This window comes from Anser cygnoides, chromosome 1 (genome assembly GCF_040182565.1).
Source record: "Anser cygnoides isolate HZ-2024a breed goose chromosome 1, Taihu_goose_T2T_genome, whole genome shotgun sequence".
NCBI lineage: Eukaryota > Metazoa > Chordata > Aves > Anseriformes > Anatidae > Anser > Anser cygnoides.
This window is the reverse complement of record NC_089873.1, coordinates 131,439,623-131,500,570: the sequence shown is the minus strand read 5'-3', so window position 1 is coordinate 131,500,570 and position 60,948 is coordinate 131,439,623. Positions and strand designations below refer to the sequence as shown.

Genomic DNA, 60,948 nt, shown 5'->3' with positions numbered 1-60,948 from the left:
ATGTATGCCTAAGCTGGGCATGGCTGAGGATGCAAATAAATGAGGTTAAAATCTATATCCAGAATGTGTCCAACTTTATTTTATAGCTTGGAATATCAGCCCATGCATTTCAACTGACTCTGCATAATGACCAGTTTTTCATCTTACCCCAGCTCTGCTGTTGTATACTGCTTCACACACCAGTGGTGCCATATAAATGGTGCAGGAATAAATGCGAAATGCTAATCATCTTACAGTTGTGACTTAATGTTCAAAGGTAATTTTCTCTTTTTACAAGCTCCATAATTTGAATTTTGTGACTTTATTACTATAAGTCGTAGCCTTCTCCCTACAGTAAACTTGCTAGTTTCTAAGGGTAAAAAATTCATCACTTGCCTTAAAAAAATATATTAAATGCTAGAAGATTTCACACAATTCTGCCTGTCCTTTTACCATTTTAGCTTTTATTGACTTCAAGAACTGGTGGAAACCTTTCTTTCTTTCTTATTTATTTATTTATTTATTATTAGAATACCCAAAATAACTCCCACACATCCCAGTTTGAATGCGAATAAGAATAGCTTAAATTTCATGAGAACAGCATGTATATTAATGTCAGTTCATCCAAGACATATTAAAAAAAAAGTTATAAATTTTAATTTTTGAAATACTTTAGTGAGTAACAATTAACTGCAAAATAGTGGAAAATTCAGATGTTTTTGTGATAGATCATATAGTGTCATAAGATTGTTCAGTTAAGTCATTTATGTTAAAATTCATTTCTATCTGTCAATGTTTTCTCCGTCTTCCATAGCAAGATGGTAAGTGAATGCCTGTAAAGTGCCTTCAGCATAGGAATAATAACAGTATCTCTTGTCTGTCTCTCTATTTTGTCCTGTCTGATTGCAGGGCTGGATGGAGCTGGCATGTGAATCAGGGTGAAAGTGAGGAACATTCACAACAGGTGGGAAACTCCCTGTTGCGTGAGCAAGCGCTCTCTGTAGAGCTTCACTTTTTCTCCTGATAAATTATCTCTGCAGTGTGTAAGTATTTTGAAACACTTATTTATGGGATTGTGTGTGGAACAGCTGGAGAGCTGAGTGTCATTCCTGGCTCCCCCACCATCCTGCCAGATTTCTTCTGAAAATCCTGCACTGGTTTCCCATACTCAGTTTGTGGCTCTCCTGGTGTGGGAGTCTTAGGGCCACCTGGAGGAGACATGGTCTGAGGTAGCGAAGCCAGTCCTCTGCATGCTCAAATCAGCAGGATGGTGCTTGGTAGGATATATATATGTATAATTTAAATTTGTATTTACTTATTTATTTATTTATTTATTTATTTTCAGCAGGCACCAGAACAGAGAATTATAGCCTGATGTGTTCAGGGCAACTTGTTCTTCTAAACAGACGAGACGTGCTGCCATATTGTGGGCCAGCCAAAATTTTCTTCATGACCTCTGTTTATTGTTCTTGATAAAATGGGGTTTATTTATGATGCCCATGAGATATAAGTCCATAGATGATTATGGCCAGATCTGTAGGATACCTGTACTTAACAACCAGGCATTCATGACATTTGGTTATTTGGATTTAACTTCGTTGTTGACAATGTTGGCACCAAGCATGTAGCATCCTGGGAACAAGGTAAAAATAAAATAAAATGCCCCACCAGCCACATTTTTGATACTGCCTTGGATGTTCTGATGTTTTTGCTAATACTGAAAAAAACAACTTCACAAGGGAAGAAAGTGTTATTTCACTGGAAATAAGAAACATGAAGGCAAGTTCTAGAAATGATGCAATGGAAAGACTCTTGGGGTGAATGTAAGAAAACTGACATTGCTCAGAGGATGCAAAGTCACATCTTGCATGCTGTTAACCTTGAAGAAAAGGGCTGTGGGTCTCATCTCTTTCTGTCACACTGATGACAACCTGAAAAATATTTGTGACTTCATCAGATGGGAAAAATACTGCTAAATCTTTCTGAATAGTGTTAGGTGGCAAATATAAGCTCAGAGTATCCAATGATTCTAGTTGAATTGCTCTAAATCTGTATTTGTCTATCCTAACAGAGTAAAATTCACACTGATAGCTTTATAGGCTATTATCCAGCAGACCAGCTTAGCTTTATGTAACTTACTGTAAGTATGCATAGACTTTATGCGTACATTTTATGGTTCTTTAATGTACAATGCCTGCATGTTATACTGATTTGGAATAGCAGTACTGGGAATACCAAGTCACGAACTGAAACAATTCAGAGACCAAGGAGCCAGGATTGGAGATGCTGCAGGAGTTATGTTTATTCTACATTTATGCTACATATATTCACACTTGAAAATGGAAGCAGAGGAAGTAGAGGTTCAGTTTAGCTGATTGCATTAAATCATTTCACCTTTTGATGAAATTTTCCCTGAAACACTCTCTTTTATTGAACGCCATTATTGAATTTGTTCATCCCATTCAGGGGATAAAGGGATTCTTGCAAAGAGTAAAGCCTAGAAAGCCTGAAAAAATATTGAATTACATTTTTTTCTGAATGAGCAAGATCTCAGTTTATATATATTGCTAATATATAATATATAACATTATTTATAATATAATACTATTTATGATAAATGCAGTAATTTATAATACAAAAAGTTATTCACATATAATCTATATATAACAGACTATATAAAGTGTATTAATATTTATATTTTATGTTGTGTATATATACATATTTTCATTATGTTATATATAAATTATATATATAATAATACATATATAAAACACATCAATTATATGTATATAATACATATGCAACATACATATATATATACAATATTTAATATATATATATGGAAAACAACTTTTTACATGAGCAGATAGTGATAGGACAAGGGGGAATGGTTTTAGATTTAAAAAAGGCATATTTAGATTTGGTATTATGAAGAAATTCTTCACTCAGAGGGTGGTGAGGCACTGGCACAGGTTGCCCAGAGAAGCTGTGGATGCCCCATCCCTGGAGGCGTTCACATTGAATGGGGCTTTGAGTAACCTGGTGTAGTGGTTGGAGTGCCCATGGCAGTGGGTTGGAACTAGGTGGTCTTTAAGGTCCCTTCCAGCCCAAGCCATTCTATAATATGGATCTGTGATACTGTGGCACAAAAGGACAAGGGTTAGTGTTGGGACTTGATAGATCAGTCTGATGATTAGCTTTGGTGATCCTGAAGGTCTTTTCCAACCTAGAAGATTCTATGAGGAGCGGCTGAGGGAGCTGGGGTTGTTCAGCCTGGAGAAGGGGAGGCTCAGGGGCGACTTTATTGCACTCTACAGGTACCTTAAAGGAGGCTGTAGCGAGGTGGGGGTTGGTCTGTTCTCCCACGTGCCTGGTGACAGGATGAGGGGGAATGGGCTAAAGTTGTGCCAGGAGAGGTTTAGGTTGGATATTAGGAAGAACTTCTTTACTGAAAGGGTTGTTAGGCATTGGAATGGGCTGCCCAGGGAGGTGGTTGAGTCACCATCCCTGGAGGTCTTTAAAAGACGTTTAGATGTAGAGCTTAGTGATCTGGTTTAGTGGTTTAGTGGAGGACTTGTTAGTGTTAGGTCAGAGGTTGGACTAGGTGATCTTGGAGGTCTCTTCCAACCTAGATGATTCTGTGATGTGATCCTTCATAAAATAAAATTTCATTGTGTTACCAGAAGTGCATCAGCTCCTAGATTGCAGCTGAAGTCTGGAATATAGGCTACTTTACTTAACGAATGAATTGCTCAGGGAAACATGTCTGCTGTTCCACCATGGCAAGTGGGGTTGAACAGAAATGAACTCTACTTGATGACCTCCAAAAAGGCAGCAAATAGCATGTCCCTAGGAAAAGAGGATGGTGGGTTTAGCTCCCTTCTGACCCTGGGTGAGGGCTTGTGTACTGGATTTCCATGGCAAGGTTTCAGTAGTGCGGGGGGTGCTTCAGGGGTGGCCTCTGTGAGCAGAGCCCAGCAGAAGCCCCAGGTCAGACTAGAACCAGCTCCAGCCAGCTCCAAATGGGACCTGCTGCTGGCCAGAGCCGAGCCAGGGAGCAGCGCTGGGTGTGCCTCTGGGAGAGCAGATTTAAGAAAGGGGGAAAAAAAATGCTGCACTACAGCATCTGGGAGTGAGGGGTGAGAAAATGTTGAGAGAAGCAGCCCTGCAGCCTCCCAGGTGAGTGTAGAAGGAGGGCAGGAGGTGCTGCAGGCCCTGGAGCTGAAGTTCCCCTGCAGCCTGTGGAGAGAACCATGGTGAAGCAGGCTGCAGCCCATGGTATATACACATATATATATATATGTATATATATATATATATATATATATACATGGTATATACAGTGGTGCAGATTTCCATTCTGCAGCCCATGGAGGAGCCCCCGGTGGAGCAGGTGGATGTGGCCTGGAGGAGGCTGCGGCCCATGGAGAGCCCCCGCAGGAGCAGGCCCCGGGCCGGAGCTGCAGCCCGTGGAGAGGAGCCCACGCAGGAGCAGGGGGTCTGGGGGGAGCTGCCGCCCGTGGGGGACCCGTGCTGGAGCAGTTTGCTCCTGGGGGATGGATGGACCCCGTGGTACGGAGCCGTGTGGGAGCGGTTCTGGAAGAGCTGCAGCCTGTGGGCAGCCCCCGCAGGCTCAGTTCGGGCAGGACGGCATCCCGTGGGAGGGACCCCACGGGGAGCAGGGGCACGGAGGGACCGAGAAGGAGTGGCAGAGGTGAAGTGTCAGGGACTGACTGCAGCCCCCATTCCCTGTTCCCCTGTGCTGCTTGGGGGGAGGAGGTGGAAGAGGGTGGATGGGGGAAAGGTGTTTGTAGTTTGCTTTCAGTTCTCACTGCTTTAGTCTGTTATTAACAGGCAATCAATTATATTAATATCCCTATGCTGAGTCTGTTTTGCCCATTATGATACCTGTTGAGTGCTCTCCCTGTCTTTATCTCAGCCCACGAGCTTTTTTCGTCTTACTTTCTCCCCCTTTTCTTTTGAGGAGGGCCAGTGATGGAGTGTCACGGAGGTGCTAAGCTACCTACTGGTGTGAAACCATCACAGCTGGACCACAGCAAGTCTTGCTTGTCCTGCGTAGGCTCTGTTCACCTGCCCAGCATGACCAAGGGGCACCTCAGTGGTATGTGGCCCACAGGTGAAGGCTTGCCATTCCAAACTCACATAGATACAAACATTGAATAGAAAACTTTCAGAGAAGCGCTTGCTGGGAGCCCATCTTCTCCTCTCCTATGGGTTGTTGTCAATTTGTGATGCTCCAGCACTGCCAAGGAAACCTTCAGGATTATTTCTTCATCTTTCAGGGTCTTCCAGGCAGCAGGAGGAAGCTGGCATCTTTCTTAGTGCTTTGAATCATTCCTCAGGGGCTTTCATGCAGTCCTGGCTCTTTCCAGAGGCTAAGTAGCCCTAAGCTGGGTACTCTGAATTATTTTATTATTGATGCCTGCTGTGGTCAGGCATCCAGTTTTGAGATGTTCAGCACTTGTGTTAGGCAACTAAACTAGGCGGTCTGAATAGATGCCATTGTGCAAGGGGACTGCAGGGAGAACAAGTGCCAAATTTAAGACTATATTCTGCACACAGAAAGCTTACTGCTGCTGTCTAGCTCAGCAAGCCAATTCAGAGCCAATCCCTTGAGCCAGAAGTGAACCAGCTCTACTTATTTCTAATTCTGAGTCTGAGCACAGAAGGCAAGTAATTTGTTTTGGACTTGGACTTGCAGACAGGAAAACCAATGTACTTCATCTGGATGTTTATCTTGTATATTTGTCATTTTATTTATGGAAAGTTGTGGAGTCTGAACAACCAGTTAGTGTACTGCTTGCAAATCTTGCTTTAAATTTTGTATGAATTCTATCTGAGTACCGAAGTATGGATTTCAGCATATTCCTTTTTCTGTTTGCATTGCTTTGATTTATTCTGTCAGAAGTTCTGTTTGCATCTCCAGTAGATTTGTACGTTTGGAAGTGGTTTTGGTTGCTTTTGGTGTTAACCTTTTGTTTTCTTTTTAGTGTTATAAAGATAAACTGGCTCCTTCAAAAATAAACTGCTTTTTTTTTTTTTTCTCACCTATCTCTGTAAAAATCAAACTTTAACAACTTTCTTGCTTAAGATTCTAGACACTTGCAACCCTTTTAAAAGCAATTTAGACGTGAACTATTGCAGAAGAATTTGGGGTGAAATACGGCCTGTGGTGAAATCAATAGCTGGACTTTGTATTGTTTTTAGTGCTTTCTATGCAATAATTTGAAACTTGAGGGGAGACCAAGATTGCCATGTGGTTACTCAGTTGCTCAGCTGCCTTTCTAATTTGCTGTTGTGGGAACACAAAATTCCTCATCCACTGTGTCACTCAATGTATAGCAAGTAGCTTGAAATGACTTGTATTGAAAAAGCAATTACCTCTCTGGCACCGAAAAAGAGGCATGTAGATGCCATGGCATTTTTTCTAGGAAGGGTGCTTAATGACAAAGGACATGTACATTAAAAAGTAGTAAATCTGTTTTACAGCCTTCTTGCATACTGGACTTTTCACGTTTCAGGATTCCTATTCCTGAGGAGCTTTTGCATGTGTGGGTGTTTGTGTGTGGGTGTTCGTGAGAATAGAAGGAACACGGTGTCCTTTGCTTTAATAGTTTATTTTATGTTATTGCTTTGTGTTTTGCAGTCCCTCCAGCCAATCTGCATTTATGAACTGAAGACAATAGGAGCCAAGGGCCTAATATTAGAGTAAATTAGGTACTGAATTTCTGCTCGAGTGATTTAGTTTTGAATTTAGCCTTTATTCTAACTAGTTAATATACAGAGATATCATATTGGGAGTTAGGAGTCTTGCCTCTTTCCTCAGCAACAAGAAGATGGTAGTCAAGGAGTGAGGAAGAACGCTTCCCTTTTAAATCATATATGCTCCAGGCTTGGAAGTGTTTCTCAGACCTTTATATGGCCTGCCTTGGACATTCAGTGGTCCGGTTGCTATGGCTACTGGGATTTTTAATTGTGACTAGAGCAGGAACAGAATAATTTCAGTCCACAGAGAGGAAAAATGAGTTGCTGCACTTTTTGGATTCACATGGAGTTAGAAACTGTGTATATTAACAGCCTCCGAAAAAATGCTCTTCTTTGATATTTTTATTTTTTACCATTGCTAAAAGCAGACTGGGCTAGTAAAGGGAAAATGCATAGTTTGCCTTTTCCTGTTTCACAGTTTATGAGGCACTTTGTGTTGGAAATATGATCAGATTAGGCTGCAGTTCCTTTTTCAGCAAATGCAGTAACGTGTTTATGGTCCTGAATTTATTCAGATTCCTATGAATATAGCCTTTTTTAAAGGAAAATTGTGCTCTGGTGCCACAGAGAGAGATCAGACTAACCTTCTGAATTACTTTATATACTGTAAATATCGTAAAATTAATTGTCCCCAAATTCACTACTCTTGATTCACTACTATTAGATTTCAAATATTCACAATAAATTTTCATGGATATTTCACAAAAATTCTTACAGCTTTTTGCCTTCTCACTCTCAGTCATTCTTACTGCTGAGGTCACGTTGACAACGTTGACAGGAGGTTTGCAGGCAATGTGCTGGAACTTCAGGAACTTGTTGCTCCTGGCATGATCAGTGAGCTTGGTTAAAAAGAAAGTGCAGTCCCATGTACCTGCAGAGGCTGCCAGGTAGAGCACTCTGAAGAACACAGCCCCAGGCTGAAAGCTAGCAGCCTTCTTGCCTCACTTGAGCACAGGGTGCCTGCCTAGGAGATTTCTGGGAGCCGTTGCAGAAATCGTTCTGGAATTCCAGAGAACATGTTGAGCACCACGGGTATTTGGGGATTTCCTTCTTTCCAGTTGACTTACCTTGGTAAAACTTTCTGTCGTGTTTATTTTCCTGTTCTTAAGCCATACTGTTTTCTGTTAGCCTCTGTGAAAAATGACATTGTATGTGAGACTGGCAACCCGACGGAGTTTTGTCAAGGCACCATTAGTCACCATCCCTGGGGGTCTTTACGAAATGTGTCGATGTAGAAATTAGTAGCATGGTTTGGTGGTGGACTTGTCAGTACTAGGTTAAAGGTTGGACTAGATGATTTTAGAGGTCTTTTCCAACCTGAATTATTCTATGATTCTGTGATTCTAACCTCGATTACTTTGACCAGACATGGAAGACATCAATAAAATATAATGGCACGGGCAGCTGATGCTGAAACTACTGCTTTTTGTACTAAACATCAGTATCTCACTGTCAGCTCATGTTCGACTATTTACTTTCATTTTCCATGCAATACCTCCTGTTGTTTAAGTTTCTTCTTTTGAAGTAAGGACTACCTTCTTTCATTAGTACGTGTGAAGGTTTCTCTGTTCCTGTGCCACAGGCTGTTTAAATTGTCATGAGATTACAAATTTATTGTCACACCTGAAAATGAATGCCATATATTTTACTAAAACTGGGGCGACGAATTACCTGACCAGAACCATGTTGACTGTAGCTGAGAAAGTCTGAGGCTTTGTGGTGGATTATTTACTCTTGGGTGAATATGAACCAAAAATGCTATCTCAACTGCAAATAAAGTGAATTACATGCTGAGTCACTTCAAGAGGAATGTGGCCGACAGATCAAGGGAAGCAATATCCCCCTCCAGTTGGCACTGGTAAGGCTGCCAGTAGGCCTGTATATGGTTTAAGACATCTGTAGTTCACGAATATAGACAAATTGAAGAAAGTCCAGTGAAGGGCCACCAAGACAGTAGTGAGCTGGACCACATGCTCCGTGAGGTGAGGCTGAGCGGGTACCTAATAGTGGCCTGCAGCTACTTGAAGGGAAGTTATAAGGATGGTGGAGCCAAATTATTTTGGTGGTATACGGTGCTATAAGCAGAGGCAAGAGCCACAAAGCGTGGCTGGGACATTGAGGCTGGACATTAGGAAAAGCTGTTTCACCAGGAGGGCAGTGAACAGGGCACTGAACAGGTGCCCAGGAAGATTTTGTGATATCAGTCCTTGGATGCTTTCAAGAAAAAGCTGAACAAAGGTGTGGATGACCTGAAAAAGTGTTGACAAAAAGTCCTGCTTTAAGAGGGAGGTTCATGGGATGACTTCCAGGTCCTGTTGACTCAGCACTTCTGCAATTATCTGACTTTGTGTCTATATTTACATTATACTTCTGACAAGGTGTCTAATCCTGAAAACCCAACATAATGTTAAGACCTGGCACGTGGCATCCACAATGCACTATAATGGCAGACTGCAAGTTTAATCTGTCCTTGGACAGGTGACTTTTGGGCCTTTTTAGGGAGGACTCCAGGCTTTCTCTTTTGCCTGACATTGGCCTCTGAAAAGGTAGAAGGAGGCTGTATGGTGTGCCAGGGTCTGCTCAGGTAGCTGAGAAGTCCAATGCCATCTGAAAGTACAGGGCATATCCAGGATTTCTAAACAAGGGTATGGATGGCCCACTCACAAGGTTATGGAGAACGTTAACTAGAGTTACCAGATACACGAAACCTTTTCAGTATGAGAGGTTTACATAGAGGAGGATATGCAGCCTGGAAAAGAAGTGACTGTAACATGGAGACAGAGGTCAGAAGTGTATGAAAGCTGAGTGTCATGGACAAGTCGAACAGGGGTTAATTGACTGTTTACTATCTTACAACACAAGGATGGAGAGCATGAAAGAACACTAATGAAAAACAGTCTTAAAATGAACAAACTCTGATAGTTTTTCACAGCACATGTATTTACCAGGTGTTGAGGTTTAACCCAGCAGGGAGCTAAGCACCACACAGCTGTTCACTCACTCCCCCCACCCATGGGATGGATGGGGGAAAGAATCGGAAAAACGGTAAAAGCTATGGGTTGAGATAAAGGCAGTTTAATAGGCCAGAAAGGGGAAGGATAATAATAATAGCAAGAACAATAATAATAATGATACAAAAAAAAGTTCTGCACAATGCAATTGCTCACCACCTGCTGACCGATGCCCAGCTACTCCCCAAGCAGTGGCCTCTCACTGGCCAGCTTCCCCGAGTTTTATTCTTCCACTTGACAGCACATGGTATGGGACATCCCTCTGGCCAGCCTGGGCCAGCTGTCCTGGCTTTGCCCCCACCAGCTCCTGGTGCACCTCGCTGGCAGGGCAGCACAAGAAACTGAAAAGGCCTTGTCTCTGTGTAAGCGCTACTCAGCAAGAACTAAAACATTCGGTGTGTTATTAACACTATTTTAATGACAAAACCAAAACCATAGCACTATACCAGCTACTCGGAAGAAAATTAAGTTTATCCAAACCAAATCAGGACATGAAGAGATCTGTGCACCTGTAACTGTGGTACTTTAACACCAGTAGCACCACATCACTCACTCCCTCCTCAAAAGCACAGGAGGTGAAAATATGATGAAAAAAGCTCATGGGCTGAGATAAGGACAGGGAGAGCACTCATAAGTTATCATCACAGATAAAAAGACTCAGCATAGGGAGATTAAAGTAATTTATTGCCTATTCATAACAAGCTAGAGCAGTGAGAAACTAAAAACAAACTAAAAACACCTCCACGGGCTGCAGCGTGGAGATCTGCTCCATGTGGGACCCATGGGCTGCAGGGGGACAGCCTGCTCCACCAGGGGCCTCTCCACAGGCCGCAGGGGAACTGCTGCTGCCTGCCTGGAGCACCTCCTGCCCTCCTGCTGCACTGACCTGGGGGGCTGCAGGGCTGCTTCTCACTCCTCTTTCCCACCTGCTGTTGCGCAGCAGGTTTTTCCCCCTTTCTTAACTCTGCTCTCCCAGACACCCACCCAGCGTCGCTCCCTGGCTCGGCTCTGGCCAGCAGCGGGTCCCTTTTGGAGCCAGATGGAGCTGGCTCTGGTCTGACCTGGGGCAGCTGCTGGGCTCTGCTCACAGAGGCCACCCCTGCAGCTGTCCTGCTACCAAAACCTTGCCACACAAACCCAGTACAAAAACCAAAGCTGCCTCCATGCTGCCTGCCTCAGCCAGCATGACACAGCCATCCAAGGAACACAGCTGAAGGACAGAGGTCTGTAACGGGAAGATTGGGTCAAACTTTCCAAATATCACCAGTGGTGACCAGGAGTTTGGAAATCCAATTTTAAGTGGACAGTTGGGAAAAACTGTTGAAGCCCATGACATGTGTCTCATCCATGGAGGCTTCACAGCAGACCGATTTGAGGCAAATGAGGAATGACTGTTGAATTCCTCAGAACTGCCTATTTTCCTTCCAGATATAAACACAGGGACAGACAAAAACTAGTTGGATTTTGATTCTAACACTGGGAACTAGTCTATGCATGGCTGACTTGCATGGGTTTCTTTGAATTTTTTATGTCATTTAAATGTTTGTGTTTTAGTTCATTACAAATCTTAAGACCTGGCTCTTAAAGAAAAAGTAGGGTGTTTTTTTGTTTGTTTGTTTGTTTGCTTTTCCAGTGACCTACAAAAAGTATTTGCTGCTTTTCAAGACATTTTGTTTAAAAATTAATGATTGGAATAGTCCAGTAGTGAAAATCTTCTATAAAATGGAAGATAATTTTTTAAAAATGCAGACCGAAGGCACTTAGACTACTACTCAGGAGCAAACAAGCCACCTGTTTTAAGAACTGCAGTGCTGTAAGTCACAGTACATAGTGCATCCCACCCTGTAAGTCTGCTCATTGTTTCTGCTGCTGTACACATAGGTCCCAGTAGCTCCCCACACTGCTCCTCGGCAAGCTTTGCCCCTGACTCCTGAGTATGGACCCTCCTGGCTGCTGTGGAAATGGACCACCACCAACTCCAGTCCCTCCTCCTGCACCCCGGCTGGTTACAAAAGCATCTTCAATCCCTCCCTGGACCTGGGAGCAAGCAAAAGGGGGCTTGTTTTCTTGCACAGCCCCGCAGGGGAGGGAAGCAGTGATGCTGGAAAGCAGCAGCTTTGCTACCAGCATGAGCCCTGGCTCGCTCTGCATCAAACGGGTTTCCTCTGGCCCCTGGTGAAGCGCTGCATATGCTTGGGCACGCTCCCGGCACCCCTGCTTGAAGAGGAGAGCAGTCCAAGGCCATCTGTGCTGTCTCGGTGCTGTTAAGGGATCAGCAGCTGGCCATGTCAGCTGTGTCTGCTCTAATAAATGAAGCAGTGCCAGGGCATCTCACTGGACTTGATTATTTATTTTGTTAAATTTCTGAAATGCCCCCCGGCTTGCTTTTGGCCAAAGAGAGCTCTCCCAAACGATTCCCAGGAACACCTCACAAGTTAGCTTAGGCCAGGGACTGCTCCCAAGCGTAGTGTAGCTGCAGCCACCCTATTTTACTGGGTATGAGATTTTAGTAGTATGAATGCAAGCTGTTCCATGACACTTGGCACTAGAGTCATGGAGCAGCCTCAGGCATGCTTCATCCAGCAGTACAGGCATGGCTTTTGGGTCCAAACCTCCTTTGTGCCAGCAGAGTGGCTTGAGGTTAAACAATCCAGTCCTGAAAAAGAAATCCATCTCATACAAACAATTGCATTTTTGTTCTCAGTTCTGTTTGTTCCTGAAATATCTGGCCTACTCACTTTGTTTGAGCACATATTTTTTTCTCTCCAGCTGTTCATGTTATTATGCTTTTTCTAAGAGTCACACAGAAACGTTAGATTTTGCTCTTAGCGTTTTCAGTGACCTCTTCTTGTATGGAAAACAAAGTGTTAAAGCTGTAAAAGATTTTTAAACATTTTCACACACTTTGGTAGAAAATCCATAAATAATAGCTCTCTCAAAGCCTGTTCCAAATGCATTAGTTATCCATACACCTATGTTACACATATATGCACACCACATAACATTCGATAACATTTTTTCCTTTAAAGATGAAAAACATCTCATGATCTCAATACTCCAATGAGCTTCTTACTGTTCTTACAAATTGTCACAGATCTAAGTTTTTCTTGGATTTTCTCCTTTTTTTTTTTTTCACTGTTAATTTATTTTTCCAATAGATTAAAGATTTCTGTGCAATGCAGTTTTTATTTTTTTCTTCTTTATTAATATTAAATCTAATTTATTCTCTGTGGAAACAACCCAAATGTCCAAGCTTTGCTTTTTGGGCTACTGTTTTAAGTGTAACATTAGCTGTGAAAACAGAAGACTTAGCACCTGCTGTTTCTTGGACAAACTTAATATCTTCCTGTATACTGATCTGTATCAGAGACTACAGAGTAAGAGCAAGCTCCTCTGCTTGTATGCTTGCTCCCAGCTGGAGTCACAAAAGCATGCATTTTGGGGCTGTAAACATTTTGATAAGAATTTCATCCTTTTTTTAGGCTTACACTTACAAAACATTAAACAATGGGAGAGAGTGCATCTTCTCAAACCACAGCAGAACATGCTGTAGGTTTCCTATCTAACCTTCTTCTGCCCTGACCCAAAAGAAATGCTTTATATCAAAAACACCAGCGCAACCCTTAAATGACAAACAGAAGCTCAGTTCCAGTTTGCTACATTCCCACAGAAGAAACGCAGGTCCAAATAATAATCATGGGTGGAAGAGGTCACTTTGTTATTTCCCTGTATTTTTCCTGGATTCATTTGAGAAGGGAAAGACTTTTGAACCCATACTCTTTCTCTTTGAGTTCACCAGGAGATAACAGTAAGGGTTTCCAACTTCCTTTGTCAGGAAGAATTATGGTGTTATACATCTTACTTTTGTTACGACACTGATGTTTGAAACCTTCAGAAACTACTGTGGAATTGGACCTTGTCTCATAGAGCTTCTGCTCTTGGCAGTGGCAGTGGAAGAAGACCACACGAAGAGAAAAATGAAGACTTCTGGAAGCAATGTTGAGCTTGGGAACCAGATTCCATGCAGCTTACAAGAGAAAAACAAAGACATGATTCTCCTTGAAAGTGCTCTGGAGAGGCAAAATATGTAGTGAGACAATATGGAGTTTAGGATATATTTGAACAAATAGCAAGCTCTGGAATGGAGATATTGGGAAACAACAACAACAACAACAACAGGATCTTGCTTGCTTCAAATTTTAATTCAGACTGAGGAAAAAAGTTATGCCTCTATTGACAAAGGGGAAGAGAGAAAAATGAAACAGAGGCAGAAGGCAGAGCAGACCGTTAGGCAAGAGTCACGCTCAACAACGAAATCAAATCACAGCGTGAATTCCAAATGTTAACTTAAGACAGTCTGAAAAACTTCACAGATTTAGAGCCATGTGAAAGCTGTCTAATATACTCAGTTATTCCTACAAATGAAAACAGAGTGAAGGGTTTCATAATTTAACAGAATTTTGATCCCATATTCCCTAGAACCTTCTTAGTTTAGCTGCAACCAATTCACTTCATTTGGGCTCAGTGAAAATTATATTTCACCATAAAAATGTATTTCAATATTTAAGCAATGGAAAAGGGAAACTTTTTTCTACCTAAAATGTATGATATTCCAGAATTTTGTCTTCCTTTGTAAACCAGAGCATAGCTTTGTTTAACTTGATAGCAAATATAAATCCGTGACACCCATTTATCTTGTAAGGAAAACATAACGAAAAAAGTAAGGAAAAGTGTCACTGAGGTTTATTGGAAATAATTGAAAGACACAGAAAGTGAGACTGCTAGATTAAAAGCAGAAAAGCAGATAATTAGATTTTGCCCGTGCTGCATAGCAGGGCACTATGTCTGTTGCTCCCTGCCCCTTCCGATCAAATCCACCCAGCTAATCCACCCTAGTGGGCATGTTGTGGTCATGGGTAGGCAAATGTGGTGGTCAAGTCTAAAAACATTATTTCATGCAGTGTTTTAACAGTAAGGTCACTCACCTGCATTCTCCTGCTGTGTACAAGGTCAGGACTAAACTCCCAGTGGCCATGTGGGTCTTGCTCTTGATCTGCTGGGTGTGGGTGCCTGCCCCGTGTGCCTCCTGATTCCTAGCTAGGGTGGCACGTGTGCAGCTCAGACACAGCCAGTGTGAGCAGGGGTATTACAGGGAACATGAGCAATGACAAGCGATGAGTTTTGACCTAGCAGCCTTGGGGCTGCGGAAGGGATTAAACAACACATTTTATAGAATTTAGATAATTCTCAGTGCATGAAACAGATATATAGAGGACTTAGGCTTGGAGACCAATAGAGGTTTTGGGAGACTTGGAGAAAGAACTGGGGTTTTGAAGAGTGGAGGAGAGAGCAGGAGCCTGTGGTTTCTTTTCCTCTTCTCCTGTTTCCCCCTGAGATATGGGACTTCCACCCTCCTGAGTAGTGTCAGGCACCAGTGGCCCTCCTGCTTCATGGAGGTGACCTGCTCCCCTTCCAGCCCCCTTGGTCTGCTGGGAAGGGAAAGGCTGGGAGCAAGCAGATGTTCTAGAGGAGGCACCACCAGACTGGGGCTTTCTGCACCTCCTGTTGAAGGAAAGGCCACCTTCTCTTGCCCCTAGCCCCTAGCCCCTAACCCTTCCCAGAGCACCAGCAGGGGATGTTTTACCTGCAACAACTGATTTCCATGCCAGGAGCTACCAATTTTCCTTTACCTGAAGCTGAGGGCACCAGGGCAAAGGGAGTCGTTGTCTCTGGCAAGATCTGCCACCTCTATAAAATGTTTTCTTTTTTTGCTATTAGCAAGTGTTTGGCTGTGGTTTAACACTCAGGTGTTAAGCAAATTGTTTTTGTTCTTAGAATAAGTGGTTACAAGATTCAAAAAATGCAGAATATGTGCAACAGAAAGTTTTGTTATTATTTCTTAAGGATCAACAGAAATGTGCTTTGGAGACTTAAGACTTAGAGTCACTTTATTTTCCAAAGTAAAATCAAAGAACATGTTGGCATTACCAGAGGACAGAGAATTTACTGCTTTTCTTATTGCTTTTCTCTCACTAAATTTTTACTGCTTCCCTCTTTTAGATTTGTAAGATAACAGAAACGATGACTCTTGGAGACGATGACCTAACACAGTTAGCCTTGCATCAAAGCCAAAATAAAGCGTCTGATTATATTTCCACTCTCTGCAACATGGGTTTGGAAATCTTTTGAGTTTGATTTGACAGATGGCTCAAAAATAACATCATCATTCTGTGTACAAAATCTGCCCACCCTAATGTAGTTTTGACTCTTTTGAAATTCTTTCTTCAGCTTTATTGCTAACGTTAGGTAAAATACCTGTTTCCAATTGCCTTTAACAGCTTTCAAAACCCCAGCTTCACAAAAGATCGGTTTGGTCATTTCTCCTGGGTCCACTTTGATTTCTGTTATGACAAAAGACTCCTGGTAGTTAGATACATAATTAATGGTAATATGAGGCAGCGATTTCTCCTTTAATAATCCTAGGCTTCTGCAGAAAGCATTGTTGGCCTTCTTTTTTGCCATTTGGTTCTGCTTCTGTGCTTACAGAAATAACAATATTCCATTTGTCCTTTAAAAGGATTCTGAAACTCTTTCATCTGAGATCTAAGAGCCAGATTGTTATTTGCATCAGAAATTTAGTCATGGACCAAAACCCATTGTGCTTGATGCTTTCCTGAGAGGCCAAAAAAATGGTCCTTGTCCAAAAAAGCTTACAACCCAGGCATAAGAGGAGAGGCAATAGACAAACAAATTTCTAGGGCAGCACAAGGAACTGATGAAAAATCACTGGTAATCATGGGCTTGCACACCTATATATAGCAGATGACCTTTTTTTCTCTGAGATTTTGTGCTCAGAAAAATGAAAATATTCACAACTACAGTCCCCAAAACAGTATGCATCGTCAGAGGAGTATTTGCAAACATTTCAAGCATCTCTATTTTTTATTATAACCCCTTCAGTCTGGGAGACTGTATCACCTAGACTGGAATCCTGCTACACTGAGTTTGCATTTGTAAGGCAACATTTTAGCTCATCCTTTACTTTTTATAAGGCACATGGGGTCCTAGCTTCCTAATCAACTATTGCAATGGATAGTTAGGAGCTTAAAACTTTAATTGAATCTGGTTTTTGATTGCCTAGTGTATACAGTATAGCGTATGCAATGTGATTAAGGCTGCTTGAGATAGTTTTTCAACTATGAAATAGTGATGTCTCCCTTGGTAGACACCTACTAGGTGATGTCTACCTTTGTCTCTCAATTGTACACCCTATGTATACCATGAATACCTTGTGCCTCTCAGTACAACCCGTAACACAGTAGGAAACACGATTTAACTAAACATTGCAGCAAGATAATGCAAGATGCAGCCTGCGCTCATGACTTTCGTTCATTTGCATTTTTGCAGGATGAACTAAATGATCCTTGTCTAAAAGCTAATATTTGTTACATATTACACTCTGGCAATATAAGTGTGAATTAAAGAGTAATAGTCACATATTCAAGGAGACAAAACTAGAATCCAGCTATTTTTCAGAGTACAGGCTAAGCTCTAAGCTAGAATGACAAAAAAGGCATCTCGGTCCATTACATTAGTTGACTGATAGGTCCTCTCTGCATGTGGTTTTGGTATCATTCCCTTAAGAATTGTGTCATCTGTCCTGGCCTGGCACTTGGCTGATGTTGCATGTCTCAGATACTTGCAGACTGAAAGTAGCTGGTGTGCCTGTTATGGTGCTGAGGTCCTTTGGGACTACGGTGGAGAACAAATGCACAGCAGCTGCAATGCATGAATGGCAAAAGGAAATCTAATACCCTCTTATAGCTAGCAAATGTGACTCCTGTGGAGAAGTACCCAAGAACCAAGAATAAACTGCTTTAAACAACAGCAGATTATAATAGCTTAGTGTGATGGTCTAGAAATAAAGTCTGGAATAAATGTAAAAAGCTTTGCTATACATTTTCTTGTAACTGGAGGGAAAAAATGATTGTGTGCTTATATAGGATTAGTAGCAAATTTAGAATGATGTCTTTAATTAGAGTGCAAAACTGCTTAGGCATGACAGAAGGAAATAGATATCATCCTAGTATTTTTGTGTACACTATGATTTTATTAGCGTAGCTGTAGCATTGACATCTCCCAAAATTAAAGATCCTGAATAAATACCCAAGCCTATGAGAATGGCTTGCAAATAATGCCATTTTAGCTGTAATTTTTGATTTCTTCCTTATCTGAAACCATTCAAGAACAGAGTTAATCGTTTTTGAGTTTCTCAATAAGCCAAAGAACTTGATTTTGTTCTGAATGAAAGCTGGATGGTAACAGAACAAACAATTTGAGCTTATCCAGGTATTGTGTTGTCTGACATTTCACATAACACGGTGACTTATTAATACTGAGCATACACCAAAACAATATGAAATGAGACTCCTGAGCTCAAACCACAAGATTTGGTTAGTTGTCACTATTCTCTTGGAAACAGAGTTTGTAAAAGCAAGGGCCAAGCCGTTCACGATTTGGCAGATACTTAGATTTTCCAATTAGCCTAAGTGTATCCTAGTTGCTGAGTTTGTCTTCTGTGGTGACTTCATCTATTCTGTTTGCCTGATTGTGGCATACAGCAGTTCTACGTCTAGATACAAAACCGTATAGGATAATTTATACGGCTTATTGGCCTGGCTCACATTAAAGCATCAGTTTTGTAATGTGACTAAAAAGCACAGATGCTGCAGCAGCAATTTACTGAACTAATGAATCCTCACAATGGTTTAATTCCCATCAAATCATACTGAAAGCTACTTGCTATATGTACTGCATTTCTGTTTTGAACACCCTTCCCCAGAGACTAATAGGGTGAAGAGAACTTCACAGTACTTGAAAGTGGAGCATCTATGACAGCCATTTCTGAAGTCAGTGAATAAGAAGAAAATGAGATTATCTCAAATGAAGTGGACTCAGCTGACAGAGCATGCTGATTTTATCTTTTTAAAATTATATTGGGCAGCTGCAACATTTTTGTTTAATGCAACTTTTTGCAATGTAGCAGTTATGGATCTATATGCATACAGTAATTTCCAGAAAGAAGAGAAATTGAACAACAGGCAGATTGCATGCTTTCAGTTTCAACTTGCATGCTTCTTTTTTCTGGTTATGACAAGAGACTATAAAGAAAATAGCTCACTGATATTTTTTGGGAAGTATCAAAACAAACAAACAAACAAACCCAACAACCCTCCTCATTGCCTTTGGTATATGTGGTGCTTTTGAAGAGTAAACAGGGAAGATTTTATGTCTGAACAGTCAACTGTGCGTTACTTGATGCCACAGATCTGAAGCTTTCACTGAAGGAGGCTTTAAAAAAAACAGGGAGGCACCAATAATTTATGAGTCAGGACTAAAGAACACTACCCAGTGTGCTTAGAAAAATATGCTTATTCAGTACCTCAGCAGGGGAGCTCTTATTTTAGGCCAAGACCTCAGAGAATTCCAGTTCGATTGAACTTCTGGAACTCTGTGTCATTCTGCATCAGAGCAAGACATTGTTTGGAGTGCTTCATTACAGGCAAAGGCTTAGGGGGGTACTCTAGCCAACAGTCCAGCGATTTGGCTCCTCATTTAGGAAGTGCCAGCTTCACATAAATTAAGCCGAACACATCCTGACCTCTGGTGTCCGTAGCAATGACTTAAGACACAGGTGACTGGCTGTTCCTGAGGCTGGTACCTCTGAAATGCTTTGATGAGAAATTCCATCCTGGACTAGAAGAGCCCTTCGGAAGAAATTTTCTTTGTTGACTGTATTCTGCACAAAGATTTGACTTTGCTTAATGTTCTCAAAAAAGACAGCAAGATGTATGTTTTCTCCCAACAGGTTCTCTTCTTCTGATAACATTTTATCCATATGGTAAAAGTGTTCTCCAGAGGGTATAGAGAACGAAGTCTGCCCTACTGAACTGAACTGGATAAGGTACGTGAAAGTACATGACACAGATGTTTATGCATGCTTTAGTAGCTGGTGTCTGAAGAAGTGATTTAGCTAGGAATGAGCTAAATAAAGAACTAGAGTGTATCTTTGCTCATTACTTTGTAGCAATTGAAATTCACTTTGCTAATAAATTAAATCTGATTAAGTGTTAAAAGTCTACAAGGATGGCAAGAGCAGAGAATGACAAGTAATTGTGGAAGGCTTGCGATGAAATGTGAGGGTTTTCCTGATGGAAGTGGAGCTAAATGGCTTTAAGGCTACAGCCTCCTTTCTCTGTGCCAACTCTTCTTATAGAAACTATACAAACCTCTTTGATTACTCCTCTTGACTTTTTAAAATTCAGAACATGTCTTCCTTTTCCCTCAACAAGTCAGTCTAGGCCAAAATGAGATGGTGCAATAGACAACATCCCCTAATACTTTCCTTTCATAAATATAACGAATGGAGAATTTCCTCCCTCAACCTGGTGTTTTTTCACACCAGCTCTCATGAGCTAGTTCATAAAGTGGTCCATGACCACTTGGCTGGACACATCTTGGGGGCTGCATGTCATGGAGAGTGCAGGATTTCATTACAGTGCTATTTGTCCCAGTGGTCCGTAAAACAAAAGTAGGTCTCAGTTCCCTCAGTCCCTTTTCTTGGGATATCTGGAACTCTGCAGCACTGTCTGCCCTCCTCTTTTGTGCAATGATTTTTGCCTGCTGATTTGCCTGTGATATAATCTGGAAGATGTCTCATCAGTAAACACTGAATGCCCTTTTCTCATTACCTTTGTTTTGCCCCATTATGTTCTTTTCTATTTCTCTGGCACCTTTATTTTCTTTCTCTTCCTCCTACTCCTGTGAGCCTCCTATTTCCAAATGCTGCCTGTCTTATCAGCGCTGTCTGCAGCCAAAAATACTATTTGGATATCCTTTGTTCTTTGCAGACACCTCCGCTCTGATCTTCAGACTAGTCTCCTTGTTGCCTTCTTCCCTGTTGTGCTTGGCAGGCTGCAGCAGAACTCCGGCTGGGAGCCAGGTTTAAGTTTAACACCGCTTTTATGTGTTATGCTATTGGTCTGTCTGCAACTCAGTGTTGTACTTGTTATTGTCATTTTGCAGCTAAGTGAGCCTGAGAGATTGGAGCAGGGTATTTCCACACAACAATCCTATTACCTGGTGGTTTTATGTGCCCAGCATGTGTTTGCTGAAGAGCCATTCTCTCATATCTGTCCTGGCTGCTCAGTAATGCCTCAGGTCTCCTTTGTGCTTAATGTCTGCTTCATGCTCACCTTGGTAACGGGACTGCCAGAGGGCACAGCGAAGAACTGAGATGTCCACGCACGTCATCTTAGACTAAAACATTACAGATATAAAGGATGTGTATGAAAATTGATGTATAGCATCACTCAGACTCTTAGCAAAGCCTGCATCCCTATTGCAATTGATTAAACCAATTTAATAAGATAGGTCTAATGAAGCAAGCTCTTGATTAAACCTGTTGACATCTCTGGTCTGCTCCTTAGTAGATGTGATATATAGGAATTCTGTTTTTTCCCAAATTACATTTGGATACAGATGTGTCTGGTTTCTGTCTGGACTCGGCTGTTCTAAAAACTATCCACCCAGCAAAAACATTCACGGTGGGTTGTGGCTAGTTAGGGCATTCAGCAGTTAAGGAACATGTAAAGGAGCATGTGACCTCTCAAATATATAAATACATGCATGCATAAAAATATGTTGAAAAAAGAATTAAGTATGTGTAAGTGTCTATATCGATGTAAGTGATGCATCTGGACTGAGTGAAGCACAGCTAAATGGATGCTGGCATGAAGATAGTGTAAAGTAAGCAAAGTTGGTGGCAATTTGTGATAGATGCTATCTGTTTATGAACTCCTCATCTTTGGAAGAAATGTTTTCATACTCTCTTGGTGTCTCTGCTGCCTGCTGTTTCTAGACACTCAGAAAAGAGGCCCACATATATTTTTTTTTTCAGAAATGACAGCTGAGGAACATGTCAGAAAGGCTGATAAGGAGGTGTAACAGTCTTCAGATGCTTGGTAGATATTGAAAAAGAAGGTCTTTAGATAGAAGGTTAAATAGAAAAAAAATGCTGAGAGCTGTAATAAGAGCATCACTTTTTAGTACCCTTAATAATTTCCCAAAAGAGAAACTTTCTGAAACCAGGGATTTTTAGTATAAATGGTCCTGGCATGGACATGGTTGGTTGATTTGGATTGATGCCAGTATAAAGAATCTTGTTTGGACATTTCCACTGATATTGACATTATACTTACCAGCTGTGGTATTAGCAATAACATTATTCTAATACTAAAGCACATGACAAGCTCTTTGTGTTTATGCTACAGCATTTGATTGACTTTGTAAATGGCAATGTAAGAAGTACTAACTAGACATTTTTTGATTAATATGACATCCGCCTGCTCCACGTGGGCTCCTCCACGGGGGGGCTGCAGCGTGGAGATCTGCTCCATGTGGGACCCATGGGCTGCAGGGGGACAGCCTGCTCCACCAGGGGCCTCTCCACAGCCTGCAGGGGAACTGCTGCTGCCTGCCTGGAGCACCTCCTGCCCTCCTGCTGCACTGACCTGGGGGCTGCAGGGCTGCTTCTCTCCCATGTTCTCACTCCTCTCTTCCAGCTACTGTCACACAGCAGTTTTCTTCCTCTCTCTTATATCTGCTCTCCCAGAGGTCCACCCAGCGTCGCTCCCTGGCTCGGCTCTGGCCAGCAGTGGGTCCCTTTTGGAGCTGGCTGGAGCTGGCTCTGGTCTGACCTGGGGCAGCTGCTGGGCTCTGCTCACAGAGGCTAAACCTGCAGACCCTCTGCTACCAAAACCTTGCCACACAAACCCAGTACAAGTGTATGTAAATGATTACTAACAGAGAGTATAAACACAGTTTAAACTGAAACCTGTTTGCAAAAATTGTACAACAGTAAGCAATCTCAAGCCCCAACCCTAAGTCTACTGGTTTACTTTTACAACAGGTAGAACAAATACTATATTACAGCAATTATATTAAAAATGATCTGCCTGTTAGGAGATGTAGTTAAGAGATGCTGAAGTAATAAACTTCATATTTTTTTCCATATTTTTACTATATATAGTATATATAGAAATATACTATTTGGAATTAATCTATATTTTTATTTTTTATGCTTTGGTTACTGATAACTTTTTTTTTTTTTTAATATATACATTGGTGTAATTTATTCACATTTCCCCAGTATTTTATCATCAACAAAAACAGGATAATAGCATTTTTTCTGTCAATTCTTCATAGTTTGGGAGATTTGAAAATGTTAGCAAAGACAAAAAAATAATGCCATGGAAATATGGTCCTAAGAAGAATTGGATTTAGTTAGAACAACAGTTGATATTGATTTGACTTACCCACACAGGTTTCTAGAAAAGTAAAGAACCAACTGGATGGTTTAGCATAAGAATATCTTTTTTCTTTCTTGATGTAGATGCAGCTGGATCTTCTATCCATGCAGAAGCAGTGTTTGCCTATTAGTGCAGTAAGAGTGAATGCTATGTCAACATAACAAGTATGCAATTTTTGAGAAAGAGCAGAGTGCATTCTTCAAATGTCTATGTATTTTAGAGAAGGTCTATGAGAAACAGTGATCTATTCCTCACATTATCATGTTTTCCATCACAATGTAGCAAAACACTTTAAAATGTAGAATAAGAAAGAGTTATAATGGAAAATATTAAGTGCTTTATCAAATCTGTTTTAAAAATAAAAATGCAGCAATAAGAAAAGCAGACAATTTTATTATCTAAAAAATTCCTATTTCTTACCAATGTATTATATATACCTCCTTTATACTTAAACTGCCATAATTTTATGTTAGTTACATGTGTCTTTGCCTTACAATAAGGATAGATTTCTTTCAGCAGAGGACCAAAACCTATGTTTCAAAAAGCCAGTGTCCTTTAAACAATAATATGTACAGTAAGTGATAGATTTCAGATCTTTTTTCTACATGCATTTTCTCAGTCAGGAGTCCAGGGCATTTTTTTCTGTGGCAAGTAGAGAAGGTGTTGTTTCACCAGCACCTAAAGATATGTTGAGTTTAAAAAGCAGCAACTGAAAGGGGAAAAAACGTCAAAGATTTAAATTCACATTAATATCAATAAGAGAAAGTAAATATATCACTGCCTGTTGCTTTGGAACACATGGAGAGTCCCCGGAGATGACAGAGATAAATTTCTGCAGGCAGAGTGTCATTTATCACAATTTCTGACCCTTTTCCCTCTCATATTAATAAACTTATGAAGAAGAAAAGGGCCCCAGAGAAGGAAATTTCCTGGTAAGCACATTTTAAGGATTTTTTTCTTTCTTGAAAGTCTGCTTTGTAAGCTGACAAAACCTTAATAGCTAGGAATACTAGGAATATGTTTAAATTAAGGGTCAGTATTTTCTCTCGTAACCCCCTGTATTTGTTCAGTAGTGCTTTTTGTTTGTTTGTTTGTTTTGTTTGGTTTGGTTTTGTGTCTCTTTACCTGTGCAGATGTGGTCATCTCACCTAATCAGCATCCCGCAGCTTAAAGTGTGCAGAGCACCAGAGGGCCATGACAGAGCATCAGAGATATTTACACTGAAAAGACAAAATATCAGGAGATAATGTTCGAAGATCTCTACAGGTCTCTGTACTGCAAGCACCTAGCTGAAGGACAGCAGCAGCAATTTCCTTATGCACATGCTTCTAGGTCTTTTTGGTCTACTATCTTGTGTCCTGGGGGAGTAGCTGGTGCTCACATGAGGATTATTGCTCCCAACCTTCAGTTTCAGCAAATGACACTTAGTCACGAAAATGTATAAACTGTTGGAAATCAGGATACTTGTAAGCAGCACTGTCTTGGAACAGTTTTTAAAAAGACACTGAGATTTCATGTGGTTTTGAAATAAAAGAACATCTGGAAAACAGAGCTGCTGAACATGGGTCCCAATAAGAGATGGCTTCACTGGGGATGTGATGCTGCAAGAGTTTATAAGAGAAAAATTGGCAGCTGTTCTAGGTAAAAAAAAAAAAAAACAAACAAAAAAAACCTGTTATGAAGGCATGCCTAGCTATACTTATCATAGCTGTTCAGAGAAGGAGGCTGGACAGCGTGGAGCTGTGTCAGTCATGGTTGTAGGGAAGACAGGGTAAGAGAAGCACTACAGGAAGAGTTCTGAGGGACTTAACAGGGGAAGGGCACAACAGAAAAATATGTGGGGTTGGTTGCAAAAATGAGAATGGATAAGACATGGTTGTAGATGAAGAGAAATGATAATGCAGTCACTGAAATTAAATTATTTGAATACGAAAGCCTTAGGTCTCTTTCTGAAGGAGATTTTTATTGTCTGCTTTCAGTTGTGGTAGTGAGTTTTAGCAGTATCGACCTTGTGCATGCTCAGAACAAATGAAATAACTGTGGTGAAGGACCAGAGTTTCACTCACTAGGAAGGATGAGAGGAAATGGTTGGCACAAAATAATAAATACTGTAATATGCTCTATAATATGTTTCTCTGTATAAAAAGGAGGTATTTTGTAGATCTGAATGGCACAGATAACGTGTGCCTTCAATAACATGTTGTAGCTTGTCATGTCCCTCTTGTCTGTGGGCAACCACAGACACAGAAAGCAAGAGAGGTGTATAAGAAACCAGAGTGGCTTGGCTAAGAAAAGACATTCCTTTGGCAACTGTCATGGACAAACACATATGGGTCAGAGTTTGGGTGCCTGTCTTCAATGCTTAATTATCTTGGAAATGATCAAAAATGTGTGCCATTCCCAAAGATAACAAGACCTGTTTCATTCCATGATGCAATCGTTAATGCAAGCTCTGAAAGAAAAGATCACTTGGAGAAAGAAAGTATTCTGAGGCATAACTGATGCTGTATGTCCAGATCCACAGTTGTTCCTTCAAATTCTGGCTTTACTAGAATATGGTATGTGGAGACTACATTAGTTGTCCATGAAACTGTAGGTGGTATTGCTGCTCCAGAAAGTGGCTAGAAGCCTATGCTGTTTAGGAATTGTTATAAGGGTCAAATACTTTATATATATATATATACACACACATATATTTACATATACATATGCATTCAACAAGGCCAAGTACAAGGTCCTTCACCTGGGTCAGGGCGATCTCAAGCACTAATACAGGCTATGTAGAAAATGGACTGAGAGCAGCTATGAGGAGAAGTACCTGGAGTTGTTGGTTGATGAGAAGCTTGACACAAACCAGCAATGCATGCTTGCAGCCCAGAAAGCCAGCCGTATCCTGGGCTGCATCAAAAGCAGTGTGGCCAGCTGGGCGAGTGAAGTGATTCTCCCCCTCTGCTCTGCTCTTGTGAGACCCCACTTGGAGCCGTGCGTTCAGCTTTGGGGCCCCCAGCACAAGAAGGATGTGGATCTGTTAGAGCGAGTCCAGAGGAGGGCCATGAGGATGATCAGAGGACTGGAGCACCTCTCCTGTGAAGACAGGCTGAGGGTGTTGGGGTTGTTAAGCCTGGAGAAGAAAAGGCTCTGGAGAGACCTTATAGTGGCCTTCCAGTACCTAAAGGGGGCTACAGGAAAGATGGGAAGGGACTCTTGGTCAGGGAGGGTAGTGACAGGACAAGGGGTAATGGTTTTAAATTAAAAGAGGGTAGATTTAGATTGGATATTTGGAAGAAATTATTCACTATAAAGGTGTTGAGGCACTGGGAGAGGTTGCCCAGAGAAGCTGTGGATGCCCCATCCCTGGAGGTGTTCAGGGCCAGGTTGGATGGGGTTTGGGCAGCCTGGTCTGGTGGGAGGTGTCCATGCCTGTGGCAGGAGGCTTGGAACTAGGTGATCTTTATGGTCCCTTCCAACCCAAACCATTCTATGATTCTATGATTATAAAAATTTCAGGGATAAGTATTACTTGTGCGTGGACAAAAATTGCAAGTTCAGACAGAAGTGTGTTGAACTGTCCTTTGATATAGAAAGTCAGTTATGTTTTACATCCACTTAAAATGAAAAACTACACAGACCTAAAATCAAAAAGTTCAATTTTTAGGGTTCTGAATGAAAGTAGAAATATATATTCCTAATTGCATTTTTCCAGTGAATATAAAACTGGAAAATATGAAATCTTCAGAATGTAGAAGCAAAGTGTCTTTATGAATCTTGAAGATTTTTATGGACACAAGATTATTTTGCCATGGATAATGGAATAGCATGAAAAACAGAGGATCAATATGTGTAAAATCTGAATCTGTGTTTCATAAACTCTGATTTTTTTAATCCATGAAATTTAGCAAGCATCCTACAGTATGGTTTTGAAGTTGTAAAGGATATTCTTCCCATTTTGTAAATGTACCTAAGTATCAGTATTAGGTAAGGTCTTTGCCTGGAGTGAGTGAAAACAGAATTTCAGGTTTTGGAAGAGCTGGGGGAGGATATTTACCCTGAATGGGGAGTCACCCCCTTACAGTCTGCAGGAGATTGCCATTCTGAAGGGCAGTCCCAGATTCTTTCCAGGAAAGAGTTCATGATGATAACCAAAACCAAACCAAACCAAACCAAAACACTTTTGGTCTACAAGTAAGGCCAAAATTGAAAACCGAAAAAACCCACCATAGTCTGTTCCAATGTCTAAGCTTGGCATCTGCCTGCATGACTATGTAGAGGTTTATATTCTTAAAAACCTGAAATGCAGTACTTCTTCCTTTAGGCTGCTACAGCTGATAGGCTGGCAGATAGCCAACGCCATCCTTACAGCAGCACTTGCATTCTTCACACACAAAACATAGAGCTGCTTAAGAAGTGGGGTCTTATTCTATAGGATTTGAGGGATTTTTGATGGGATATGCACAATCGTTAATTCAATAGTTTCTTATTTATTGTTTGTATTGAGCATATCTGTTCGTTTAAAAGAGAGAGATCTGCTGAAAAAAACCCCACAACAACAAAAACAACCAAAAATAAAAACTAAAACCAACAAATGAACAGAAAAAAAAACCAAACACATATGATTTACTTTATATCAGACACAACACATGACTGATTACCACTGAAGATAAGGGCTATGCCATTAGCACTGTCTGGGAACATGAGTGGAAGTTTTCTGTGACAGAAGACAATAGAGTGCTGTGGATTTTTTAAATGAAACCCAACTGCAATTATTTCTGAAGCGCCTCCTTCACTGGTGTTTCCAGAACAATCTTCCTCCATGGTTGCTTGATATCTGTGGCAGACGTCAGTGGCTGTAGCTCTGGAACCAGGCTTGAGACTCAGGATGACTTTCTGTCTGCTGACCCTGTGGGATTCAGATCTGATTTCTTGTGTTTCCAAAAATAATATGGGCCAGGGGACTCCACAACTTGATGTAAGCTTTTCTTCATGGTCCTCTGAAAGCCTCAAGTGGCAGAACCTAAACCCCTGTATAGAATCCTAGAATCATGTAGGTTGGAAAAGACCTTCAAGATCCGTGCTTACTGAGTCCCACCACTAAGCCATGTCCCTTAGTGCCATATCTACACGTGTTAAATACCTCCAGGGATGAGGACACCACCACTTCCCTGAGCAGCTCGTTCCAATGCCTAATCACCCGCTCCGTGAAGAAATTCTTTCTGATATCCAATCGAAACCTCCACTGGTGCAACTTGAGAATGTTTCCTTGCATCATATCACACAGGATGCCAGAGACACGTTGTCAGCTTTTACCTCCTTGCTAGAGGCAGCACCAGTGAGCTTGGTGCCATGGCCATGGGTATGGGCTGTCTGCACTGCATGGGGACAGCATCCAGAGCTCTGCATGGGGTGTGCTGTGGCAAGTACATCCCTCTTCTGGGTGCCTCTCCCCTTTTGGGGGTGGCCGGAGTCATGAAAGGGGTTAACGGGTTTTAAAATGTTGGTGTTGGAGAAAGTTCTGATGTCTCGAATCTCAATATAAAATGCTTATAAAGGTGGGAAATGCAAGTCTGTTTAGGTTTCATTATGTGTTGATTAATTAAGCTTCTTTAATTAAAATTAATTCACTTCAATAGGAACAGGGACTAGGCTTCATAAGGGTTTGAGTGATATTAGCCCTTTACACTACTGCAGGACAAATTATTTCAATACTCTGTCCCAAGAAAATGAAAACAGGCTCCATAGGGGACCTCCAGCTTTCAATGAAGCAATTTTCAAAAATTCCCAGGAGTGGGATAGATGGGAAGAAGAGCTGAAGCCAAATGGGATCTTGGCTTTTTAAACAGCTTGCATTAGTAAGGCACTGTTCCCCTGCCTCCATAAAACAGCCTTCCCCCTGCACCCCTTAGTTCAAACACCTCTTTTTCTGTTCCACTGATGGGACTGGATGCGCTCTCCACGTTGTCTCCAGGTCATTGGGAACCAGCTACTTTCTCTTAGGCTCCTTATTCCAACAGTCACCCAGGAATGGAGAAAACCCAGATTTGCACCACCTCCCTCCTTTCCTCTGGTGACATAGTTGCTCCTTTCAGTGCCCATCTCGCTCCTCTTCCTACTCTCACCTCCCTGCTCTCTGCCCCTCTGACTGCAAAGTGTTCAGTGAGTGTGAGCAAGGAAGCCTTCCCCTCCCCAGGGGTCCACCCATGAAGCCAAACACTTTGTCCCTGATGTAGGAGCAAAGGAGGCTTGATGAGAAGGTCAATATGTGCTGGTTCACCCTGGCCTCTCTTCTGCAAGGACTACCCCAGGGGCTGCAGTGAAAGCTTTTCCCATTTCACCTGTTTCCCCAATCTCTCTCCTGTGTGGGACCTCTGATTTCAGCAAAACAACCCCCCAGGAAAGGCCCACCTCCCCCTTACATTTCTGTTTTTTTTTTGTCCAGTGTTGGACGAAAAAGTTAGCAAGAATGGATTTTGGGTGGTATTTCATCTCCCAAAGGCCATCCAGTGGTGTTTCTCCTGAGTGGACTCTTGTTTTGATATCATCACAAATCTGTGGCCTCTCCTGCTGCTGACCAGAGGAGATGGTGTATTCTTTTATGGATGAAGCAGCTCTTATGTTAAACTCTTCTGTTTCAAATATTTATACAGCATCTCTCCAGTGAATTTGTTCATGCTGCAGGCAACAACTCTAGCTCCTCTACAGTGGCTGTTTATGCAAAGTCTCTCTTTGGGGATGATCCTCCAGTGCTGAGGAACTTTTGAGCTCCCACTGCAAATTTTACGTTGGTTATAACACGGATCTTATCCCTCTCTTGTGCAATGCTTGTCGTGATCAGGGATGCCTTTGTGAATGCTTTTCATGCTGAGCTGTTTTATCTGATTCTTCCTTGGAGAGCGCCTTTGCTGCTCCTTGGAGCTATATTCACTCTGACAGTCCTCCCAATAACATACCTTGGGGAGTTTTAATTTTTAATTGGCTTGATAATGTGTGTGTGTTTTAACTCCTTGAATATTTCCTCTTGTAGATCCTTATCCTTCTCACCGAGGATGTGCACCCAGTGAAGAACCAAGGTTTGCATCATGTGCCAGACAAAAGATATCTCAGAAGAAAGAACTGCAAAAACATACACATCCTAAAAATCCTCCTCCAAACCCTGCCCGTCCACCTGCCAAATCCATGTAGGCTCCACTGATGCTCCAAATATTCTAGAAAAATCAGCAGAGCAGTCTCCAAATGAGATAAGAAGGAACAGACTGTACTTCCAGATGAAGTCTCAGGGAGAAAAAGGAATAATTTTATTGCTTGAAAGTATTTATAGTCATTAAAAAAGCAGTAGGACGCTGAAGAAATCTGACTGAGTTTCTACTGCAAGAGGAGAAAGCAGCCAGAAGTGATTCAGAAGTCCTTCCTCACCTCATTAGGGCATCAGTTTCCCGATGCACAAACTCTGTAGCTAGACCCTCTGAATCAGTTGTCACAACCAATTTATGCCCACAGTTTCATTTTTAATCCGAGGTCTCAGCAGCCAAGCAGTGCAACCTGACCCTAGCTCGCACAGAGTGGCTGTTAAGGAATAAGTGCTGGTTTTGGTAATTTGACGAGAATCGCTAGAGGGGGTCAGAGTGGATGCGGGACAAACTCCTTTGGGTTTGCAGAAGGAGACAAGGAGTGTGGTGACCAGGAAGCAGGGCTGTGGCCATTGCCTACTGCTATCTGGTAACGCTGTTTATGCTGCCTGATTAGTTGTGAAATTTTGGGCAGTGACTTTTTGAAACTGTACTAAATTTTGGTATCTAAAACATAGACTTGAGCTTTGATGACTGGTGGAGGAAACATCTAGGAAAATTAGATCAGATTAAAAGTGCACACTCTAAATGTCCAAGACACAGACGAATCCTGCTTTTTGTAACTGTCACCTGTAGAGGATCCATCTTTGGCTAAAAAAATAAAAAGCCCATTCTAATTATGAAACAGCCCATGTCTCTTTATCTCTGCCAAGATGCCAGAGAATGAATCTGTTGCCTGGACTTCTGGTGTAGCTTTTGTGCATGAATGGTCATCTGCCAAACTTTGAGTGATTACTCCAGCATTTAAAAGAATGATTTATGGAAAATGAGATGCTCTGACAAAGAACACCATCAGGTTAGAGAGCTGACATGTTCAAACCAAACAAACAGCCCAGCTCAGACTCACCAAGCCCCTTGACCTTAGAGGGCTGAGAAACTTCAGTCAAGAGATCTGGGTCTCAGGGTTGGTAACCAAGACTAAGTACAATGGGAAGTGGGGGGTGTCAAAACCAGGAGACCAACGCACAATAGCAAGGCTGTTATTCGTACATGCACAGGAGACAGATCCAAGGGTCACCTCAGCCCCACTTTCACTAGCTTGCCAGACTTTAACATGAGGCTGAAATCTTTCTTAGTTTCTTAACACTTCACCCTTTGCCATTACTCTCACCCACATTGGTTCCCTTTGCTCCTCTTTCTGGAGCTCACCATTTCCTTTCCCTGGTACAGGGAGGTCACGGAGTGGCTGAACAGATGGAAATCTTCTCAGCTTCTCTGGTCTGTTCAGTCCTTTCATGGTTTACAAAAAGGGATTCATCTAGATGTCTCAAGCAATGTGTAAGCTGACCTAGACCACCCGCCAAAGCCAGGTTTCTGTTTCTCCCTGCCCACACCAAACACTGCAATATGTTGGACATCCACCTGTGAGCTGCCGGCTCCCCACCATAGGACGTTTGTGCAGGGCAGCCCCGTGATCCCAGCTGTGTACATCTCGCCCTTCTGCAGTCCCCACTACTGGACACAGGCCTGGCAGAAGTCACGGTTGCACAAGCTGGAGCTGACACCTTTGGTGCAGCCACCAAAATTCAGCAGACAAGGAGAAAAAAACAACTGCCTTAAATGTCATGGGAGACAAACCCATAGGACACATTTTCATTTTGTCTTTCTTCTGTCTTTTTGCATTTTTCTCACTGAAGCTGGTAGAAACTGCAAGCAAACTGTGCATTTTAAAACCAGGCAACTTTATTTTAGCTTATAGACCCACAAGCTGGAAAAGTTGCCTTTACATTCTGAATCTACAGCTTTTTGCATTCAATTAAAGTGGTCTCATTGACTTTTTTTTTGAAAAGACAATTCACAAAAGGCTGAGCTATGTAAAAAAACTATGCAGAAATTAGAATCACAATATCAAAGTATAAATACTTCTCCCAGCATGGAGGGGTTCTTTAAGACACATTATCTGGTGTTTTATTGGTATCAAATAAACTCAAGTGGGACCTTTCTCCAAAAGAAAAAAAAAGAAGGGACTTTTCTCCATTTTGGAAGACTTAGACTACTAGATGTCAGCTTCAGGCAATTTTTTCTTCACATTTCTCTTGGATTTTTTTGCCACTTTTTCTATACCCTCGGTTTAAACAGTTTTGTCTTTTTTTGTAGCTCTCTTGGTCTTTCACACAATTTAATATAAAAATGTTTGATCTGATCTCAGTAAACACCCATCTTAAAAAAAAATAAAAATCCATTGCTCCTCAAGATGACTTCCAAATCATTTAGTCAGAAATAACACACACTTGCTGCTTCCATACTTTCTTTATTGTTCCTTCTCTCTGGAGCTCTAATCCTTTTTATTCTGTTTCTCTGAATTCCCTCTGGTTTCCCGGACTTTTCTGGGTAATAAAATGGACACCACTGAGCCATAGGCTGCAGAGTTGTTTTCCAGCATCACACACAAAGTTGCAACTCTGCCCCTGCCAAGCTGAGGCACAGCTCAAAATTATCCTCCTGAATTTTGATTCCTCTTAATTACAGAGGGAAAAACAGTGTTCGCTTTGTTTGAAAGGGAACTGCCTGCTTAAAAATTGCCCCTTAGCAGGCTGAGGGGGGTTCAGCTGACCAAAGATAGGCATCTACGTCAGCACTTGTTGTCTAATCTTCCATATCCAAGGGAGAAAAGCAAGCAGTTCTGCTAACCCTAAAGGAATTATCTGAAAGAGATGATGAAGAGCCCCAAGTATAACTAGTGTTGATATATGGAGTTAGGCGAGATAATCTCACCTCATCTATCCTTAACTGTTTTACAGAGGGGTTACATTTTATTCTGAAGTGTTTTAAATAGTAACTGCAGCAGCATTTCACTGTGAAGTTGAGCAGACCAAATCAAAGTGCTATCTGCTTCAGATTCACCATCCATGGCTCCTACAGGAATGATATTTTGAGTCAAAGTTTGCTCAAGATATAACACTTTGGAAAATTTTATGGAAATGGCCAAACAGTATGGGGCTTTTTGCCTACAGGACAAAACCTAATTGCCCATGTTATATAGGAGTCTTTTAGACAGGTGCTACTCCTGTGTTATGATGATTGCTGAAAAGGGCATCAGAGTCACCAGAGGAAGGAAGGAGGTGAACCAAATTCTCTCCTGGTGGAGTATGAAGAAATCCCACTGATTTCATACGATTTTAGAAGGCCTTAACTGAATGCTGCTGGCAGGAATATGTTCCTAGAGTGGCTGAGTAAAATCAGGTTGAAATTTCCCTTCTTTAGCTGAAGAGACAGTTGCAGTAAACTTACCAACAGGAGGGAAAAGGAAACACCAGCAAACACTGGTTATACTTCAGCCTTAAAGTTGAAGCAGGGCACTTTGCACCTGCCTTTTCTGTTACTCGGAGTTCCCTATAATTAACCTGCTGTCAAAAAAATTTGTTTGTTGCTGCTAGGCATGAAGAGCACCTACAGGGAGCTACTAAAGTAGCACCTGTGTTCCTGGCAAAGGCTGGGGCCAGCAAGAAATATATTTTGCATCTCATCTGCCGGCTTTTTGGGTACCCATGGGGAAATGGAGCTGAAGAGGGGTTAAGTAGGGATAAAAAATGTTTGCGAAGAACTTGAGAGCTGTGTTAATTGTTTATAGGTTGCCGCATGACCAGTGGTTTATGTGGCTGCCTCCCGATTTCAGCCTGCCACTGCTCCGTGAGTGGGCTTCTTGGCTCTGCACAGGTGCTAGCTGGATGGTGTCCTGGCTCTGGATATTTTTTCTGCCTCGAGCTTTATGACCAGAAAAGTTGAAGACTTCTGTGCCTTTTGGACAGCAGAGCACCCCTTCTGCCAGCAGCCCATCATGTGCATTACCTTAGTGGCTCAGTACAGGAATGGTCTTCGCTGGAGGAGCCACAGAAGCCATTTTAGCTGAAAGCAGACCAGGGATAACGGGCTGCTCGTGGTCTGCAACTTTATGTATTCTCCTCTGGAGAAGGTTGTAAATGTAGCAGAACATCTCTGTTTTCTAAAAGGGCTACTGTATTACAGAGAAGTGAGTCTGGGAAGTCACATTTCAGATCCCGCTCGATGTAGCATGGAGCCAGATTATGGACTGACAGATGCTGAGGTCTCTTTTTTTGGTACGCTTTCTGTTTTCTTAGCTCATATGGTGGGTTCCTTCTTTAAGAAGCTATGAACAGGCCACAGCTGCAGAAGCCAGCCTCAGCTACATTTTTTGAGGTATTGTCCTCAGATAAGAACTCACCGAAGCATACTTTCTCATTCATAAATTGAGCATATTTATTTCTAGAAGCTACTGGATGGCATTTAACTTTGTGTATTATCCAGAACACAAGGAAAATTGCATTAGGATACAGATTCCAGTACAACTACTGCTAATATTTGCCAAAAACAAAACAAAACAAAAAACCCTAAAGGAGTTCAAAAATATCTTATGAGATGTGAGACTGTTTTAGCTCATGCACATGGCGAGTTTAGAGAGGACTGATGTCATTTAGGTGTTTAAGTTCTTCTGACTTTTCTTCTTTTGAAAAGCCTTTCTTTTATGTTTCTGTTTAGTGCTTTTTTAAAAAAAATCAGATATTGTTTACCATTTCTTGATACAAACTCTTTTTAAAAATAATCTGTTTACAAAGTAGCATCTCCATATTTCTGTATTCTTATCTGGAGGAGATGGCTACTATGTACTTGCTCTACTTTATCAGCAGAACCGTAAATCAGCAAAGCCATTATTTTTGCTGAATGAATGTATTGACTGTGCTGGTGTGCATTTCAGCTTGAAATCAGACCCAAAAGAATTCAGATGAGGGTTTTATTATTCAGCTGAATATAAGTCCTTATATACTTTTATATACTCAGCTGAATACAAGTCCTTGTGAACATTTTTGCGTGCAGAATTATGGACCAATGTTCACTGGTACTCAGTGACACCATCCTCTAATCCCTCTAACTTTGATGAGTAAACACATGCCTATCATCTCATGGAAGCCAAGCATGTAACTAATCTTCATTGTCAATTACTGTTGGTAAGTTAGGTGGGGCATATAGGAGGTGAGCTAGAATTCATGTATGTTAATTTTATTATCCATTTTTATTCTCCACTCCTGTCATTTGGAGATATCATATCACATACCGCACATGGTTGTGTGAAGAGGTATAGGTGGAATTAATTAAATATAACTTCTTTTTACACAGGTCACCTTTACCTTCAGGGATGTTAGCAATGCCTATTTTTTCTGACAGGGTTAAGTTCTCTGTAACCTTCTTTAGGGGTGCTGTAGTAACAGACAACCTTTTACACACTGATCACTTGGAAACAATCCTTTTAGGAAAATCCTCATATTAGGATCATTCATTTAGTGTGTTCAAATAAAGAATTACCTAAACAAATAAATGGATTAGCTAGATTGTGTTTCATCACATGCTTGTGTCTCACTTCCTTATAAATAAATCTGCTTTGACAGGAGAGGAGTCAGGAAGCTATTTTTAACTCGTCTGAGCCATTGACTCCCCATGGTAGCTCAGAGGTTACATGTATTTATTTCTCTTTTGAGCAGCTAGGATGCATCTGTATGGTGACAACTAGGAGAGCTTCTCCCATTTAGGTATGGGTAATACCCACGTATATGGGTAATAACCTGGAGTCACCTCAGGATGATACTCAAATATATCCTTTCTCTAAATATGTCTTTTTCTCTCAAGATTATTTCATAAGAGAGAAGCCTTTTCTGTATCTATACGAAGGCAATTACCCTTTCAATGTCCTTTAAGAGAAGGCACTAATCTTCCACAGCATAGGTTTAGATATCAGATTGGATAACAGTTCTTATGATTATGTATTAGCATGATTTTTTTAGTCTACTGTGGTCATTATTTCTACTAAAAAAATATGAAATATTGTTCAAGCCCATTTGATTATTTCATAGTTTTCACTCTAGTTCTCCATCACACAGAAATAACACAAAACCTTCTAAAATTAACAGAATGATATTATTTACTCTCCCCATGGACCTATGCTGTTTGTTTTTTTTTTTTTTGCTTTTTTTTTTTTTTTTGCTTTTTGTTTTTGGGTAGAAGAGAGAGACACAGAACATCTAAGGATAAAAGAGGTCTAAAACCAAGGCAGTTACTTTTATCTGGAAGCTTCTCTAGGTTTGCAAATGTCATATACTTGCATGAAATTAAGTACAAAGGTTAAAGAAAGAGGTATTTATAATAAAGGATTTACAGACCTGAGAAGCAATTATAGAAACAAATATAAGTGGAAATGCATATACACATGCAAACAGCTGCTCTTCATTAACATAAACAGCTCTTGAAAGACTGTAAACAAAAGTAGAAGTGATATTTCAGTCATGTTTTTTCACTCACCTGGATTGTATGAATAAATACTTCAGTTTAATGGAAATACCATAATTCATACTTACTGTATGCACAGTCTTGAAAGCTTTTACTTTACAGAAAATAGTTGAAGAATTAGCCTCCTCTCCTCTCCTCTCCTCTCCTCTCCTCTCCTCTCCTCTCCTCTCCTCTCCTCTCCTCTCCTCTCCTCTCCTCTCCTCTCCTCTCCTCTCCTCTCCTCTCCTCTCCTCTCCTCTCCTCTCCTCTCCTCTCCTCTCCTCTCCTCTCCTCTCCTCTCCTCTCCTCTCCTCTCCTCTCCTCTCCTCTCCTCTCCTCTCCTCTCCTCTCCTCTCCTCTCCTCTCCTCTCCTCTCCTCTCCTCTCCTCTCCTCTCCTCTCCTCTCCTCTCCTCTCCTCTCCTCTCCTCTCCTCTCCTCTCCTCTCCTCTCCTCTCCTCTCCTCTCCTCTCCTCTCCTCTCCTCTCCTCTCCTCTCCTCTCCTCTCCTCTCCCTGGAGCTAGTAAAAATGATTATTTTAATTTGTGGAAAATCTTAACAGTTTCAAACTTGTTTTAATTCAGAATCAAAACAAAAAATCACTTATCAGCTTCCCACAGAATGTGAAAAATGATTCAGAACCATTTGTTTCATTCTGATAACATCCAGATATTATAATGGAAAATATGTTATATAATTGTAACATAATAGAATGGTAGTCTGCATATTTCATATAGTTAAGTGAAGTGAATCAACACAATGCAAATTTGATTTTAATCATATTTGAAACAATATGCTCTAACATCAGAAAGTAATAGAAAGTTGAAATGATTCAAATTAATTTATATTTTTCCTCATCAGACTCTTTTTAATTGACACATTCCTCCTCCCATTTTTTCCATTATAGTTAAATTGCCTTTTAAAATGTAAATTTTGACCAGCACTCTGTGAAAACAAATTCCTTATCGACTAGTAAAATGAATTGCTTTGAAAATCACATGACAGATTTAGTCCCTTTCTTTGTAATCATTTGTCAATGGCTATATGTAAAGGTAATTTAAGTAATCTCTGTAGACTTGTTCCCATGTACTAAGTCTTCCGTTCGGGGATTTTCTGAATAGAAATCTATATACCTGAGCTTGATAATGATGTGCAAGAAACAAATTTTTCAGAGACCCTGGGAGTCACACACTGACTGGACAGCACACGTGCAGCATGCCCATCCTTGCAGCAAAGCTGTACTGCAAACAACTTATCTACAATAAATGTACTGTTTCCTGAAAGTTTTGTCAGATCCACACAGAGCTACATCGGATACATGTACCTGTTTTCTATGACAAATCCTGATATCCTCATAGCTCACATGGGCTTTAGCCATCTCCAGCATTCCCTGAGCGGAGGCACTCATCACATCAGATATCCAGAAGGAAGATCAGACGCCTTCACACACGTGCTTAGGACCACTTCACATTGTGGTCTTTGTCCATCTGAGGAAGCAGCAGGACATATGGGAGACTCCAGGGTGTCTAAAATGGCATTAGACACCTACAGCTGGTGACAGGAAACATTTCCATCAAGAATACAGATTTATATATATATATATAAAAACCTATACATATATATATTTTAAATCTCTCTATATAGCCTATGTAAAAACCTATGTTTAAAACGTATACATATATAAAATAGGCAAATACATATAGATTTTAAAATCTGCTTTGATAAAATTCAAAATTTCTGGGCAAAAAAAAAGGGATACTCTCTGGGGAAAAGAAGACATACAGTTCTAAAGGATATGGTTTCAGGTACTCTGGAAATTACGTGAGTTATTCTTTCCATGTTTATTCATTCAGAAGACAAAAATCTCAGCAGGAATATCAGCTATTTCTTTTTTGCAAAGATGTAGGATTGCACAAGACCTCCACTCTGAGGAATCTCAAGAATCTTCTATACTTTCCATTGAGAAGCTCCAGAACACTTGGATGGTTTCAACACTGTCTAAACATAAATGGTCTGGGCTTCACATTTGGTTTCAAATTAATTCAGATCTGGATCCAAAGCCCAAATCCTTGTGCTTTGTGCCACCACTTTTAGCAATTACAGTTCATAGCATACCAGAATAAACACTGGAATACAAAGCATCACAAATAATTCTTCTTTCTTTGTTGCTTTCAGAAAGCCACGTAGGCTTAAGAAAATATTCCAAAATATTTAAAGTTTTAGAATGATGGAGTTTACAGTATTTAGAATTTTAAAATTCAAAGTTTTATAAGGTTTTTGATGTTATCAGTTTCCAACATCCTAAAAGACATCTCATTTTCAGAGTGCATTAGCTCAGCACTTTCAGTAGTTTCCATGAAACCTCTCACGTCATCGTAGTCAATCATGGGGATACGTTTTTGCAGGAGGGAAAATTGTAGTGACTTTACAAATGCATAATTTTTAATCTTGCAGTCAAGTGTCCATACAATAGAATAAGACCTTGCTTGTGTATAGAGCTAACTCAGTGCAATGAACATGACAGCAAGCATCAGGTGTGGTTGTGGCCTTACCAATGAATGGCACATGCAGTAAATCACAGAAAATGTGACCTGCCCAGATGCAGTACCGCTTTTCAAAATGCGACACTGAGGCTTTTGAGTCTGCAGACTTGGAACAAGTTGGGCAGTATGCTTTGAGGGAAACGTGAGCTATGTGCATGCAACAATGGCAGATATTTGAAGCCAAAGGACACGATTTATTCTTGATGACACCCTATTGACTTCAAGGCTCAGTTTGACGTGTTCTGACACAGAGGAGGGAGCAGGCACGAACAGATCGCAGGATGCTCTACTGAGATAGGGACCCTCTGCTGATTGTCTACTCTTTCCTTGCAGAGTTCATTTGGGAGCATTAGCAGGTTTTTCATGGTGATAAAATGATTAAATTGTCTTTCTTTTGATTCTCTAGTATATTGTAACATTTTGTGTGTGGCAGCGTGTTCAAAAGCTTCTTTGGTTACTCAAACACAAGGAGTCTGGGAAATAAGAGGATTATTCTCAGAAATATTTCATTGTGCTTACCTTCATTTTATTTTCTTGAATATGTAACACATTCATATTTTGTAAATTTATTCCAAAGCACTTTATACTTATCTTCATATAAATATGTGGAATGTTTTAGATTAATTATATAAAAATAATATAAATAAATCATTTTTATTATTATGAAAAATCATTGAAAATAAGGGGGGAAAATATGTAAACCACTAAATGAAAAGCATGGAAAACAGTGAACTTTGTTAACCTAACCTCCTAACACCCTTTGGTTCATATAGCTTCTACGTCCACCAGTTGGAGAGAACAACAGGGTAAAGAGAATAAGGGCACAATCTTAAGCTACTGCTGCTCTTCCAGTGTCATTAAGATATCAGGTATTCAACTCCTGGTAAAACTGAGAATTCAACATTTTATTTATATGGTAGGTTCTTTGCAGGATTTTTTATGTCTTTTCTGTGTATTTTGCAATTCAGTGATGCAACCATGGAGTTAGAGATCTTCAGAGGTTCTGAGTATTTGAACTCAAAGAACTCACAGAATATATATCTACAGAATATATAAGTGGCTGAATGCCAATAGAGATTCTCTGCCATATAAAACAGATAAATTTCCCTTTCCAGTTAATCACTGCTATCTTCCAGCACAGTTTCCATCCACTGCTTGATAGTATCAGTATTTCACTATTTTTTTCCATTTTTAGTTCTTTTCTTCTAATTGGTCCTCTGACAGTACATTCCCATCCTATGTGTGCTTACCATGGAGATATTTTTTTGTTATTTTCTCAACATGAAATTATTTATTCCAATGTGTGTGGATGCTTTAGGCTGGGTATACCTGTATACATTGCAGATCCTGTTACTTGGTCAAAAAAGCACTTCTGAATACTACAAAAGTATTTCATTATGTCTTTAAGCTATCATTTCTTTCATGCTACAGAAGACATGGATGAATTTTGGATGCAGTATATTCAAAAAAGTTTGCTTTAAGAGCTAAGTTTGAAATCACTGGAAAATGCAACACAAATGTTTCTAAATTTGTAACAAACAAAGATTATATTTTTGCTGAATTTTGGGGTAATTTTAAGCCCTTATTCAGACCTCTGCCAAGACAAGTATACTAAAAGTAAACTATAATTCCCAAAGAAAAGATGATTTCCCAAGGTTGTCACAAACATTTCTATTTATGAAGGGAAATGTGCAAAGACCAAAGATTTCCACAGACTATTATATCCATACCTTCAAACTTTTTGTGTGGTTGCATGGACATGCTGTTTCACATTATGAGGAGGATTAAGAATACTTGTTTTGGAAAACTGCCTCCGAGGACTTTATTTATGTGAAAGCAAAGGCATTGCTGGGATTGAATCAGCATCCTATACTGGTTGAAAAATAATAGTATTACATGAGTCATTTAAGACGAATTGCCATAGTTTTAGATAGGAACCCTTAGCTGTTATTGTTATGAAACTATACTTTCATCCATCATGCTTTAAAAGTAATTGCTTACTTTATGTAGCTATTAATACTAATTACATTTCTGGAGTTAACATGACAGGTTATTTGTTATTCTTGAAGGTACAAAGAAGAAAGTTCAATACATTGGGTGGTAGCATTTTCTGAAGTATTTGACAAAGCCACCAATTCCTGATTCATCTTCACAATTCTGCAGATGACTTAGGTAGCATTTTGTTTCTTGGTATTTTGGTGTGACCTCTGATGGATGAAGCCTGTTCAAGTGTCAGGTAAAGAGCAAAGAGTACAGCATTTTCATAAAAAGCCTGTATTACACAACTCTTTTTTTTTTTTAAGGTTTGATTTTCAGTAAGATTTATTTTGTTTTGTTCTCACTTTTAAAGACACAGTAGCTCTCAAGTGCTGTAGGAAAAGACACAGAATCTGTGGTCCTATTCCTGAAACTGAAAGTAAAACTCCATAAAATTATTAGGTAGATTCTAAGATTTTTCCCATTTTCAGCAAGGCCTTTATACAGAAAAATGCTTAGATTTTGAAAGTTTACAGTCTATTAGTCACAAACCCACTAGTTTCTGTAGAATAAAACAGCAGTTCCTTTTTCTCCTTCCTCTTCATGGCTAACTTGCTAAGTGTATATATGCGTATATTTGCAGATGTGGTTTAAGGCCAGTCACAGCGTGCCTTAGAAGGACTGACTTGGAGGTTGGTGTTTTGGAGCATATGGGTATCTTTATTGCCCTGAACTCCAGAGGCCGAATGCTCTACACGTAACTTTGTTTACAGTGAACAGATGGCACTTCTGGATGCAAAGTTCTCATATAAATGTGCCAGACATAGGAGAGAGATTTCAGAGCATAATATTAGTAATGCCAGTGTGAGTAATATTCATGACTCTACAAAGTAGTGCTAGGAAATAATCTGTTTATGAAAAAGCTAAGGTAGTCCATAAAAGTGAATGTAATCCTATGTAACTGACTTCTCCAATTCTCTAAATATCAGAGAGATGCAAATTTGTCTTAAAGATCTTGTGGGCAATAACCGTGACTGTAAAGCCTGGATGCATTCTTTCTTGGCAACCAGTGAGGTTATTGACAGCAAAATTTCAAAACCCTCTGGTGACATAGATATATGACTGCACTCTAGATCATCTGAAACACCCATCTGATAGAAAAAAAAGAATATGTGAACAAACAATAAATTTCCATATTGATGGTATTTGCATCTGCAGATGCATGTTTGTTTTTCATATTCATTCAATAGAATATGTGTATATCTATGCATATTTATATAAAAAATCTCACCATAAAGTGCTTCTAAAATATCTTGGGATAAATAATACAGTTTTGACCTCTTAAGTTTAAACAATTAACCTAGGGTGGTTGAGCTGGAAAAAAATACACATAGTTCATTTGAGCTAAAACGAAGAAAGTTAGCACAAACCACTTGCTGAAATATATGTCATTGCAGTGGGTTCACTTTTATTATGGTACAAAGGTTTTTTTCCTGGAAAAGGAATTGGTTATGGAATTGGTTATTGGTTTTGGTGTACATATAAAGCATTTTATCTACCCCCCCCCCCCCCAAATTTATGGCAGCTGATTTCATTGTACAGTAAGAATAATGCTATGCTCCTTAGAATCTTTTTGTACTGTCCAGCTGACTTGTGTGAAATGGGAAGATGTCAGTGTCACAAAATATCCTGTATTTGTACTGTATACCCTTTACAGCATAATATCTTTAAATAGTACCCTTGATACACTAAGTCTACGCAAGCTAAAACTCCAAAATAATAAACAAACAAACAAACAAACAAACAAAAGTTCAAGTGCCCCTAAAACATATCTTGGGCTAAGAAATACAGGGGCAGCTCTTCACATCAACTCCCTGAAGCCAAGCAGAACCACTGGACTTGGTGGCCTTTGAAACATCTGTACCAAAATCAAAGGTGGCGTATCAGTGCTGCCTACTGTGTGGTGAACTGTGAAAGTGCTCAGTAAGAGGTCTGCACCGTATTGGGCCAATTAAAAAGTAAAAGCTCCAGAAGCCATGGATTTGTGGAGCAAAGCTACGGGATTTGTGCTGTTCTGCTGTACTGTGAAAGGAATTGAGTTGTTGCGCAGTGTCTGTTCATGTTGAGCATAGGAAACTATTCCAGCAAGAGTGCTATGAGAATGATCGAAGAAAGGATTTCACATCCAGCTGCTGCTGCTTTTTAAGGTATTAATTTGTCATGCATCGTTTCCTATTATTTCATGTCATGACATATGCTATTAAGTTATTTTAGGGTATAGGTTGTGATTGCAGCTGGCACTGGATGTCATATTATATCACATCACGTGGCAACATAAGGTAAATGCTTGGTTTGAGTTTTTTATTTATTTATTAATAGCAATTAGGGCCATCCAGGCAAATGAAGTGAAAAGGGTAAGAAATGAACAAACTGCAGTGTGCCTCGTAAAAGGTAGCAAACTCAACAGCCATTGAGAATTGGATGCCCACCAGGGCCTCCTGGTCACATCCCAGCACTTTCACTATGTTCCTGTGGAACTCTGTTCTTTTTTTTCCAGTACAGAGGTGACTCCACCTCTCTCTCAAAATCAAACCCGATTTTATTTCCAGAGCTTATGTCACCACTTCTTAGCTGTTTGTGGTAAACTCCACGGTGCAGCCTCCTGCATTTTTCCCTTTCTGTAGTCCTGATGCATCAGACCCAGCTGAAGTGAGAACCACCAGACTGTTGTCCTGGCAGATGATTTTCTCTTCATGCAAAACAGCTGATAGACAGATAGCCCCTAAGTAAGTGACTGGTTTTATTAAATCTCTGATAAAACATGCTCTGGGTTTCAGCTGCAGTTAAATGGTTCTAACAAGACCCCTCAGCTCATGCAGTCTCCAGCTTCACGTAGGTCTCTGGAGATCAGGCACAAGGTACTTGTGATCACTGACTTTATCACCCATACCATACGTGAAATGTTTTGCTTCCAGATGATGACGTGGATCTGCCAAGGACTCCCCAGATACAAGCAAAAGACCTTTTGTTTCCAAGCTGCTAGCAGCCACAACTCTCAGCATTGACGTTTTCATTCCTGTGTATACAGGAGCTATGAATAAATGTGGGCTGGAAAGCAGAGGGCAATCAGATGTGATGAGGCCTTGCAGTAAGAATGATGGGGGTGAGCTAATTACTTTTTAGGTGGATCCGAGCAGGAAAAGGATTGGATGGCGCGGGTGCCTGTGGTAGCTGAGGGTTTGGTTATTGTAATCCATGTGTTTCAGTGTGGTGTTTCCTTCTCAGAGAGGGAAACATTCTCTTCCGTTCCCATTTTTCAACTTTTAGTGCCTTATGAGCCCTCAGTGCAAAGTTTAAGTTATTGGATGTCAACTTCCATCTTTAGCTCCAACCTAAGTGCGCTGATGCTTCATATTTAGATTAATCTGCCCAGTTGGGCTCAGATGCCACTTTCATTTATATTAGCTAAGTCACTTTCAAGAGCTAATGCTCCACTAATGCCATCTTACAATTTGCTCTGTGAGTCCAGAAAGACAAATAAGTTCCCAAACTGTCCTCACTGAAAAGAGCAGAGTAGCTCAGCGTAATGTATCATTAAGAACCACAGGAGATGTCCACAGGTCTAAAAAGACACATGAATAAGCAGAGTACCAGTGAAGGCCCGTTAAATTGATTGTGACTTCGTAGCGTGATTAAAATCTCTTGGACAGGGGTAATCCATCTGCGCTGATGCAAGATAACTATTCTTGTGAGTTAATGGTGTGTTAAAGAACATGCAGCATTTTCATCTTCTAAGAACATAAGAACGTTTCGTTCAGACAAAAGGGCTGTCTAGTCCTCTGCTGCATCTTTGACAGCAACCAGCAGTGGTTACTGAGGGCAAGGATAAAGAGCTTGCCTCCAGGGTTAAAATGCTCACTGTGTCGTAGCAAGTATGGACATCTCTGATGAAGAAGCATCTCTGGTGAGCCAAAGAGAGAAAGAGCTGAGCTCAGTTCTGGTAATGAGACTGAGACTTTATTCAAGTTAATGGAAAATGTAAATTTCCATGGGGCTGGGATTTCAAAACCAATTTTCACCCTTCAAATTTTCTGCAGTAGACTTACCTGTTTTTATTAAATCTCAGAGTACTAAAAGCCACATTTTTTTTTCTTCTTCTTCTTCTTATTTATTTATTTATTTGAAGTCCAGTTAGGCTCTGCTTTTCTATTAAGAAAACCACCAGTGCCAGTTGTGCCAAGACTCTACAGGTCTATAGGCTCAACTTGTCTGTATATAAAAACAACCTACTACCATGCTGCACTCACTACCTCTACTCAGCAGCAGGCGAAAGAAATACTGAGCAAAAGCTCATGGACTGAGACAAGGACAGGGAAATCACCCAACAATTATCGTAACAGGCAAAAGAGACTCAGCATAAGAGAGATTAATGTAATGTATGGCCTACTGATAACAGAGTAAGGCAGTGAGAACTAAAAGCAAACTAAGCCCACCTTCCCCCTAGTCCCTTCTTCCTAGGTTCAGTGCCAGTTTTGATTCTTCTACATCCTTCCCCTGAGTGGCACAGGGGAATGGGGAATGGGGGCTGCAGTCAGTCCCTGACGCTTCGTCTCCACCGCTCCTTCACGGTCACTCTGCCCCTGCTCCCCGTGGGGTCCCTCCCACGGGATGCCGTCCTGCCCGAACTGAGCCTGCGGGGGCTGCCCACAGGCAGCAGCTCTTCAAGCACTGCTCCCACACGGCTCCGTACCACGGGGTCCATCCCCCAGGAGCAAACTGCTCCAGCACGGGTCCCCCACGGGCGGCAGCTCCCCCCAGACCCCTGCTCCTGCGTGGGCTCCTCTCCACGGGCTGCAGCTCCGGCCCGGGGCCTGCTCCTGCGGGGGCTCTCCATGGGCCGCAGCCTCCTCCAGGCCACATCCACCTGCTCCACCGGGGGCTCCTCCACGGGCTGCAGCGTGGAGATCTGCTCCATGTGGGACCTTCTCCAGCAAAGGCTGAAATGCCTTGTTCAATGTAAGCAACATTATGTACAATGTCATCATTATCTCTTTCCATCTCTTGTTTTGCCTGGACCAACATTTGTAAAGAAATCAGTGGCACGGTTTCTTTTGAGATGGGTGCTTGTCTGCACCACCTAAAAACAGTCCTAGATTGGAATCAGATTTTTAGCGTGATGGGCTGCGTTCAGAACGCATGGAACAGTTTATTTATTTTATTCAATAGAATAGTTTATTAATTTTATAAATAAAAAGATTTGTTTTATATAATGTATGTTCACGTTATGGACAGGCTACCCAGTTCTACCATGCTGTACCTTTGGCAGACAGTAATAGCATAAGTTACAGCTAAAGATGAAAAATGAATGAGTGCATCTAAGAGATGATATATCTAAATCAGCTGATGAATGAAAGGATTCTGTAGCTCTGCAGCACAACACATGTTGAATGAAGGATCAAAAAATGTATGTTCAGTAATTCATATTAGAATCTTCATGCCCAACACCTGTAAGATCAATATTGCAGAAGAGTAAAATATGAACAAAGATGTTTTCTTTTTTTTTTTGTACCATTGAGTACAGACTTTTTTTTTTCTTTTTTTTTTTTCTTTTACCATCTGTATGTCAAAATCAAATTAGCTGCTCATGTAAAAAGGAGTGACTCAGAAGTAGAGTCACTAGTTTTTGCTGTTTGCTGGTTAGATAAGGGATATTTAGGCCTCCTATTAGAGGAGGAAGCAGTTCTTTTATCTAGCTGTGAAAAAGGTCTTTGGACCTATATTTTTTCTTTGAACACATCAGAACTGTTGGTAGTCATGCTTTCAGACAATGTCTTTAATAATGTTGCACATCAGAGAGACCTTAAAGCAACTGCATGCTTAAAGAAAGAAGTAGATAATGGTTCATTACAGGTTGTTACACAAGTGTTCCTGGGGAAGGGAGCAGGTAATGATTTTCCAGCACAAAGGCAGTCACAGAGCTCTCATTATCATTTCTAGAGTTTTCAAAGTCTTAATAAACTTCTCACACTGCTTATAACTAGCATAAACAAGAAACAAGCTTGTTGCACCTCATAAACTGGAATAGGCAGTGTGATAATTTCCTTTTTGGCACAGACTGAGAAATTAGATTTCCAGTATTTCTTAAATAGCAAAACAAAACAAAAAAAATATTTTGAAGAAATAGAAGAGGAATGTCTTGAGTTGGAAAGAAGGCTTTTTACCTTGGTTTGACTTCCATGGCTTCCATAAATAAATACTAATTGTTAATACAAATATTAGGTAACAGTGTAGTCTAAATACTTATTTGTATTTAAAAGTGTGACTCTGAAGTGTAACGGCTTGATGTACTCTGAATCATTTTGAAACTAGTGGATGTTTCTGAATAAAGAACGCCACATTAGCTGCACATATTCAGAACTGAAATCCTAGAATTGCCTAAACCTGTACTTTGGGGCCTAGGAGAGGTCCTGAAATACCCGCATGTCCAGCATAACACCGAAAATGGTAGCCAAGTGAAACAGAGTTTGAAAATTGCAGTCATAGAGGAAATGCTGAATGGAAGAAAATGATTGTATTTCTGAGGACCAAACTTCAAGTTAAATGCATAGCAACTGCCTCTAGTTTGAAGAAGTCTAAGGAGTTGTTTTTTATACTCTGTAGCATAAAATCTTTTATAACCATTGGTTAAAACTTCTGAAGAGCCTTGGGCCAAATTCAGCCCCTGGATAGACTAAATACACAACTCTTACTTCAGTGGGAATTTCATGCTTGTTCTCCAGCAAAGACTTAAAGTTACTATTTAATAAGCCTTTTGACATTTTAGACTACTTTTTCCTGTAAGAGCAAGAGGATTCACACATCAGAGAGCATTCCCAGCACCGACATGCCCCAGTGACCACTGCCTGCCAAGTTCATTCACTGGTCGCCAGGGAGCAATCCACCTTCCTGGAGTAGGTAGGTTTAATTTTCCAAAATAAAACCTTACAGATTCAGATGTGGGTAGGAATGAAGAGGCATTTCTAATTGATGACTTTTATTAAATATTTATGGAGACCATAACTTTGCCTGGTATTTAAGTAGGGTATTTAGAGATTTATTTCTCTTCCTCTTCCTTTGGAGTACTAACACAGATGTACTTTCATGGGCTTTGAGTTAGCTGTCTTGGCTCCACACTAGCATCAATCACAGTTCTCCAGAGAAAGCATTGGGGTGTGATTCAGCTGGACGTTTATGTCCTTTTGTAGCGTGATGGGTTGTTCTGATGAGAGCTAATGAGCCTCTGGGTATTGCACATGTTTCTGGCTGGGCTAGGTCAAGGTTTCCAAAAAATACAGTTTCCCACATCTTCCTTTCACAAACAAATGTAATTATAATACCTAGTAATAAAAAGCAATGTGATAGAGAGTTTCAAACTCTTTTAAGCAGTGTCCTTCCCTGCCCCCCAGCCCCCATCCATTTGCCTATACAGGCATTGCAGCCTGGGGAGCCTGGGAGATATTCAGCTATCCAGATATAGGTGTCTGTTTTATGGTGAGCTGAACTACTTTTCAGGCTCCAGTTGTCTTGATTAGGTCTCCATGGACTGTAATGTGAGCTTAGACACACAGCTCATATTTAGAAATTATACATTGCAAGCCAAATCCTATTCAAAGTGCTCAGTGTTGCCTTTCAGAACAGGATTGGGTGCCCACACATAGGTGCCAGGTGTCATGTGCAATTTGCAGTACTGCAGGGGACCCCACCTGGCACCCAGGGGCTATTCCAGAAAGATGAAAGACTCTTCCTAAGAGTTCCTATTTGATGTCACCCAGCTATTGGTTTTATGGCATTAGGTACCTGCATTCAGACACATGAATTCTGCTTTTAAATCCCACGCTGATTATGTGACTCTAGCAAAATATCTCCTTGAGGTAGATGCTGCTTTTCGATTACTCAAGACAGAATAAATATGTACCTTATATTTGGCAGCCTTTTCATAATGCATACTTTACTACAAAAGCGTATCTGATTTTTCAGTTTTTCTTCTGTCTCATTTTTAATAGTGTATTCACTTTGAACCCATTCCTTCTTCTTCTTTTTTTTTTTTTTTCTGTGTGTGTTTTCTTTTGATTTTTCTATGTTGTGGCTATATGTTTTGTAACTGCTAGCAGGAACATATTTCTAAAACTAGTCACAAGCTATCCTCATTTTATTTTTTATAATTATTTATCTTTGAAATGTGTTTGGGTTTTATGCCAATGTTATTGTAGCTGTTTACTTAACATGACGCATTTAATTCCAGTAATAGCAGCTCTTTTACAACATGAGCTAATTTTTCATAAATGTGTAATTACAGGCTCCTTTAAGAAATAGGGAACATCCCTTCACTGTAAAAAAAGTTATGATTTTTATACACATGGTTATCTTCCTCATATCTAAATGATCATTTAGGTACCTGATACAAATTTTCCTGATGGGTCCGTATTTGTTGGATTACTTTTGCTGAAGTATAAAACCAGCCACTACCACTGTGATGATCAGTTTCATGCATCACCTGTTGATTCAGTCAACCTAAAGCTCATACTGAAGTCACATTTCTTTCGTATGACCTTGAAGGCTTTTTGAAGAACTCCACAGCTGACAAGCTGCCTGATCTGTACATGTGAGGCTTTTAACTTCAGTCACGAGAAGACTAACTCCTAAATACTCCTTGTGGATTTGCCTCTGCTTACGTTAGTGGACAAGAAGTACTAGAGTCGATATTCAGCTTTCTGGCAATGCTGATGACAATGAATGGTTGAATTTCAAGTACTGTGATATTTTCCTGAGAGTTCATAAAACAACTTTGGTCAGGAACAACTTCTCTTATACACTGGATTCAAACTCCTTTTCTTTAGAAAGAACGCCTTGTTGAATAGAAGATATCTCATCATCAAAACTACTGCTACTTCTTTAATGATCTAATTAGTTTTACCTGCCAGGGTCAGCTTCATTGATTTCAATTAAAAAGAAAAAGAAAAGACCTGTCAAGTGACCTACTTCTTAATGTATTCAGTAAGATCAAGGCTGGAGCAGCAAAATATTTTAATGAACATAATCCCTGTTTGCTAAAAGTAAAGCTATTACTGATTTCATATTGATCTGAAAAGAAAGGACAAAGTAGGTTACAGGACATTTCATGTTTTGTCATTAAAAATCAATGAAACCAAGACTGACCTACTTTCACTCTCTTGTGTTTACACTTGAAACAGATTAGATCGTTTGGGAAACGGTAATGGTCTAATTATTTAGACCGCTCTTAATTCAAATTGTAGAAGTAGATGAATCTGCTTAACTATAAATAATAATATGCCTTTATCTACATAATAGGATCTGGGGAGATGGCGTGCTGGGAATCAGACTATGGCCAAGAACAGTGTTATTAATTTATGTCATCACCTCGCACGTACCATGTAACACTAAGTTGAATGGAAACATCAGAGTTCAGAAGAAAAAAAAAACAACTTTCAGATCAGACTTGAGCAACGAGTGAACATCACAAAACCTCTCTTTGAAGAGGGATAAGCTGATAAAACCTTTCTGATAATGTTGTGTGATGTACATCACAGACTGTGAACTGGTTGTCTAAAGGCCATCTTGAAGGTCTGTAAAGCAAATAGCACATATAGATCAGTCAGATATGGGACTTTGGAATATTACAATGACCATGTCTATGCAGTTAAATAGAAGTAGTTGAAAGGGTGACCCCGAGCACTGGATCTCTATCTGACTGTTACTTTGCTCTGTTTTGGAGCACTCCAACTGACTGAGACTGAAATTCTGTAGGTGTTGGCAGCGTGGCTGTGAGCTAGCCACTGCCACTTGGTATTGTCGTCAGGGATTGCTCCTCAACTTTTTTTGCTTGGCAGTAGGAACATGGCCAGCGGGGCTTAATTGGAGCCCATGCTTACTGACCCTTTCTCAGATATATCGTGTTCTGGCTGTACTGTCATAGCAGTGTCAGTAATGGGCTTGTCTCAGCAGCAAGGACTTTGTAAATAAGGAGCTTTTGGGCTATGCTTATAGACTGTTTAAGGAGATCAGCTCACTCACTACTGGGAACTTTCTGACTTTTCTGGTTTCTTTTACCTAAAGTCTGTTTTCCTCAATGAGTTCAGTGAAATAATATGCATTAGTGAAATTCATGTTACAAGCAGTCTGTAATGACTCAAGTCATCTTCTTCATGCAAACAATCAATCATGCCTCAAATGACTGATGTGCAGGAGAAATCCAATCTCTTTTTGCTGATATATGTTAGTAATTTTTCCATCATTTATTTTTATGTGTGTAAAGTAGCATCTTTTGTCTGGCTATCTGCTTTAGGCCTTATATGTGGCTTTATAGGTCCCTAGTGGTTTTACACATTTTGTTAAGTCTTTTCTATTCAGTTCAGCTGCAAAAATCCCAAGCAAACTTCTAATAAAAACAATAGTTTGTCCCATAACTTCTTCAGAAGCCTGTTCAGTCAGTGGTTTGAATACAAATCCTTCACACTCTTTTGTAAAGATGCTACAGCCGGGATTGGACAGGTGATGTGGTCATTGTGTCAATGGACACAAGAGAACTTTCTCATTTCACAGTTTTTACACCAATAGTGACAAACAGTAGCCTATTGAAGCCTCTTATTATTACTGTTATTATTGTAAGCTCCATGAACTTCTTACATCCATGACTGCAATGTCAGATACAAAATAGGCTGGGCAGGTGTTCTGCTCTTCATTTGTTGAAATGTGAGATCCAGTTAGATTACTTTCATAGCAGTCTTCTGGGAAATCAGTGCATCTTAAAGCCAGATGGTTGATATCATTTGTCAGATATCTTGAGTTTCTGCCTAAATAAATGCAACTCCTCCCCACCCCCCCAAAACAAACAAACACAAAACACAACACAACAAAGCAAACCACCAACAAACAAATAAGCAAACAAACAACCCTGCACAAAACAAAGCCTAGCATACACAATACATAGGCTGTGGTTTCTACAGTAAAACAGATAGTTATATAGCAATGGATGCTATGGTTATCATGCTGGTGCAACAATACGGGTTAACTCCTGGTGTAATTGCTGCAGGTGTTTGGTAACCAAGGGCTGTTTCCTATCTGAAGTACTAGCAAGGAAGCTGTCTCACTCCTTGCATGACTGAAGAACTCACAAGGAAATTGGATAAAAGAACAACTATGATTAGTTGCAAAAGAAAATGAACAATTAGCTTCAAATGACCTGAAAGAGAATGCTAGTGATCTACTTAGTAATACAATAAAACATATGAATGATACAATAACTGAAAACAGAGAAAAATCTCTTCTGCAATTGCTGTTCTAATACTGGCAAACACATCCAGGAAGACTTCTTAATTTCTTGTGAAGTGCAAAAGATGCTATATTTATCTTTAGGAAAGAAGAGTGTAAGTATTCTGAAATTTTTAACTTCATCGTGACATTCTCCTGTTTACTGTTTGCCACCAGCCCGACAATGAGCTAACTCAAGAAAGTAGCCTTAGTCTCAAAGAGTATTTCATTTCACATTTAATGTTCACATTAAGTTCCTTCTGGGACTTCAAGGCTTAAAAAAAATAGCCCCTTATGAAAGTATTTTAAGAGTTCAGGACCTATTTATTAACACAATAAAATGTCTTTATTGCTACTTCAGAAACTGAATACTACAATACAGTTCACTCTGTGGCCATATATTGTTATTTTGCTGTGATTTAAATAGCAACTCCTCTTAGGACTTCATAGTGGTCTTAAACATGTAGACAAATATAAATCATCTTGAATTAAGTGCAATGTAGTCATTTCATTTGCATTCTTATGCATTTCATGCATAAGAAGACTTTGAACATTCCTTTCTCAATGTTTAATAGCTGCTTGGTGCCCTGTATATGAAGGTCACACACTGGAACTGAAGGTGGAAAAATGCAAAACCTTTCAACATTACAAAATAGCTCATCTGTAGCACTGTCCTCCTATTCTTCCTACAAAACAGTGTGGTGAGTGCACAAGCTTACATAGGAAACTAGATCCTATATACTGGTAGGGAAAGGCAGGTAGGCTGATTTGTCAGAAGGGCAGAGCCGCAGAGCTGCACCAGTGACAAATCTGATGCCAGGCAGAGAGGAGAGCAAGGTGGTGGGAGGCTGCATGAGCTGTGGGGATTGCCTTGGCTGCCCAGCAGGAGCTGCTGGAGACCCTGTCTGGCGGCAGGTGGTCAGCCCTGAGCCTGGACACCCTGGCGAAACTCCGACTAACCAGGTTGAGTGCTGTTATGGCAAGCATAGGGTAGTTTACTAACGACATCCAAATTGGTTTGGTAAGGAACTTCATTTCCTTTTCTCACCTTTTTGATGTCCCTAGCTGTGGAGGATAATTCACCTTTAGTCCTAAATAGTTTTTCCTGTCGTATGCCCCTGATGTCTGTAGGCCCAAGTGACCCCTGACTGACGAATCCTGCATGTCAGGCAAGACAGGTGGAATGGTTAGCCTCCTGCAGCCATTTCTGAAATGCCACAAATGGTACAATGCCACAAACCCAAGGTGACTGCCTGAGTAATGCTGCCTGTGTGGACAGAGAACTAGAGAGTCATCAGAAGTCACTAAAGGAGGCACCAGAGAAAGAAATCAACCTACTGTTGTACTTATTTAGTTTTAAGAAAAGTGCAGAGTACAACATGTAAAATGAACACTGTGGAGGCCAAAGCTGGGAACAAAACAGATAGGCATGGAACAGCATAAAAATAAAGCACATATCTTGTGTTGGGTTCACTTCTTACCTTCCGAACAATGAGAAGCACAGCGTGCATAGGCGTCAGGTCCTCAAGAACTACACAAGGCATTTCAGACCTGCAGAGGTCCTTGGCCTTACCCCAACAGGCTGCACTGGTCACTGTTCACCCACAGGAAGGGTGGTTTTAGGGCCCTTTTGCCTCCCAGTTATCTTTCCATGAAGTGGTGTGGATTGACTGGAAATGAGGTTTATAAATGATTTCTAAATAATAAGCTAATTCTCTTTATTCAAAGAGTGATACCAGCCAACTGCTAAATTACTAGAAGAATGTTGACAAAAGCACTTGAATATTATTTGTTTTTCATATTTACATAGAACAGAACAACAGGAGTAGAGATTAATAAAACCATAAGTAAGTTATTTCAACTTAGGTCATGATCAAAGTGTTTATAAACTTGTTAATTCTCTTATGGCTGTGTGGTGCTTGAGGCTAACTGGTTCCAGTGGCCAGGTAACATGCCCATGTCAAGCCATGCCATTCAACTATTCTGGGAGCTTCTAACATTTACACTACATTTCTGGCACCTTTATGAACTTGATTTCTCTCTTATCTGCCAGCATTAGCATTCATTATATTAAAAAGTCATTTTGCCTTTACATAAACAACAATAGACATAAATGTAACTTTCATTACTGTTGCCAGCTGAAAATCTGCAAAAGCCCTAAAGTCACTTACATCACTTTTGGCTTTCAAAGATCTGTTGAAGTACTGTGGTTTCTTTTTTATTGTCACTGTAAGGAAAAAGTACTCCATCAAATGGTGGCTTTCAAAAAAAAAAAAAAAAAAAGAGTTCTATACGTTTTAATTTCTACATTTTAAATCTAGAGGGTTGAAGTTGGTTTTTGGCAGAAGTCAGGTTCTCATTTAGGCAACCACACTTTGAATCAGTCTTTTTCCTGGGATAAGGTTTGTGCTTTAAAATGGGATGTCATTTTTTCAGGTTCAGCTAGTTCTGGAATCTCCATTTTATGGCAATCCAGAAATTTCTTGACAAGTTCTGGCTGTTATTCTCTGAGAGGTTAGTTGCTCATGACCAAATTGTAAACTAGGATGTTAAAGCATCCAAAATGCCTACTCTGAAACCTAGCTCAGTGAAGAGTTAGTATTACTGATCTTTTTGACTATTACAACACATGATGAATTTCCCGAAAAAATGAGGTCACAAACTAAGACAGTTTCTCTGGGCAGCATTTAGCAGCTCATAGGCTGGTTTTGCTACTGTACATTCAGAATTTGTGCTTTATAAATAACGGTAATCTCCAACTTTTAATTAACTGCATAAATTGACCATAATTTTTATTTGACTTATGAAGATGGAACATGTGTTACCCAAAATTCTCAAGTGGATCATCTAAGCCAAGTCTTCTAGGTGATTTGTTTTTTTATTTTACCAGATATACGTTATGTCATTTTTGTGTTGTCTTTAAAGGTATCTTGACTTTTTTTTTTTTTCTAAACATGATGCTGACACCATCTGGACAGAAGTTAATTACATTTTTGATAAACAGATTTAGCAAAATAAGCACTCAGACAAGCATAGAGTTAACATTCTGAATGTGTTTCACATGCCTTCATAGTCAGGAAAGTTCTTGCTGGCTTAGCTGCAAATGGGATCTAACACCATGAATAAATGACCAGAGTGATCTCTTCTGGCATTTGTTGGGACTGTGTCAGTCATGGTACATACTTTTGAGTCTCTTCTAACTTTGCATGGGAAAATGCGAAGTTTGATCAAGAACTGTTTAGAAATGCCAGTCATTGAAATTCACAAGTGGAGATAGGTAGGTGCTGACACGAGTTCCATTATTTTTTGCAACCTGAATGGCATGTCAGTGTCAGACATAAGTCTCTCTCATGTTCCTAGACTGTACATGAGATTGAATAGATGAGTAAAGGAACAATAATTTCACAGTTCATGCCATCAGTTGCAGAAGGTAGCACTTTTCTAGACTCTTCAAAATCTTGTTTTTTTGATGCATGCTGCCAACAATAAGTGAATACTCTCAGTTTTTCTTTCAGCAGTTGCCTCTTGTGCCTCTTCAGAATTTTTACATGGAGAAATACACTTTATAAGTCATGCAGTCAATAGACAAGTGAGCATATCCATCCCTTTTGATTCTCCATGGTCATCTAGAAGAGAACAAGCTTTACAAACCAATCTTCTGTGTTTTATTGACAGCCAGCAGTTCTGCTATAAAAAAAAAAAAAAGTATATACAGTGTTTTTCAGACCAACAACTTGGGAGTTCATGCAGTTTGAGGTATTGATTATAACAACATCTTCATTAACTGACCCTATACTTGGCCAAGTTAGGTCTTGATTTGTGCTTTGAATTCTGCGTCTTGTGTTTATTTAAGCAGGATGAAGGTCAACAATATTAGGTCATAATGATTAATACAGATTTTATGTTTCTAATAGTTGAAACTACACAAGAAGCAGTCTCACTTGAGGCTTTTGGTAATCCCAGTGGGTTCTGTCTATGAACATTTTTATGCATGTTCAGAGGTGTAGATTTAGATGTAGGCCATATAGCATTATGTACGTGGGGGCCTAGACCTGTTTTCCTGTGCTAATGCTTGGTAGGCCCATGAGATAACAGGATAGCTATAACGTGTAGTTCTTCTCTGGGAATGTAGGTGAATGGCAGGTCTTAAGGTAGGTGCCACTTTCTGACCACTGCACATCTCTGCTGGCCTCTCTGACATTGGGAAGAAATTCGGTTATGCAGATGTACTTGCACATGTAGAGCAGAGGTGTCTGATGCTGGGTGTGGGTGGGAAAACGACAGTGCAGGCAGAGGCAGAGGGGCATCTCTAACAAAGAATGAAACTTGCTGGAGGTAGGTTGAGGAACCAGGATTGTTCCTAATATTTCTCTGGAGGGGGTGGGATTACCTCAAGCTCATCTGTGACTTCAGCCGAGAAGGTTATGGAGGCTACCTGTCTTCTCTTTTCCAAGGTAATCCCTTTGAGTTAGTCCTGGCAATTTGGCTGGATGTTTACACTGCTGCTGTTTCAAACTTTGTATCTGGGGAAAGTTTCCATACCTGCTCTGGGTCTAACACATGAAGTGCAGGACCTCTCCAGATGGCAATGTGCCCTGGGGACAGGGAAAGGAGCTCAGTGCCTCTATTATTCTGATAAATAAAGCAGACAGGGAACAATCCCTGATCCCAACACCATGTGGCATGAATTGTCTTACATTCTTGTGGCTTAGAGTTTGTCCCTGGTGGAACAAACTGGCTGTAAATGTGCCTATCCCGGGTTTCCTTTGGGACACATGGAGTGCCTCTGAGATATAATTAATCTTTTGTGTCTGGGGAGGTGGGTCTGAAGTCTATGTTGCAGTCTGCTAAAATGGTTGTTTTTCAGCATGAAACTGAGGATGTGTCTGGCATGATTTGAGGTATGACATCAGCTGGGGTGAGGGTATTTGAATGTGCAGATTATGTTGAAAAATTATCGGAGGAATTTGGAGGAGCCCACACACAGAAGGACTGGAAGGCGGCTCAGGAACACCAGAGATAAATGACCCCTATTGCCCTCCTGCCCTCCTGCTGATTTCCCAGACCATACCACCTTCCTTGTTATGTCCCTTCTCATTCTCACTGCTAGAGATTTTTCTCAGTCCTTCCCAGTACACATTCACAAGTATTATTAAATATCTTCTTTAGAAGAATTTGAGCTCCTTCTGAATTTTCAGCTATGCTCTGCTTTTTTTTTCTTCTTTTTTTCTTTTCTTTTTTTCCATACAGCTTAAAGCCTTTTCCCCAAAGCCCTTGCTAGAGAAGATTGCATCAAAACATTTGTCTTCCTTCCTTCAGCTTTCAAAGGCTGGGTGTAAATTGATGATAGCAGGATAAGAGGTAGTTGCACTGAATGCTGATCTGACTCACATACTAACCAGCTCTTACTAGAGACCTCAAAGTCAAAAGTTTGAATGACCTTTCATCTTCACAGTGTGCTTGTAAAGTGTGATCCCTTCTGTTAGTGAGCACTGATGAAATTGTGCTTTCTCTTTTCCCTCTGGGCGTGCACCCACTACCTTGCTGACATAAATGCCAAAAAGTTGGAATAGCTTTGGAAACAATGTGAGCCATGAGTTAATTTCAGGTATAAGCAAAATAAATGAGTGAAACTTGCCAGTTTTAAGAAAAGCTTTTTGGTTTTCCTTGACTTTTTGTTATGTTTTTGTACTCCAGAATGCTGTTTGTCAAGTTTGACGTGTTCAAATACTCACAGATCTGAAATGCTGATCTTAATCACGTCCTTGTAAATTTTAAAGCGCTTACGTGAGATGATGAGGAAGAGTGAGTGCACTTTTAATTCCAGCACAAGTGGCATTCAGCTGTAATATTAATCAGAAAAGAGAATTATTGGAAGTAAGCCTTTCTTTTAGTACAACTATGCTAGTTGCTTCTCAGTCTGGGACAGCTTTAAACACTATTTTAGCAGCATTTCTTACCAAAATTGTGACAACATTTTAATTAAGCAGCATTTGTTTAATCTCTGGGTCTTTTAAACTGATAAAACCCTCCTTAACATATGGTTTATTTGTTTATTTATTAATTTTTTGGCTCAGAAGATGGATTGTTTCAAGGAGGCAGACCGGACCAGCACTAAGATAGGAGACTGGGTCTCCCAGCACCTGTGGAGCTGCAGCATCTTACAGCAGGGGCAGGTCCTGACCCTGCTGCAGGGAGCTGCCCTTCACAGACATGCCTGCTACTTCTGTCTCCCTCTCTCTCTGCTAAGGTAAAGGATCTCTGTATATTTATGTGTTCAGTGCTCCCTCACCTTTAATTTCTTGCCAGTGTAAACAAAGTCCAGGGAATTTGCTAGCACCTGTGGCAGCATTAAAACTTAGACTCTTGACATTGTGGCAAAGCACCTGGTTTTATACTGTTCAGAGAGGTATCTGGTGACTCTAAGAACTAATTTCTAAACAGAAAAAATACAGCCTTGCTATTCCTTCAGTTTACGGCCACAAATAAAAGAAACGATCCAGTTTATAACCAGTTAAGCCAGCTACTTTTCCAGTAATGTAAAACAGTGGTGGTGTTGGAATATGTTTATATTCACATTAAATACAGGTTGCTTTCTGTTCTCTTTACTTTTCTCATTTACCTGGAAACAAACAAACAAACAAACAAACAAACAAACACATTTGTTTATAACATGTCGATACACTTTGCTTGAAATATCTTGGTTAGTGATCAGTCATCCTACTGAAGAAGGGCTGCACGCATTACATTCATCTAGGGACCTTGCTACCCTCTACACATGATTAAGGGCTGCGATGCCAGGCCTTTGGGAGGAAAGTCTGGAGACAAGCGGGGAATGTATTTAATAAATAAGACAAGCTACCAGAAATTGGTTTTTCATCCTGCATAGTACATGAGATTTGTTCTAGAGCGGGCAGTGAAGGACACCATTTCATAGCCTCCCTACTATTTTTCCCGTGTATTGCTTTATATTACTTTGTAATAGATTGCATTATTTCACATTCCTTTAGGAAATGACATGTTGGATTTCATTTGGCGTGGTCCACTGAAAACTGTATCTGATCGGTGGCAGATCTCACATTCACAAATGGCCTCTAGGTTTTAAAAGATGACTGTTGTTATATTCAGGTTCAGAAGACCGATTACTCTTAGTATAATTCCGAAGATTTCAGGGTGAGTCACTTGTTTCCCTTAAAATCCCTGTTTATACTGTACCTTCCTGCTGTCATGTTGATGTTTATACTCCTGCCACATTTTGGAGGGACATTCAGGAGGTACATTACACGTTGAACAGCCCAAGATCTCAGCTATCTGGCTTTATCCTTCAAAAGCTGGTTTCTGGACATCATATAATGAACATTTTCTGCAGCTGCTGGTGTACTTCTTCATAAATAAATCTATGTTGTTGCATAGAAAAAGGATTTTTTGGGGCTTTCTTTATGTTTTCCCAGAAAACATTATACAGAATCAGATGTAGATGTTATTAAGTTCTGAAGGAGGAAAAACACCACAGAACTAACTAACACTCAAACATTTATTGTCAGTGTAACAAAACGCACTACAGAAAACACAGGAATGCTTTCTAAGTCAATTTATATACAAAGAAACATAATAGAGGCACTATCTTGAGAATCCTTACCACAAAGATGTAGTGTTTGGATGAATCGTGTGGAACAAACATCACCTGTGACATCTGTATTGCTAGTGTGGTTTTCAGAGGAATATTTCAGTTCTTTTCTTTCCCCTCTGATTTCTGTAGTGATCATTCCGTAGGCTGTGATGTGACCTAATGGATAATATAAATCCTACGATTCTTCAAAAGTTGGAATGTGATTCCTTGTAGCCTGTAACAAATTTTGCTATATAAAATATTCAAAAGACCATATCTGTCTGCACACAGTAGAGAGACTCCTGTTAACCAGATGATCTGAATCTGCCTGCTCTTCAGGGCTCACTTTCTTCCTCTTAACTTTTCTTGTCCTTCTGTTTTCTCTCTCAGAGCAAAACCTAGTTACATCTTCCATCTTGACTGCAGGCAAAGCACAAAGTGGCAGCTTACAGGACAAAAGAATTACAGGTAAACTGTAATTATCCATCTATTTTCGGATTAGGTTAAACTCATTCTTAAAGACAACAGACTTTTAACTTGATTTCCTAAAAAATAAAGCCTGTAAAATTACATGCCATACCCACACATGTACACATGAGCCTGTGCCTGTCAGTAGATTTTGTGTGTGCACTGGTAGATTTTGAACATTTTTTTAATTTCAACCAGACTGACCAAATTGGAAAAAGCAAATATAATAAATTCCTGCAAATGTCATGCAATTCTGCAGTCTGTAGGAGGAGGGGACAGACCCA

At 40.4% G+C, this 60,948-nt stretch overlaps 1 long non-coding RNA gene across 4 annotated transcripts; it reads left to right on the top strand.

The window, feature by feature from the left end:
- Positions 1–5,096: 5,096 nt before the first annotated feature.
- On the top strand, positions 5,097–32,522 carry LOC136786818 (uncharacterized). Of its 4 annotated transcripts, XR_010826282.1 has the most exons (4): positions 5,097–5,669; positions 19,645–19,740; positions 20,687–20,778; positions 30,165–32,522. It is a non-coding gene; the product is annotated as an uncharacterized lncRNA (long non-coding RNA). The 4 variants fall into 4 exon arrangements; XR_010826284.1 differs by lacking the exon at positions 20,687–20,778 and having other exon boundaries at positions 5,103–5,669; XR_010826281.1 differs by lacking the exon at positions 5,097–5,669 and having other exon boundaries at positions 19,203–19,740.
- The last annotated feature ends 28,426 nt before the right edge of the window (positions 32,523–60,948 follow it).